Source organism: Apteryx rowi, unplaced genomic scaffold (genome assembly GCF_003343035.1).
Source record: "Apteryx rowi isolate R43461 unplaced genomic scaffold, aptRow1 scaffold_75, whole genome shotgun sequence".
Taxonomy (NCBI): domain Eukaryota; kingdom Metazoa; phylum Chordata; class Aves; order Apterygiformes; family Apterygidae; genus Apteryx; species Apteryx rowi.
Genome location: NW_020451038.1, coordinates 2,041,912 through 2,112,447, shown reverse-complemented (window position 1 = coordinate 2,112,447; position 70,536 = coordinate 2,041,912). Strand labels below are relative to the sequence as shown.

General features: G+C 46.2%; 1 protein-coding gene across 2 annotated transcripts; it reads left to right on the top strand.

The window, feature by feature from the left end:
- Nucleotides 1–26,274: 26,274 nt before the first annotated feature.
- Nucleotides 26,275–68,457, top strand: PLXNB1 (plexin B1). Of its 2 annotated transcripts, XM_026087972.1 has the most exons (36): nucleotides 26,275–27,418; nucleotides 32,098–32,280; nucleotides 32,717–32,845; nucleotides 35,323–35,423; nucleotides 36,165–36,297; nucleotides 36,989–37,145; nucleotides 40,126–40,234; nucleotides 40,326–40,434; nucleotides 41,044–41,907; nucleotides 42,324–42,449; nucleotides 43,552–43,674; nucleotides 44,718–44,811; nucleotides 45,035–45,201; nucleotides 46,237–46,388; nucleotides 48,261–48,366; nucleotides 49,993–50,129; nucleotides 50,832–51,008; nucleotides 51,208–51,376; nucleotides 52,747–52,989; nucleotides 55,367–55,543; nucleotides 55,888–56,036; nucleotides 56,399–56,499; nucleotides 57,282–57,499; nucleotides 57,657–57,835; nucleotides 58,587–58,653; nucleotides 59,255–59,401; nucleotides 59,899–60,076; nucleotides 62,564–62,667; nucleotides 63,384–63,468; nucleotides 64,202–64,368; nucleotides 65,431–65,591; nucleotides 65,835–65,982; nucleotides 66,691–66,755; nucleotides 66,845–66,920; nucleotides 67,238–67,312; nucleotides 67,921–68,457. In XM_026087972.1, the coding sequence occupies exons 1-36, from the start codon at nucleotides 26,285–26,287 to the stop codon at nucleotides 68,023–68,025; spliced, it is 6,615 nt and encodes a 2,204-aa protein (XP_025943757.1). In that variant the 5' UTR covers nucleotides 26,275–26,284; the 3' UTR covers nucleotides 68,026–68,457. The 2 variants fall into 2 exon arrangements, with proteins under 2 accessions (XP_025943757.1, XP_025943758.1); XM_026087973.1 differs by lacking the exon at nucleotides 41,044–41,907 and having other exon boundaries at nucleotides 26,281–27,418.
- Nucleotides 68,458–70,536: the final 2,079 nt, after the last annotated feature.

Genomic DNA, 70,536 nt, shown 5'->3' with positions numbered 1-70,536 from the left:
GAGGTGTGAGCAGCCTGTGACACCAGCTGTGTAGTGTGCATCGGAAGAGGATCACAGGATGGTAGCTCACAGATGGATCTAACCTGTATTTGCTATAGGAAAATATCCTAAACTCTGATCCGAAAGAATTAGGATTTGTGGAAATTAAATGTTCAGGCAAACACAAGCAAGTAATTACCTTCTTCACAGAACCTACATATGGGTTTCCTTTCTTCAGAGCATGAGAAATTTAATGCAAATTTCAGTTGGGAGCTGAAAAGCATATTGCTAGCAAAGGCAGTGCAGGCCTTTGGTATTTGCAAAGAAACGCAAACTGCAGAAAAGAGTATAGCTCAGCCTCTTTTGCTGGTGTGCTTCGCAGGCAGTCCCGTACCAGATAGGATTCAGTCCTCTACAAGTGACCTCTGTCACTGGAGCAGGAGCATAAAGAGCCTCAGTGAGCTTTGGCTGAACTGGGCCTTTGCCCGTCTGCTCCGGAGAGAGTAACCTCAGTGTTCCCCTTCCTCCCTCCCTCCCCCCAGTGTGTTTGTGAAAATACTAGCTTGATTTAGCTGCCAAAAAAAGACATTTGAAAAGTATACATTGCTCTCCTGTGTCCTAACTCCTATAAAATATGGGTTATGGTTGGTTCCTACGTATGGTGCTCAGTAATTTCACAGAAGAGAAAACGGCATCATCGCAACTATCTACACAACACTTAATACAGTGAGGTCTTAGTTTGTACTAGGGCTCCTGAGTGCTATTCTGAGCATTATTAACTGGATTATATTACATATAGATGCATATAGAGGTCAGATGGCTCAGAGCAGCGCTCAGGATGTTAACTGTTTGTATTAAGCTCTGCATTTACAGATCTTTGTGGCAGAGGAGGGCTCTGCTGAATGAGGTAGCGTTCCTTCAACAAAATAAAGTGCGTGTGTGTGTGTGTGCAGTTAGGGGGTGCTTTGCATCAGATTTGCACATGGGGTAACCTGCATTCCAGAACTTGCTAAATTGTGGTTGCTCAATATATTAATCTTGTCAATACAGTAGCTTGTGCAGCTGCAGGTGTTGTGAAAAGGCACTTGTTAATGTAGTTGTATAGAAGTGCATCAGAAACCTTGTAAGGTGCTTTGACTGTATCATAAGGGATAAAACCATACGTAGCATGTTATTTGACAAAGTATGTCGTAACGGCATTGAATGTGATTACTGGTAATTCTTGATAACCTGTGGAAGAGCATTGTTAAGACTTGGTTTTGTTTATGAGAGTGACTTTAGGGATATAGAAGGTTCTTTGCAGTTTTAGTTTCCTACAAAAGGATTTCTCTTCATGATTTACATTTTATTTGTGCTATTCCTGATTTTGTTTTAAAAAAAAAATCTGTAGGTAGGTTAGTAACCAAAATGAACTTGCTGGGTTTCAACACTGTTTGAACATGCATTGAGTGCTGGGTGCGAACTGTGCAACTCCTCATCCATCACCCAAGAAGTACAGGAAGAGGTAAGAAAAACCTGTGCAATTCCGTTGTGACCCTGACTGAATGTGAAGTACACTCTACCAGCGGACAGGTACGCTGAACTTGGAGTCCCAATGGCTGCTGGCAGAGGGAAAGGGTTGCAAGCAGTGTTGCACTGCTGTTGTGGACACGAGGTGCAGGGATAGGGAAGGATGCCGACTTGCTAGTGGGGATGGGAGAATAGTGCTGGAAGTAGCAGCAGGTGCTTGCAGGGAAGGCTGTCTGCCGTCTCTCCTTGGAGGCAGCAAGGCTTTACCTTCTGTGGGCTTGGGGTGAAACTCTTCTCCCAGCAGAAGTGCAATTTGCAGCTCCTTTCTCTGTACTAGGGGAGTGATGTGACCGTTCAGGCAGGGACACTGCCTATGATGCAGTGAACGCCTTTCTCTGTGGGAGACAGGAATGAGTGGATGGAAGTATCCCATTTGCTACATTGGGCCCATGTGCCACTGGTTAGATTGTGCTAAAGTTGATGGTGAGGGGCTGAATTCTTGTGTGGGTTGTTTTTTTCTTTTTCTTTTCTTTTTTCTTTTTGTGAATATCCCCTTTCTCAGCAAGGCAGCAGCCTTACCTTGCAAAGGCTTTGCTCTCCAAACTCAGGGCTGTGGAGGGCATGTGATGACCTTGGTGTTTCTGTCCCTTCTCGGTTGCTTTCTGCCTTGGATTCCGTTGACTCTGAAATTTGGATGCATTTCCCTCTGCTGCTTCATGGTTAAAAAATAAAGAACAAATTCTAAGATGGGGAAGTAGGTTGTATGGTGGAACCCATTAAAATAAACATGAAGGGGTGTTGATGTTGGAAGGGTTCTGGTGAGCTGTGATAACTGGGCTGGATATTGTGGTGAGGGGGAGAAGGGAGGCTAAGAAAGGATTGTAGTGGGAACCAGTATCTGAAATAAATATTGCACGAGCGGGGCATGAAGGGATAAGTAGTCTCCTTCAGATCAGATTCTGCTCCTGAGCCTTTCTCCAGGTTTCACGGCAATTTAGACAAATGGCCAACATCAGATTTTTTTAAGTGGTGTTTGTGCTGAACACTTGCAAGGGCGAGTTCCCGTCCAGCTGCTCAGCAGAAATCCTTGTACTTCGGTCTTGCTGGGAGCTGCTTTGAGCCTTTCTGTGGCAGGAGCTTTTGCAATTTGAGCCCCCATCCCCCCCCCCCACTCGAAAAGGATGGCTTCTGTGAAAGAAAGCAGCAGAGCCAAGCAGACATTATCCCCTTGCCGGAAGGAGGGATCCAAGCTCCCTGGGGAGGAGGGGACTGGGGGGAGCGAGTGATTCATTGCAGCTGGCTGTAGTTTGGCCTCCTTCTCTCTCTTTGCCCTGGGTGCCAGGGAGTGACAGCTTGTGGGCAGCAGGCCAAGCTGTGAAAAGAGGAGTGTGTGAGGCCTTCAGCTTTCTCATGCTTTATCAGGCTGCAAAGAATAGCTTGATATTCAGTCAGCGTTGGTGCAGGTCAGGAGAATGGAAATGGTGATTTAACTCCTGACATGCCGGGTGATTTTTGAGACGCTGACTTGACCACACGCTTTGCGAGGAGCAAGGGCCGGTTTCCTGAGGTTTTCGTACAGCAGCATGCGGAGCAAAAGCAGGAAAACACAKTTTGGTGCAATGATCAAGATACCTTTCTATTAGGTGGGCAATGTCTGGGACAGGCTGATGGGAGTGTGGAAGGACGGAAGGAGTGCCCCCCTCTCCCGGCTTGCCGTCCGCGCGCTGGTGGAGGATGCAAACACTGGAAGGTAGGGCAGCAGGAGCGGCAGGCGCCGTGGGAGAGCGTGAGCCCCCGCGGCTGGCGAGCGGCGGCTCTGCCCTTGGCAGCCCCCGCGGCACRGCGCAGCCGGCTCTGGTGCGGAACGGGCCGACCCCACGTGCAGCGGCCCTTGATGAGGGAGAAGTGGCAGCGTGGGGAGCGGGATGGGGCCGGTCCTGGAGCTGTGAGCCTTTGGCGGAGGGCCGGGCGGCGAGACGGCCCGGYGGTGGCCGGTCTCCGCCGAGGGCTGCCCGCCGGCGCAGAGAGAGTTAAGCGCTCGTCGGCTGCTGGGGGTGAGCCTACCTCAGGGGTGTTGAGCTCCATTCCCACGGCTTTTCCTTTCTGACTAGGGCTGGGGGAGGGATAATTCCTGGAACAAAGTGAAATGCCCTGAGGCCGGAAAGCAGCACCCCAGCCCCTCTGGCCTTGTGTGTTGGTCTGGGAGAGGTTTGAGCTCGCGGCGACCTGCACAGTGACTGCTGGCCAAGGCCRGGGTCTGTCGCCGCTCGGTCAGCTGCTCTCCGCTGGGTAAGATCACGGATTTATTTCCCCGCTTTAGGCAGACGGAGATGGCTTGCAGGCAGTCAAGTTCCTGCCTGGGGGACTGAAATAAATTATTTCTCAGCTGGAAGTATGTAAGGTAGAAATCAAGTCCCAGCACCTCTATGAGCAGATCATAGCCCAGGTTAATATATGGGTTTTCTGGCTGAGTGAGAGTAGTGTCCAAAGAAGGATCGTTCCCTAGAGGGACATGCAAGTTTCTCAAAGGCATAAAATAGCAGGGCCCTTCTTTCCTGATACTGACTCCACCTTCTCCTGTCACGCTATTTTGGGCTGCTGAGTTGAGCTGTTTGAGCCCGTGAGAAGCAGGGAAGAGGGGGAAGATCAGGTGAAAGTTTGAGGGGCCAGAGAGTTAATGTTCACTTGGAGTACAGCCTGCGACTCCCTCGGAGCCCACATCCATCGTGGCTCGGTCAACAGCACCAGGAGGGCTGCAAGAGCGAGAAGCTCTGCCATGTGAGCTGGCCTTGGGAGCTGGGCGCATCTCCCCTCTGCATGTGCTGTTAATCCTGACCAGTAACAAGCGGCAAGCAGAGGGAGAAGAAAGCACCGGTTCAGACCCCAGAAATATCCTCTGAAGTCCTCTCTGAGGACAAAGGTGTGCAGTCAATATTCTCTACAACTTCTGAATGCAAGGCAGTGACCGCTCTGAGTGGATGGGATTCAGTGGTGCGTAAAGGAAGGATGAATCATGGGCTCAGAGTGCAATTCCATGTTTTAATTCCAYGGGGCTGTGCTTGCAGTGTGCAGACCCTGTTATGCCAAGAAGTATGGCAAATATGTGGTTGGAGACTGGATTTTTGTTTGTTCACARAGTGAGTGGCCTTGCTGCCCCCAGCCCAGCTCCTTTGTGGGAAGGCTGAAGCACTGCGATGCTCACACTTGCTGTGCTGGCCCCTGTGACATGAGGATCTGGAGGGGAGAGGTCGTGGGAAGCGGCGGCATCTGCATGGGGCAAAGACTTTACTTGCAAAACTGAGGGAGTAGCATGGGTCAGCAGCTAGAAACGAACACAGGTGGTGAAACTGTCTTCACAAATGTTTTGCAAACACTAAAGTTTTCTTCCTAGYGGATGGATCTTGCTGGCTGTTAGATGGCAAAATCCTAACTGACGACTGGTAGGCAGCAGCCCATGTCCAGCTGTCCACACCCAAGCACTTAACGGTCACTACACTCTTCTTTCAAGTATCCTGCGGCTCCTTGCTCTGTCCYTTTGCCCATCCAGCAATGGGAACCGTGGCTGGTGCGGGAGCCTGCATCCCAGGCTGATTGGAGCCCTGGGTGCAGGAGCATGGAAGAGCAGCTCTGGCTCGCGGTGGCGGTAGCTCGTGACCAGGTGCAGCGAGCGCTGCACGCTGGGTGCCGGCTTTGCTGCGGTGCTCCTGAGGGGGCAGAGGGGTGTGTTCCCGCTGTGCCTGTTCTGGTTTGCTCCTGTCCAGCCTCTTCTCTTATTGCTCTTGCCTTGAGCTGTCTCGGGCCCGGAGGCGAAGGGCTGCAGAAGGCTCTGTAGACTTGCCCTTGAGAGACATGCAGTCCTTGGAGAGGGGCTGTTCAAGGGAAGCACTGCAGTGGGCTGAATTGAAGCTGTCTCGGGCTGCACGGCTCTGAGCTAATCTCCCAGAGGCAGAGACATTACTCACCAATCAGGAATGTGTCTGTATTTTTCCTAATGAGAACAAAACATTTTATCCCTGTTCATTAGCAGAGAGTTAGGGTGTACTGTTGCTATGCCAACAGACTCCTCTCCTCTGCAGACACACTGGGGGTGTCCTCCATGCCATGGTTAGAAGGGTGAACGGGAAGGCTCGATCTGGAAAGAAAAAGATCCCATTGTTTTCCCAGGGCTGCCTGGACTTTGTGCAGCTGGCCAGACCTTGCCTTCTCAAGGGGAAGGGAACCACAGCAGGAGTCAAGTGCAGCAGAGATTTAATTTATTGGAAAAATAGTCTTTGCATTTCATATTATGTTGTTTTTTCCAGCTTGAGGCACACTCTTCAATAAGAGAAATGAAGGTGTCTCAACGTTCCCAAGAGTCCAAATGGTAAGCAAAACGCRCCGGGAGGCAGCACTGGGACACCCATGGGCTGTGCAGCCCACTGGGCCCCTCAGTGTTCCTGATCATCTGACTTTGTGCAGACAGCGTAATGTTAGACAGCCTCTTGGTGCTACTACATAATGAACCCACCAGAAGAACTGTRCCATCTGTGATTAGTTGGACAGGGGGGTTCCCACATACACATGMTCCTTGGGAAAGAATGGGTGGCAATATGTGAGGATATGAAGTCATTCCCCTTATGCTGACTCCTGTAAAGGAGGGAGACCCATCCCTTCAGCGGGAGCGTTGAACTGTAGAGTTCTGCTGTAAGCAAATACATTTGTTCCAGTGGTTGTCTGTGCCTTTTCTCTTCTCYTCCATGTTTGTCTTGGTCTTCCTCCCCAGCGGCTGCCCCTCTTGAGGGACCAGCTGAGATCTATGGACTGCAGAGGTGCCCAAGCTGCCCCACTGTACACCTCTTGCCAGAGTCCTCTCCACCTCAGGTGCTACACTTYTCTCTGTTGCAATATAGCAAGGAACTTTTAAAATTTGAATTTGCTAGAGAAGGGAATGGTTTTAACCTACAGACAGTCGAGTATTATCAGAGCACCCAAGGCTAGCAAAGTATCAGAAATGAAAGAAAGGTACTCTCTGACCATGATATATTGCCAAAATGGGCCAGCAAGTGTGGCCAAATCTGCAGACAGCTTCCTTGAGTCGGGGGTGATGTTTGTATCTGGCTGCCAATAGGCGTGCAACGTGATGAGCTGCTTTGGGCTGCCAGAGCTTAGTGTTGACAGCTATAGACCCTTGAAGAAATGTCTGCCTGAAACTGAGTTCTCATTTCAGGCTGCTTCCCTGCTTCCTGTTAAACAGGATAGCTGCAACTCCTGTTTCAGTTAGCCTGGCAAAACACACTGTGAGTGAATGTGTGGAATTTGAATACTGGAATTTGAATATCAAATGTAGGGTGGTACAGCAGAAGTCTCAGACAGAATGAGCTGCTAGAGATCTGCAGATCTGCATGAACTTCTGGTTGGGGAGTGAAACCCTGGCACCTGGACACTGGGTGCTGATTTGGATGAGTCATCAAGTCTTGCACTAGAGAGATGAATATCATGTTAGAGCCCTGGGAGCTCAGGAGCCCTTCATCAGAAGGATGGAGGAAATCTGCTTGTTGGACATGTAGCTATAGCAGTAGGAGGGTGCAGCAGAAATAAAAGCAATGAAGAAAGCCAGGGAGAAACCCTACTCCAGGCTGCATGTATGCTGCCTGTTTGGTTTCAGTTTGGCAATAAAGCTGGATTAAAATCTTGGATATTAAAGAGCAGGCTTTGGGAAAAATCTATTTTGAACTGGAGCCTCCAAGAATAAATCCTGAGTACACATAACACATGTACAAAGGTTGGGGAGTCTGGTTTCCTCGGCTTTGCATTGGCTCTGGGTGGTTCAAGTAAAACCACTAAATCAAAGCTGTTTGAAACAGGGACTGAGTAAGTACTTGAGATTATTTGAATTCAGGCCAGTTTCTTTTGGACCATGCTTTCAGGGTACATAAAAATAAAGGACTGCGGAGAGGACAGAGGTCTGTGTACTGCCTGTATGCTGTATTTGAGAGATCCAGCTGATTCTGTCCAGATCCTATTGAAACAGTGCACCAGCAGAAGTGCACTAGAGGAAATGCTTTTTAGTACCTTTAAGTGCAAAAGATCATGGCTGAACAAACTAACTTCTGAAACGTGAGTTATGATTATTATCCAAGTCACTATCTACTTCGTTCTTGTGCAGCAGCAATTCACCTAGGAGAGTGTCTGTTACTTTTCCCTCTCCTTTGGTCTCTATGCTGTTTAAAGAGGACGGAAGAGGTTTTGTGTGCTTCTTACTTTCTGTGGAGCACCTCTTTTCTTTTAAATAAGAATAAATGTGTAACTGTTGTGCTGCTGTGAGCGTGAGTCGGGAATCCTTCAGGAGAAACCCCTCACCTTGCGGGGGACATTTTTCCAAATATAGTGATGGTGCATTTTAGCTATAGACCTTTCTCATTGTTTCCTCTGCCTGGCAAGCTGCTCTCTGTGTGGTGTGCTCTCTCAAAGTGGTCAGAATAGTGGGGGTTTTGGTATGTCTAGATCTGGGGYCACAGCTTCCTTCATCTGTGACGTGATGCCTCTGCATAACTACCTTAAACTGCTGCTTCAGTTCAAAATGTGATGTTCCAGTGAAAGACAAGTCCAAATTGCTGTCTGGTCTTGCATCTTGTTGTTTTGCAATCCTGTTTTCCAGATGTCTTCCACTGCCTGCTGAGTTTTTCTGTCAATGTGCAAACTCCATTTGTTTAATTATTTAACCTTATAACAGCTAAATGCTTGTTTTAGTAGCATCTGAGCTACTATTAGTGGACAAATAATACAGCTGTACTTATATCCACAATGGGATGAAGAATAAAATTCCAAATCTTTTACTACTATTTGCCTCTGAAATCACTGCAGGTGTAATACCAGTGACCAGGTGGATGCCTATGTGAAARTAAGCTCTTTTGTTATGTTCTAGATGCAGTCTTTGTGCAACTTCCAGGGTTGGCATAGCTTGATGTCACCAAAGATGTGGACAGCTCTGTTGAGCTGAGTTCTGGCAGCTCGCCTTTTAGGAAAAGCTAATGTCTTGTCCATCTGATGCAGTGGAAGAGATGGGAATAGCTGGGTTGAMCTGGACTAGAGGAACCTTAGGTCCTATGTGCTGTTCAGTCACCATGAGGACTGGTTCTGAGCAAAGGGGAACCCTCTTATGGGCTGTTTGTGGGATGAGGTGTTCCTTCTACCCCTTGATAGATGATGATTCAAAGCCTCAAATCATGACAAGCTTTTATTTATTTAAAAAAAAAAAAGAGAGAGAGAGAGAGAGAGAAAAAGCTAGTTGGCATTAAGTATTGTAACGCTAGGTAATATGTCTGCCCTCTTATGAATTCTGCTTTTGGTTTCAGTGGCCTCATTTCTTTATTTTGTTCTAGTTAATTTCTGCATCTTAAAAAATGCTTGTTCAACTCTTAATTTGGAAACTGGCAATGGATATTGAAAAGCCAGATGTTTCAGCCTGACAGAAAAGATTAGATTAGATAAGTGAGTTGGGCATGTGTAAATAGTGGGTTTAAGTCAAGTCCTACATCAGATAATCAAGAATGTAGGTAATAATTAGGAAGGAACGCTGCATTTGTGGGAGAAAAAATGACTTGGGGATTTGGGGGGAGTTGAGGAAAAACAATATGTCTAAATCCAATTATAATTCTTATATGACTCTCTGCAAAAGAACAATGTCTGGTAAAAGTAGGGATGTTGCTGTTTTATGTGATATCCGGAAATCAGTGAATACTGTGCCTAAACTTGATGGGGAAAAAAGTTGATAGATTCAATTGTTCACAAAGAGTGTGTATGACAGAATAAAGCTCTGGTGAGCAACCTTTCTAGTGAGGGACATATGTTCAGTTTAGCTTGCCCCGATGAAGGAAAAGAACATTATTTGTGTTTTCAAAGTATTAATGTGGAGAGAGTTTTTGAAAAATGCACCTTATTCTGGAGGAAGTATGTGTAGCTGGATGCTGTGGCTTGAAAGTRAATCTAAAAAGTTAGGGTGCATATTTTAAGAGAATTAGCCAACTGTAGCAATTCATTATAGCGGGTGGGGAATCTGGATTTGAAAATAATCAAACTAGCTTCTCCAACTCATTTAGAAGTTGAGTTTTTTTGCAGTTTGAGTAAAATTGTTGTATCTCAAGAAGGGTATCTTCAGTTACTCAAAATGGAACAGCAGCAACAATGATCAAAGGTGAGGAGTATCTTCCATACAAAGAGCAACTGAATAAACTAGGACTCTTCAGCCTGAGCAGAGAGAAGTAACAGATACCTTCAAAATCTTGAATGACATGGAAAGGTTAGAGGGGGAACAACTTTTCCATTACAAGTATGAATAGGTATTGAATGAAACCAGCATGTAGTAAGCTTAAAACCAAATAAAGACTTAGTCCTTGATGTGTGCAGTTAACCTGGTAAGCTTCTTGCCACAGGATGTTGTGAGTGCCAAACATCTGTGTGTGTTTGAGGACACAGGGCAGTTCTGTAGAAGAAGGAACTATTCAAGGTTGCTAAATGCGTAGAAACCACCTCTGTCTCAAGAAATCCCTATGCTGCACATTGTTGAAGTTTGGGAAAGTATGCAGGGAAGTGAAGTGCTACTATGTGCTTACTTCATTCTTATGATTTCAGGCTATTGCTGGAGCCAGAACAACTGCAATCTGTGGTTTGTCAGTACAGGGCGGGGGAAAAAAAGAAAAAAAGTCCTGAAAACTGAAAGTGGCACAGCTGTGGCTCAAGTTGCTTCTATGCTGCTTGTGATGTGCTGCATGTGCCTATTACTTGCCCAAAGCATTGCTTGTGGGCTATTGAAAGCTGTTGACTTGAGTTTGAAGAGAGGTGGACAGTATATTTCAGGAAACTGTGCAGCTAGGTAGGAAGGGCAGTGTGAAGACTATTATTCTGAGCACAGAAGCTGTGTTTCTCCCTTCTGCTGTGGCATATATTGTGCTTTTAAATATAGTTGTGCCTTTTAATATAGTCTAATATAGAGACTGTCTTACTGCTGATAGCCTAAAGCCTATCTACATTGATTGCCCCCTTTGAAAGGATGCCTCTTGCCTTGTAGTAGACTACAATTTAATTTGACCTAAAATAGGTGATACGCAGTTGTGTAAACAATACAATCCCTGTTCCAAAGAGTTTTCAATTTAAAAATGCCAAGGTCTACGTGAGGCCAGACTCTTCAGAAGTACTCAAAACAGTGGTCTTATTTTAGGTCCTGTCTAAACATTTAAAAATAACTAGAAAATAGGGCCCACTTTTGGATGCTTCACCCTTGAAAGTCGGGACTTGCACTTGGTTTTAGGTGCTTATCCAAATCTGCAGAGAATGTAGTACAGAATGGCAGCCCTAGCTGTTCCTTTGAACTCTTGTTTCTCTTTCAGGACCAGAACGATGCTGAGTTACCCCTTTCCATCTGTAGGGAGCGTGGCCTCTTGCTGTTGGATGTTGTTCCTCTTTCCCCATTTGTTGACTAGCTTTGCTGCTTTGGGGAATGGCTATGCAAAGCTGCCTGGTAGCAGCGGTAAGACTAGAGGTATATTCTTGGAGGTATGTTCCTATGACTGCAAACAGCTGAACTGACATATTTTGAGAAATTACAGCTCCTCTGTGAAGACACAAACAGACTTGTCTGCATCCCCTATTCCGCAGCGGACTGACTGAGAAGTCATGTGCTCAGATTATAGATAGGAAGGATAAAGACGCACTTTCTGAGAAGGGTGAACTGGGACTGAGACAAGAAGCCGGGTGGAATACAGACAGGATTAGGACAAGGGTTATGTTGGGGAACACTGGAAGTAGGTGGAATGGGCTTAAAGTTTGTAATAAAGCACAACATCTGCCATCACGGGTGCTTTGTCTAGTTCCCCTAAGCAATCCAAACCTAGTGACAACCTGTTACTTCTAGCCCAGGCYACTATAGCTTCAGTGACAGAGGTCTGCACTGAATCCAAAGACTTCGGTTCTGTGGCAAACTTACAGGATGTCACTGTTCATGGCAAACAGTGGAATTTGTTTTTTAGACTGTCCTAAAAATTGTAAAAATTAAATACCTGTTTATTAATCACATGTTGTTACATATGTATAGCAATGCTCTTTAAGTTATGTGTTCCTACATCAGTTTTTTCATAGCAATCTTGCCTCAGTTGTGGAATACAGGCCCATGCTAATACCAAATCAGGGATGTACACTGAAGGCACAGGATGCTTCCTTCATCTCCTGCAGAATAAGACTACTGTCAAGGCAGTCAAACGCTGCCAGAGGGGTGAATTCTGTCCCCCCTCTGTAGGGTTCCTGATGGATGCTAGGAAAGTTGCATAAACCAAACCCTTCACAGRTGATTGATTGCATGCTCCTCAGATCTATCTTGAGACCATGGCAAATGGACTACAGCTGTGAGTCCTCAGCACTATGCAAATGCTGTCTCAGTGGTATTGTGCTGTATAAAGTCTTGTATCATAAAACACTGAAAGAAGAGGTAATTGTCACCTTAAATTGAGCACTCTCCTCTCTGTGCCTCAACTATTCATTTATAAAATGGACATAAACCTAATTCTTCCTTCCCCACCAGAGGACACTGAATGACATTAATTGAGCAGTCAAGYCCTATCATGCTTAGGGCCATAAGAGAGCATGTGGCAGTTAATGCTTCTGTGCTCAGTGTGGCTTGACTGGTGTGTTGTGAGGAAGGCTTGAAGTTGTGCTGTGCAAGTGTAAAGCACARTATTGATTTGGGGCTAGTTCAGTGATGGGTATTTCTGTGCTGAAGGAGAGAGACTCCCTTGGAGGAATATGGTAAGATGATGCAGTTTTCAAGTCTATGATGATGCACATGTTCAAGAGTGCAACTTTATTCTAGATCTGTTTAATTCTTCAGTGTTTGACTTTGATTTTGTTCTTTAACATAATCTTGTTTGCATTTGTTTGCAAATATGTATTTGACTTTCTCAGTGCGTCCTTGGCTAAACTAAGTGACTACTCTAACTCTTGTTCCCTTCCTGTTGATTGTTACATTATCATCGTAACATGTTGCATCCATTTAGTCTGCTGTTTGGGGTGCAAGAAGCCATGTCTCTATACCAAAGCAGATGTTTCATCAGTGCTAAGTAGCAATGGGAAAATTCCTTCTGCAGTGGGTCCTGCTGAGGACTCAATTGCCACAGCGTTTAGAGAACAGCTTTCCTGTTGCACTCTCAGTTTTTCAGTTACTGCTTTCATCAGTAGTTATGTGTTCCAGCAACGACTCCCTCTCAATCTGTTCCTGTCAGCGGGTGCTGGACGTGTCTGCCATTTTCCAGGTAGTCCGACAAGATCATATGTAGTTTAAACACAGTCTTCAGCCTGTGCGATCTTTTCCATTGCTAGCTATGCTGTGATTTTGACTAGTGTTTCCCACTAAGCCCTGAGAAGGTTTAATTTAAAAKATTTTACATTGCTGGACTTGTGCCAGCCCCACTCTGAATGGCCTCTTAGGTCCRCATGAAGTAGCTGATTGCTGCTCAATTTGGTCATTTTATGTCCCTCTCAAGAGTGCTCTCTGAGCCACGTTTTTGTAGTTCTTGATTAGTTTCCGATGTCGTGGCAAAATTCAGTGTTTTCCTTTCCCGGAGGAAGACACAGTCCCTGCCATAGAGCTTAAAATGACAGAGGAAGGGCGTGTGGACCTGGGACAGTCTGTGAACTGTGGTGACCACAGGCTATGGTTTATCCATCCGATCTGAATGTGCGCACTTCTGCTTTGTTCCCTTTGCCAGCTTCCCTGCCCTAGCCGGCCGCTCCCTCCCATAAAAGAGCAGCCACTCGGAAGCAAAACAAACAAAAGGCCAGAGGCTGACAGAGCTGGCCGATGAGAGATGTTCAGAAGAAGGGGGGCATGTCCAGAGAAGAGCGACTCTGGTGCGGGGGGTGTGGACATCACTCATTTGCCCTAGTAGTGTTTGCAGGTTGCAGAGTTTGGCTTGCTGTTGCTCATCAGCAAAACTTGCTTGTGTTTTCTCAGGCCTAATCTCTGTGCGTCTAGATCTTGGTTCTTGTGTTTCTCAGTTACCTTCTTCTCATTTTTGAGTTTTTGGACCTAGGGACTTCCTGAGGTATTGGGAAAGACAAATCATAGCTTTTTTTGGAGGGGCATCAATGGTCTTTGCAAGGAGTTCAGGCCATGAAGGGAAGTACTAAGTAATAGAGCTTCTGGGGATTTTTGCTATAAGGCCACCTTGGGGGTGGGTCGGACGAACAGGCACTTGGGCTGTTCGTATTGACATGGATTGCTCTTTCTAATAGAAGTAAGTCAGTGGCTTGTTACTCAAGGTTGACTGTGGCTTTTATTGTAACCACTCTTAGTTCTTGTTTGTTGTGTGCAACTGAGCTGAGTTTTGTCGCTGACAGCTCTGACAGGCAGAGCTGTCCTGTCTGCACTGTGTGATGAACCTCACAGGGGGCAGCTATACGCCACCCTAAAGCTGTTTGGTCCCTCTTAGGTGTCTGTGGCAAAATAACTACTGGGGAAATAAAAGCTTAATGTGATCAACAAGTAGGGAGGGAGATTACAGTAGTTTGATAAAAACTCGTCATAGGAAACCAGGGGGAATAACTGGAAAAGAAGGACTTCTCGGCAGTCTGTATTTATTTTGGATTACCTTGAATGTAATAAATAGACTGTTAGAAYAAAACCATCTTGTACCCTTGTAACCTCCTTACTTTTCTGCCCCCTTATCCCTATACAGCTGGTATCTGGGGGCACATCAGCTACCCTAATTGGGAACTGTTCAGTGGTAGGATATGGAGCTGTCACTGTTTTGACTGAACAGACTGTTCTGTTGCTGGTCATCATCTTCCTGCTGTCCCTAGCAAACTGCCGTAGATCTGATTTTCCTGTCTTCTGGACACTTTTGCTCAGGGGTCACCATGACAAGGTAACACTTTCTCGAAATGCTGCCAGTCAGCCAGTTATACCGGCTGCAATTCCTGCTCGTAGCAGGTTGCATTCCCAGACTAGCATCGCGGTTTATGCAACAGACCTGTCGGTGCATCTCTGTGGCCCTAGGGTGAAGGTCTGGGCTTCCCCGAGAGGCAAAGGGAAGAGCCAGTCAGTCCCGTCCAGCCAGTGGCTGGCAGACTGCAGAGGTGGGAGGGGAGCAAGCCAAATGGGGAGCAGCCTCAGTCAAAAACCCTTTAAGATTCACTGCTGCCAGGAAGAGGTAACTGGTTCTGAACCGTGGGGCATTTAGGATAGCACTGAAAAAAGCCTTCTCAGCCCTGAACAGAACCAGGAGCTCAAATATTTTGCCAGCAAAAGTTAGGATCTCCCTGATTTGAATGCACAGACAGCACTAGAAGCTCCTGTTGCAAAACAACCTGCCAGTGCGAAAATGCATCTCTTGCAGTGAATTTTGTATTATATTAGAACTCCTTGTTCTGAATAAGGTGTGAATGGATGYGTCTCTGTTAACAAGGTGACTGGAGAACTCCAGCTCCAGATAATTTATTTTCCAAGTACAAATCTTCCAGTTCTCTAGTTTCTACTTTGCTGCTTGATTTTGATGTTGYCCCTTTTCACTCCAGATTGTGGAGTGAGAGAAGTATGTATTAAAAGCATTGCATGATGGCTCATGTACTGTARCAGTCCTCCCACCTCTGTCTGTATGAAGTTTGGTGCTATGGACTTTTTTCTTTCTATGATATATTGTTTAAAAATTAGTTTAGAAGCACTTCAGAATGTGTTAAAGCTTGTATGCCTTCATGACTATGTTTGAATCAGGTCTTTCATGCTGAATTTTTATACAGATTTACAGTGTGCATTCGGTTGATCTGTAGGTCTTTTAAAAGAATCCGAGGTAGTACTTTGGCATGGTGGCTGCAAGGAAAGCAGTATTTCTGTGCTACCTATTGTTGGAGATGGTTCCCTAGTGTTCCTGGATATATCTAACTTACTGGTTAGTGTATTGCCTTTGGGAGCAGGCACTGTCTCTGTCTCCTGGGGTTTTCTATCAGGACACTCTCTCCAGCGGAAGAACAGCCTATGGAAATGTACTGTCCTGCCTACATACCCCCTTTGCCCGAGTACCTCACCCAACCCCTGCACCTCCATTAAACAAAACATCAAGATAGCAGCAGTGCAGGGCTGCTATCTGAGAGAGAGATGAAGTGTGAAATAGCCTGTGATCTTCAGTATCGTCTTGAGCAGACAAATGCCCTGTGGAAATACCAAGTGGACAAAAATTCATTGTTCCTCTCRAAGGTCAGATGGGATGATCGTGTCTGGTGCTGGCTTTTCTGCCACCTTGTGCCTGCTGCTTTGACAGTMTCAAGTAGAAATGTTCATTATTAATGACTGTAAATCATGAATATTTTTCAAAGTGTGAATTAGAACAAACGCTTCCAAGCRTGGGCAATGTCTGGGATGCGGGAATCTGTAAGGCCCAAGGGAACGCTGCATTGCTGCCTCCMACCTGTGGCTCCTCGACTACATGTGTCTTGAGTGCTCCGGGAATGGCACCTGCACCACTCTAGGGCTGCGTTTGGGAGTGCTGGGTAGCYGGGCAGATCCTGGGCTGGGTGGGAAGGTCAGTGCTCGGGGCTGTTGAGGGTGCTCTGAAGCTGGTCCTGGCTCCCAAGTCTGCACCTAGCTTGTTCCTTTTTCTGCAATAGTGCTGTGGGAGCCTGGGAGCTCTCGTGCTTTCTACTCGTTAGGCACAACTTGGGGAGGTCCCCAGACTTTCTGAATGACATGGTGTGTTGCTATCTGTTCTTGGCCTTATGAAAGCTTTGGTATTGGCTTGCGGAGGTGGGAGAAAATGTCTGGCCACCCCAAACTGGATCWTTATCTAGCAGACCTGTGTAACCTAATTACAAACTATCAGGTTAAATATTCTGGTAACTGACTACTGTAAATCTTCCAGGCTTAGGTCCTAATTAATGGAAGGTTAATTGATCCCAGCTTCATTTCTGATAATGCTTTAAAATGAGCWGAGTAATACAAGATAGAATATACCCCAGCTTGATTTGAAGGCAAACCACAAGCAGATTGTGGTAGTGATGTGGAATTCTGTTGATTTTGCTGTCTCTTCTGGGTGGGAAGCGATAAGTGCTACGTGTGTGGTTGCATTACATTAAGTTTATTTGCATATTGCTGGCTGTATTCCTGGCTGTAGCCAGAACTGCTGACACTGTTACAGTGATGGGGAAGACTGTCAAACTGCTGTTAGGTTGCGTCGTTCTCCAGAGTGAGGGCAGAAAACTAAATATTACCTGAAGGAARTCTCCTAGGAGGAGAGTTCCTTCCTGTCCACCCAGGACATACTACTACTTTATAGAGCTGCTRTGGTACTAACCAAAATGAAGACTTTTAGGGCATCAAGGAAATGTTCTGTTCTTTACCAGGCCAGAACATTCTGCACTGTTCAGTATTTGCAGAGTGAGAGGATTTATTCAAGGCCGGTTCCAGTGTTTATAACAGTTMTGATTTGCATCTTGACAACTAGACAGTGGAGCTCGGGTTGTGGTSCTTGTGTGTCTACTTGTGGTCTATAACACCACTGGCATGAGCTCCTGTGGTAGGTGTTTCTCTTCTCCCTTCCTCTCTGCAACCTAGCAGAGCTAGGCCACCTATATTGGATGGGGATATCTGGAGCTTGAACCTGCCCCCCATGTGAAGTAGAGGAAGGAGAAAATCATCTCAACTATCTGCTCATGGTTTCTGCAGAGCTCTAGGGCTGGAATGGGTAGGGAGCCACTGCCGCTTGCCTGAGAAGCACAGAGGACATGCCAGGCAACTTCTGCTTCTGATCGGTGGATGCAGCTGGAGCTGGTGACTGGTTGGCTCAGCTGGGGGTGTTGCGAATCCCCTAGCAGGAGTGTGTTTTAAAGGTGTTTGAAGTTCCTTTCCTCTCTTGCTGGGTTGYGTCAAGGCCTGGCCATGTGCAAAAGGGCTTGGCTGGAGAGCGTGGCCTTTGCCTCTGGGATATGAGCGTGCTTCGGGGTCGCGGTGCTGTCCTCCGTGAAGTGTGTGCTGGTTGCAGGAGGCCTCTKCCCTCCTTTCAGGAGGGCACGGAGCCAAGCAAAAGAGGCTCCAGGACAGAAGCAACTATATTGAGAAGGTCGSGCACTGTCCTAGCTGCTTCTGGAGGAAGCAGTTGAGCATTTCTGCTCCACATTCACTGTCTTAGCTGTTGCGTGGTGATTTCTCCAAAGCAGGGCTCTGACTTTGCTGGCAGTGCTGTGGAGCCGAGGCGGAGAGCAGGAGGGATCCCGGCCGAGTCTGGCGAGAGGTGCCTCTAAGACAGGGAGGGCAGTGTGGTTGGGAAGGCGTGCCTTGTTTGAGGTGTAGGCCGGTAAAATATGAATCACGTCTGTTTGAAGTAGTGATGAAATCCCCGATGAAGGATTTCTCTAATACCTGGCCAAATAGTCTGGTGTGCTTTAACTTTCCTTTCTCTCCAGTCAGAACGTACGGTCCTGACCTACTTTTACCAATAGCAGTTCTGTTAACCACTGCCCCGTACTTAGCTGCGTGTACAGCAGACACATTTTATCTGTTTTGTTCAGTCAGCTTCTGAGTGAGAATTTCCATCAAATATTTAGCAAACAGGGAAGAGCTGTTCCTGGAAAAGAGGCTGTTCATGTTTTAAACCCAGTTGTACCACTTCTGTGCCCAGTGGCTTAGGCCTTTGCCTCAGTTTCCGAGCCTGCTGAAGGTGATGTTTGCTTGCTTCACCGGCGTGTTGTGCTTTAACGTTTGTGCTGTGCTGTCAGGATTCGGTTAGATGTTATCTGAATGTTAATATGATAGATAGCACCTTTAGAAATAGTCGATGAGGCTAGGTTGCTGGCTTTCTAAATATGAAATTAGGAAGGCCTAAAGTTRCTTTCCTAATATCTAAAAGTAAATAAAACTTATAAGTGTACCATAAAATGAGAAGTTTAATTATAAATGTCATCCCAGGGCAAAGTGCAAAGCTCTGTCTAGCTCGGTTTCTTTGACAATAGCCAGAAGGAGATGCTTAATGAGTAGTGTAAGAAACGGGGCATGTGTAGTGATATTCCCCCCCCCCCTTTGATACTCCCAGCTTATGACCATCAGCGGTTTAAGGAGTTGTATCTGGTCTCTACTACATCTATTCTCCATTAGTTTATATAATCTCTCTTTTAATCTGTTTGCTGTAGTATGTCATGGAGGATAGAAACAATGATCGCTACAATTTAATTATGCATTTTAGAYGTGATATGAAATATTTTACATTTAGTGAAAATGTCCTCGAACTGGCTTAGAAATGCTGTCTATAACTTTGTGGGTGCTCTCTYGTTTCTGCACTGTGAGAGATGGTGGCTAATTATTCCGTGTTTTTCATCTTGACGCTATGTGTCAKGTTACAGATCTGTTGCATTTTCCCTATCTCTCTCCCTCCCCGGTTGTTTCTTTGTCCRGCTGAAGGCCCGGCCTGTGCAGGGTCTCCTTATATGGAAGCTGTTCCATGCTTTTGATCATCTTTGTTGTCCCTTTTGTCATTCTGTATCCTTTTTCAGATGTGGGAGTCGGAACTGCCTGCAGCATTTGACAGCAGAATGGTGATTTGTTTTTCCTTTCCTAATTGCTCCTAAGGTTGTATTTGCCTTTTGCCCGATGCTAAATACTGAACTGAACTACAACGTTTCCAAACTCTTCCTGAGTGATAACTGATTTAGATCCGGTTGTGTYTGTGTAGTTAGAATATTTTGGRKTTTTTTTTWAATTTATTTATTAACATTTTAGTCATTGTGTAGTTGCTTAGGAGCCTGTGATCGAAGTTGCTTTGTGATCTGTTTTGAATTTGATTGTGYCAAATAATTTTATTCTTGGTAGACTTTGCCGCTTCTGGAAATCATCTTCAWAGATCATGTTATGAATATGTTGAGCAGCGCAGGTTGCAGAACAGATTCTTGGCAGATCTCACCCATTACCTTCCTCTGGGTAGGAAACTGCCTGTTCCTACCTTTGCTTTCCTGTCTTCTAACTACTTATTAAATCATGACAGGACTGTAACCCTAATTCCATGAAAGCTTAACTTTTTTTTTAAAGAGCCTTAGCTGACAGTTCTTTTTAAGTCAGTTTAGTTCTTATTAAACAGATTAAAAACTGGCTTTTGGATCTCAATTGGAAACGGGAAATCTGTTCTTGGAATTCCCTGCATACTACAAGGATTTCTCTCTGCTCCAATATTAGTCTTTGTCTTGATCAACAACTGGGTTCCTGAACTTTTGCAGACAAATCTGTTGTTAGGGTGGTGATAGATATATGTAAATTTGCGTGTAAAGTACAGATTTGTTCAGCAGGGTGAATGGGATGGGTAATTTTAAGTGAGCTCAGCTTTCCCAGAGGAATTCTAGTGTAGCTAAATTAAACTTATCTAGGATCTCTGGATGTTCTACGCACTAAGGGATAGAGAGCTGGATTCTTTTTTTAATTAGCTGCTTGGAAGAATATTTGTGAGTCACGGATGATAACCGACCACATACAAACTTGGCATGCAGTGGGGCAGCCAGGAGTGTGAGAGGCTCTTGGGTGTGTAACTGGAGGAATGGACGTAGAAGTGGGCAAGATAACATTTGCTCGGGGTGCWGCATTAGAGAGCCAAGGGATGGTACACGCAGGCCAGGTGCTTTAGAAAGAGGATGCTGACAAACTGGAACGGGCTCAAAGAAGAGTATAAGAAAAAATTCATTTCTTTTTCTGACCAAAGAAGCTCAGACCACCTTATGTATCCWCCAAGGGGGTTACACATGGATCCAGTCTGTGCCTCAGGAGGGCCCAAAGCTGGAAGGATGAGTAGGGTAAGGATTGTCTTGTGCCTGTCTGCTCTTATGCTTCTCCCTAGGCATCTATGTCTATTGCTGGAGACCAGGTTTCTGTGTAGGTGGACCTCTGTCTGCTTTGGGATAGCTGCTGTTATCCTCTTGCCCAAGGAGGATTAAGAAGAAGGATCAGTTTTCAAACTGTTCATGCAAAAAGTGACTAGAAGCATCTGTGACTCAGAAGATCCTACGACRAGCAAAGTTGGACAAAATGACAGACCATTTTCCTCAGGGTAAATAGCCACAGGGAACAGCTAGCTAAGGTAAGATGGTGGCTTTTCCAATCAATGAAGCTGGAGAAAAAATTCTGCTTTCATGAAATAGTTTAGTTCAGTCAGGAGCTCATGGGCTGGAAGAAGGAATTACTTAGTGATGTTCTTTGCTTTGGTCTATACAGAAAGTTGGGGCAGATCATAAACAACTCTTTAAACTTTAGATGCATAACATGGGCAGCAAGTTATCCTTTTGCTGTATTAAGATACTAGGAAATTAACAGCTGACTTGATTTCCCCATTTAAAACTATAGATACAATATGACACTTGATTTCACTTTTTGTTGTCAGTGCTTGAGAGGATGGTAAGGTGAAAAGAAGTCCCTCAATCTACAATTACAGAATATCTATAAAGAAAATTTCTTGTAACTGCAGGGAGCTTGTGGTTTTTTTATATTCCTTGTAAATATTTGTTTATCTTGTCTTAATTCATAAAAAGCTCACAGTTTAACATTGTATTAATCATTAACACTTCATTAGCCATTTGTACTGGAAGCTTAATAAACTGTTGTGTTCCTGGCTTGTTTTAGCATGTGCAAAATAAAAGATGTGAGATATTCTAGAGCTGTTCAGGGGAAATACCTGCAGGATATCTTGGACTTGGGATTCTCATTGGTGTCAATTTTATTTGGAAAAAAGGTTTGTGTTCATCTCTGCTGGTAGCTGTTCTGAACAGCGGAGCATGGAACAGGCCTAGTAGTGGTAAAAAATAAGTAAGTTGCTTTGGGGGTCTTAACCATAATGGGARTATGCTCTTCCATAGTAGAAAACAGCAAGTCTTGTTGATGAGCATTATGCTATTTAGAAGGGGAACRGTAATTCAGGGCTTTCGTGCAGAAAATGCAATAGTCATGTTCTTCCTAATGCTGGATGATTTGAATGTGCTGGAGCCTGAGGGTCATTGCGTGGCTGAAGGGATTATGCTTTTAATTTTAAACTTGTCCAGAGCTCTTGCTGAGGGCTGGCTCAGGGCTCTGTGCGTGATACGGTGGAAGCTGCAGGTGCAAACGCCAGGGACCCACTCTTTCCCAGGACAATTCTGCTGGGATTGGTAGCAAGTACGAAATGTAGCCTAGAAGCTCTAAYGTTATCTGCCCTCTCCATGTTTGTAGGCTGGGACATGGCATTAAAGAAATAATCTAGGAGGACTGAAATAATCTTTATGTGTTTGTATGCTATTAAAATGTGTCTGGGTGTGTTTTTGTTTTTTGTTTTTTGTTTTTTTAATAAATGAGTGAAGTCATTCGAGGAGGACACTTGAGGTCAGAGAGTTAAAAACAGTGCTACAGAAAACACTGTTTTGCTTCAATTTCCAAGTAACAAAATAGTGCCATTGCTTCTGCGTTATTGGTTGTTATTTAGTTGATRTGATATAAATATTCTGTGGCAGAACTGACTAATCCTCCAGCCCTTCTGTTGTGATCCAGATTAAATAAATGAAACTCAGAAGGATCATTTTCATGTTAATATTCTACAGTATGTTAGGCAATGTTCAGAATTGTCTGGAGCCTTTTCTGTTTAAAGGGAATTCATCAAAAAAAATTGAATATTTAAAAAGAATCTTTAAGCTCTGACAATTGCCTTCAGAATTAAAGGCTRCACACTTATAGTGCAATCTGTCTGTAACAGCTGTGTTATACCCTAGCAGTGAGCACAGGAAGCGGAATAGTTCGGTAAATCCATAAAGGGTGCAGTAGCATAGCTTGTCGTGAAACTATCAAATTTAAATGTAGGTTATCCTTCTTCATGTCCTCCCAGAGAGGTTATGATGGGCTTAACTGAAGAGTAAGAAAGAGGCACTGATGCCTGTGCTTGAGAAATAATTTGGGAAATTGAATCAAAAGATGGATTTTTTCCTCTCAATTTTCAGATAAAAGAGCATAATGCTTCTAAGTTAGTACTGCTGGTCACACAGACTTATGTTCATTTCTAATGTGTATGTTTGTTTATATAGCAGTAACTGCAAGTTCATCTGCTAATGGCTCTTCAGTGAAAAAAGAACAAAGAACCTATTCAATGTTTATTCATCACTCAAAGTGACTGGAACCAGCTTGCAGAACATGTACTGTACCARCTATTTTCAGCCTTCTCAGCTGCCCTCTGTTCTTCCAGAGTGTCTTTGTGACTAGATAGTTTAGAGTTATTCCTCATGAAGATCTTCTAGGTAAGAATCTACTAAGTTACTTTTAGGGGAATRTTTGTGAGAGAAAGAAGAGAAATAGCTTTAGGTCAGAGCTTTCACCAGAGCAGGATCTAGTTTTGGTTACAGTCTGCTGGAATGAAGGACTACTTGCTCTTCCATCTCTTTTCCAGTACAGATGCTCCAAAAGRTGAAATGCTTTCAGTAAAACATTAGGGTTAGGTTCAACTACAGATCAGAGGACTTGTAAGATCTGTGTTGCTAGACCAGTGTGATGCAGTGAGTCTTGAGTTCAACCAATGGTTGCGCGTATGAGTGTTAGTTCTGCCCCAGCACTTGTCTGGAATGGTATATGTTGAACAGAGCAGAGTCTTCCATCTTGTAGGCATGACCACTAGTCAGAAAGCCAGTATTTCAGAATTAATAAATTCCCAAGGCATGTGCCAGTTTTACTGTAAGTGCTGGCTAGGAAGGTTGCATTAGCTAGAAGGAAGATTAGAGGTTTTTGTAAGTGGTACAGTATAATGATGACTTGTGATCCTCAGCAGTTCCCAGATCAAAGACTGCCTTTCTCTGTGTCAGTTTGGCCCTGTCACAACATAGTCAAGCTCCTTCTGTTGGATGAGCGTCATCAGCCTGTTTTGTTTCCAGGCATTTTAAGCTTTGAAAGCGAGGAAGCTCCAGACAGAGCTGCACAACAAGCTGTCGTGGCATCTGCATGATGGCTGTGTAGAGGCACCAAGGCAGTTGTTTGGTTAAGGAGTTCCTTGAATACAGTATTCTCCAATAAATGCAGTGAGAATGCATGAAAGTCTATAGATGTACAGGTCTGTCTAGAAAACTGGTCTGTTGCATTTGGGGCAAGATATGCTCTACTTACTGGTGTAAACCGGAGGTGATTTGGTTAAGTTACAGAGCTCCATCCCGATAGTCTGTGTGCAGCTACTTGCTGGCTTTGTAAATATCTCTCATCACACTTCAGAGATAATGTCCCCTGTGTGATGAGGACCTCGGTCCAACCCTACCATGCACTCCCTCACCATCTTGGCAGTAGACGATCCAAGACCAGTTGAGAGCTGTTTGTGAATCTGGGTGAAGCAGAGTGCACTAGTAGCACTGAGAGCAGAAAACACTAAATGTCTATTATCAGTGCAAACAAAAGCCCTAGTGTGTGCATGTAACCTAAACACAGCTAGGGCTGGTATGATGTGAATCAGCGCCTGTATGCTCAGAGGGAAAGCTGCCAACGTAGTGCCGAAATTCCTGCATGCGGGTGTATCCTGACAGTGCTACCTACTTACCTACGATAAACGTGTGAAATGGAGCTTTTCCAGAGCTTCACAAAGCCTATATTTAATAACTGATTGTATTTATAATACCTTCCATCCGCTGGATTTCACAAGTAAACTAATCCTCTCAACTGCCCTTTTGGTAGGGCAAAGATGCCTATGTTTTACTGACAAAGGAGCTGGGAAGGAGGCTGTTGTGGCGCTTTTCTACAAGCAGTGATGCAAGAGATGGATCTAGAGTCTTGCGGTTATGTTTTCACGATTACTACTGTGTCTTCTGTACACTGTGTGCTGGGTGTTGTACAGAACAAGTGGAAGGCGCAGTTTGTGTGGTGAGGAGTTCATGATCTGAAGTCCTGCAGTGAAAGCCAGGGTAGTCTTCTCTTGAAATGCTGCAGACCTGTTTCCCATCTCTGTGCCCTTAAGCGCTTCTGAGCTAATAGCACTTTGAGCTCACTAAGAAGATCCAAGAGGGATGAGGCTGTAGGACGGAGCTGACAGTAACTTTAGCCACAAAATAAGCACCACCCCTGAGGAGCTGAGTTGTTGAAAGGAGCACAGTGGATTACAGGGCGGTTCTGGAGGACGCTGTGTGCCCAGCAGCTCTGTCGAGCCCCTGACCCAGCTTGGCGTCTGTGGAGCTGTGTGTAGCTTTGATACCGTGTCTGCTTTGTGATGGGGAGGGAGGGAAGGAACTTGATTCAGCAGTGCATCACACCCACTTCTCCATTCAGGTAAGGTCCTTCCAATACTAGGTTATGGGTACTTGCAGCTGATGCACTTTCTCTGYAGGGAATTAATAATCTAAATGTCACAGATACTTATTACCACATTTCCAGCTTGCTGTGTGACACTCCATGCTGTTCAGGACAGCTGTTCCCAGCTGTGCCATGGCTTGGGTGGTTACAGCTGTTTCTGAGAGGGGCTGGTCCAAGGCTTGTCCGGAGAGGAGCAGACCAGGTTTGGCACTTCTCCAGGTTTGTCTGACACCCACCCTGTCCGGCTCTGCCTGCACTTTGAGGCATGGGATGGGAAAGGAGCGGAGCATTGCCCTGCTGAGCAGACGTGTTTATATTGCCTTTTACAGTACAGAGAGAGGTGCTGGGGAGAGACGGGTGGCAGCAAGGATCCTTTTCCCCCTAGTGAGTGCAGTAATGAGTGGGCAGGAGCAGATGGTCTCCACCTTGCCCAGGCCCGCTGCCTCTGCCCAAAGAGGAGCTGGGGCTCACAGGGACTGGCTTGGAGGAGCATGCAGGTGATTGGGGGGGGGGGGTGCTGGCAGCCTGGTGGCTCCAGTGGAGCAACCTGGAAGCAACCCTGCCCAGCTCTCTGGAGGCCTCGTCCTGGCGTCAGGGCAGAGCAGTCCTGCTTCAGGTGGGCCTTGTTCGGTGGCAGCGACGGCATGGAAAGGTCTCATCTGAAACACTAGTGCCAGGGCCTTAGACCCAAAGGAGGACATTGATACCAAAAGTAGGACAAGAAAGAAGAAAGAACAGTGTTAATTAAGCATGATAATTTCTTGAAACATTAATTTCACTCTAGATAAAATGCAGACCCGAGGGACTATTTGTTTTCTCTAAGTGGGAGCCTGCCTACGATTTATTTAAACAATGGTCCTGGAGGGTGTGTTTGTCTTGGACAACAGTTTGGGTTTTTTTCCTGTGGTGTTACTCATTACCAATATATACAATGTACTGGGTGCTGTGGGATATGGTCCTGTCCTGAAGTACTTACAATATAGCATCATATGAAAGAGTTGTACAGGAGTCTGGTTAAATGTGGCTCACTTCTTCCAAAGGCACAAGAATAGCAATCAACTTGAGCTGCAGTGTTTGAAGCAACCCTTTGTCACAGTATAGATAGGACCTTCCTCCTTAAGTTGCATCCCTGGATTGATGTATCTGCTTTGGGACTGTTTCTTCAACAAATTTAGTACAGGTCTTAAACTTACAAGATGAAGAGCAGCTCTTACCAGTACGTCCCAGCAATCTCTGGGAGACACCCCCAAGAACATTACTTGTAGTATTCCAGCTCCTCCTGAAGATACTGTGCCTGTCATCTTGATGCCAAGGTGACTGAGCAAAGCCTCCGATACTCCTGTAGGCTTCTTTCTGTTGGTGTTTCTAAGAACATCCTGTGTTGGCTCTTTGAGTCTAGTTCTCTGCTTTCTATGTCCTCTTTGCCCATCTCTCATAAGAATGATATTGAAGGAGTTTGGTGTATGTTAATCTTCACTCCTGGTTTCAGAGGAGTTATAACAGCTTTTTCTCTCTTGCAGAGTGTTTACCATGCCTCTGGGAACATTTCTCCTTCCTGTTCTTTGTTTCTTGGGAGCAGCGATTCCAAGGGGACTGCAATATGTCACGTTTTCACGCAACACTACAAAATTCCTCCACTTGTCTATGGACTTGGAATCTGGGACCATTTATTTGGGGGCCACCAATTTTCTTTTTCAGTTGACATCTGACCTGCTGATGAAGAATGTGGTTCAGACTGGGCCAGTTCTGGACAGTAAAGATTGCCTCCCTCCAGTTTCAAAGCTGGAGTGTCCTCAAGCACACTACACTGACAATCACAACAAGCTGCTGCTGGTGAACGCGGCGCAGAAGGAGCTCATTGTGTGTGGCAGCGTGCACCAGGGGATCTGTGAGAAGAGGAGCCTCACGTCCATTGACCACGTTCTCTTCCGACCAGAGAGCCCTGGTGACACTCAGTATGTTGCTGCCAACGATCCCAATATCACCACCGTGGGACTTGTAGCCTCCTCAAAGGATGAGGTCCCTTTGCTGTTTGTGGGACGAGGGTACACTAGCCGAGGAGTTGGAGGAGGGATCCCTCCCATCACTACTCGAAATCTCAGGGCCCATGGAGGGGACGTTCAAGCGACCGACTCTCACTCCATCTTCTCCTATGAAGAAACAGCAAAACTGGCTGTGGGCCGGCTCTCTGAGTACAACCACCACTTCATTAAATCCTTTACTTACCGCTCGAGTGTCTATTTCCTGTTCTACCGTCGGGACCTCAAGTCTCAGTCACGGGAGTACAAGACTTACATCTCACGGATCTGCCTGGATGACTCTCATTATTACTCATATGTGGAGCTACCTCTGCTCTGCCAGAGCAAAGCCAACACGTACAGCCTCCTGCAGGCAGCCTATGTCACCCGGCCGGGAGAAGGCCTGGCCCGGGGGCAGTTTGGCACCGAGGGAGAAGTGCTGTTTGCAGCCTTCTCCGCCTGGCAGGCTTCTTCCGGCAAACTGAGTGAGGAGTCTGCGCTCTGTGTCTACGCAATGGAGGAGGTGGATCGCCTCACCAACTGGACTAGGGATGTTTGCTACATGAGAGATGGGAAGTCAGAAGAAGGGACAGAAGTGGCTTATATTGAATACGATGTCAGTTCCAACTGTGTCCAGCTGCCAGCGGTAAGTGGTTTTACACCTTTGCCAGGGTAAAGAGGAATTTGTAGCACGTTTTTGTGCTGCTTTGTGTTCCTGGAGTGAGCTCGTTTCCCACAGACGTATGATGAAATCTGCTGGGGTTGTAGAGCCTCTGGGCTCAGGCCATGTTTCTCAGCTATTGCAGCGAAGCGATGCAAGAACCAATGCTTCTCGTTTAAGTACAATCTGTCTCGTTGCTCCTGCAGCTCTCCATCCTGCCTGGGCAGACTCACTGGCAGAGGGTGATGCACTGCTTGTGGCCGTGGGGAAGGGCATCTGGTGTGACCTGACCCTAGGGTCTGTCTTGTGGAAATACCAGGCAAGAGCGTTGAAGCTGCCATTTAAGTTGTTCTTAATCAATATCTTCACGTGTTGGTGTGTGCTGTAGGGGAGCAGAGGCAGGTACCTGTGTGCTGCGGAGGGGAATTCAAGTTGTGTGTGAATTAAAGGTGTGCCTGGTCCCTGTCACGTACAGGTGAGTCGCGCCTCACAGTGGCTTCCTGTAAGGACACCCAGAACTGAAAGCAGAGCATAAGCAAAAGCAAGTGCGTCAACAAAATCCCATTCCCCCAGACTGTATTTGTGCCCAAAGACAACTTGCTCCTGACCTGGCTCCTCTTTGTCTCCAGAGCTATAAGCAGTGATAATCCTCTTTATAGGCATAACTTTAATTTCTATGGCAAAGGCATGATGGGATGTTGCAAGATAAAAAGGTGAACTGAAGCGACTGCAAATCCTGAATCCTTGCGGCTTGTTAGCTGTGTTGGCTGGTGCTGTGGTATCAGAGACGGCGACACTAACATAGAGCAGCAGTGTTGTCCAAGGCGGTACTGGAGGCGGTGTCCCAGCAGGAGGCTGTGTCGCTGTGAGTGGCTTGTTTTCACCTAAGGTCTTGCTAGCCCTTAGCAGAGCAGCACATCATCATGTGCCTGCTTTTTACAGAACAGGCTGTCCAGATAACTTGCCCTTCCTAGCCTTGTGCCACAAATAGTGAAGTGGTACCACAGAGCTTAGGAAACCTCTGGAACTGGATGCGTGGTCCAAAAACAGTTTTAAAAYTGCAGTTTTTTCTTTCAGTGGCTAGAGCTGATTGTAGGCTACTTGTGGGACAACCCAAGGGTAAAGGAGCAGACTTAGAGCAGGAAGAATGTAAGGTCAGGAGGAGTATATAAGATTTGGGAAGCAAGAGGCCTCGCAAGTTTGTGTCCTGCCTTCACTGTGGTTCCTAGTCACGTCCCACGTGTCCTCTGTGGGACAGCATGGAAGGAATTGTCACAGGTGACTTTAGGACAGCTTTGGGGGAGTTAAATGTTGGACCAATGTGAACAGCTTAGAAGATCCTTCATTCAAAATGGAGAGTCCCACTGTGATTTGATCCGGTGGGGAAATGGGTGCAGTGGGTGGGAGAAAAAAGCAGGTCTTTGCTATGCAAGTCCTGGCGCACTATTCCAGGGTCCCAGCTGCGCGGTTTGGCACTAAGTGGGCCGATTAAACTGTGGCACCTTATTAACAACTGTGTCCAATGATATGTAAATGTCCTAGCAAACTTTATCCTTGGCCATTCAGTACATGGTAGCGGTTGTCGCTAAGATTGTCTCTAACAACACGTAAGGGCCCGTGCCAGCTCCGGCCTGCTCCTTTCAGCGCTGAGTGGAAGCGGCTGTCAATGAACATTTTATGCAGGAGCAGTTTTAACTCGCAGGTTCAATGGTGGCAGCTTGTGCTTGATGTAAGAATAATGCTGATGAATTTCACGTTTTTCTGCTTCCAAACCAGCCTGTGCACAAGGTATGCCCTTTTCCCCAGTTAGCACTCCCTTCTATTTTTAGCACACCAGGAGGGACTGGCATTGGCTTTTACACTTCAACACAGTTCCAGCTAGGAAAAAATACTGGTTTTTATGTGAATTTCAGGACAGGTTCATTTGTTCTAGAGTGCTGGAAGTCTGAAAGCATACAGAATTTTCCGTTGGTCTCGGGTTGCAGGGCACTGTGTAGATGCTGTTAGTGTCTTGATAATTAAAAGTCTGAAGCAGGGTTTTTGCAAGGCTTGGGAAGGCTGTTTCTCTTCTCAGGATATAGTTTTCCAAATATCTGGCTTGCACTTTTGCACCAAGCTCCCAGTCCTCTTGTTGTATAGATATAGATTTATCTCCGAGTCCTGTCCCTGTCGTTGCATCTGTGGACTGTAGGAAGAGCACATCAGAACTCCCACCAGGAGCTGCAGCCTCCAAGCCTGCTGCATTGCAGGAGGACACAGGATGATCCCTGAAGCGTATTCTCCACCTCATTGCCAAGATGTTGGTCACTGAAAACAATTCAGACACTTTATATGTGGATTTATGTAAACACTTTATACAATGATTGTGGGCTTAATCCTGTGGAACAGAACAAGTTTCACCCTTGACTGTGGTGAACTGCCCTGCGTACAGTCCCTGCGAGGCCGTGGGCAGGCCGTACTGCTGCTGGGAAAGCTTTCACCGGTCATGTTGTCATTTGGTAGCTAGATGTTAGGTGTGAAGTGGCTTGGCCTTGGCATCACACACAGGCAACAACAGTTCTGAGCACATCTGGGATACAAGTATTCCTGCCTTGTATCCATTTTTTCAGCAAACTTTGAAAAATTGGCCTYGGTAGTGAGGTCATTAGGCTCCAGTGTTTGTCTGCGTTGATACGAAGGTTGCAAAAGAGGGTCACAATCCCATTCAAAGTAAASGCTTGGGGTTTTTGAATATAGAAATTCATCAGTGACCCACTTGCYGTTAAAATTTATAGGAACTGGACAACTGGAGAAATAGAAATCTTTAACTGACCAAGCCCAGAGGAGGTTGGAAGAAGCATAAGAATGAAGCGATAGAGCTGATGAGAAAAATTATCAAATCTGTCTTTCAGAACGAGTGCTAGGTTAGAGGAGGGTAGAAACTCTGACCATTGCTAAAAGTGTAACGTGCTCTGAGGCTTTAATTTAGAGCCTTACACCTAGTACACAGTAAATTAGCTGAATTAGTATTTGAAAGGAAAACAAAACACGAGAAAGAAGGTAGTAATAGTCTAGCATGGTTTCTTCAATGGAAATATCGTGTCACCCCCTCCTTACCTGTTACAATAGCAGTAAATTTGAGAAGAAGAGAGAGGTGCGCAGGTTAAATATATTTTTGCCATGGAATTTTCATAGACTTTGTCAAAAGCTCCTGGTAATTAGTTTCTCCAGCAGGCCGTCATGCGAGAAACCAGAGAAATGGGAGGAGAGCGGCGAAAAGGCTCAGGTTTTGCACTGGGGTGGCGGGGGGGGGAGCAGGCGGATGCCTCAAGAATTCCACGCTGTGGGTGTTATCGCTGACCGCCGACGGGGGAGGACGGCCTGCCTGGTACTAAACGGTACCATGCGGTTCAGCACCGGCAGATGGGAAGTCAGGGACGTCGGATGGAAAGAACGCATCGCCCTGCTCGGGGAGTCTCCATTGAATCACCTCGCCTGAGGGCGAAGGGGGAACTGCAGCCCATGTGAACTGCTCAGTTAGTGCCCTGCTCCCTGCACAGCTTCATAAAAGCAATCAGTAAAGGACTGGAGAGGAGCGTGGAAATGCTACCCATAAGGAATTCCGTGATGAAAATCACTAGTTTGTACAAACAACACTGTCTGAAGACAAGCCATTAATTGATTAAAATGTCGTTTGTAATTGTTGAATGAACAATGCTGCATTCAGTCTCCAAAAGCGTACTGTAAAATTAGATTGGATACAGAACAAAGTGTCAAGAAAGACTATAAAGCAATGGAGAAACTATCCTAGACAAGATTGGGTTTGTTATTTAGGGGGAAAAAATAGGAGCATAATGAAATATCTTCTCTCCACGCATGCAAATAGTAAATCCGTTGGCAGCTTTTATTCCGTTTCCTTTAGAATTCAATAAGTGAATGTTTGGTGGGATTGGAAGGTATCTAACCGGAACAGAAAGATAAGTGTTTTCACACAGTGCTTTGTACACAGTGGAATTAATTTTCAGATATCTAACAAAGCTCTGAAGAATTGGAGTGATGTGCAGAAAAGACTCTTGTTTTGACTWCTTCTGGCCTCACTCTAGACCTATGCACTCTGATTTTTTGTAAGCTGTGCTCCACTCTGTGCTTGTATATGTCCTGATGCTTTGGGTTTCTGCTTCAGAACTCACATTTGTAGGTAATATGATAGCACAACGTAAACATGGGTAATTGTTGGAGGTGATGTTTGTGACTGGGTAGTTGGTTCCATTTTGTACTGGAAACAGGAATTCTTGTCTCCTTTTTTTGTTGTTGTTGGCTTTTTTTTTTTTTTGGTTGGTTGGTTATTGTGAAAAACAGAATGAATTTTCCCTAAGCCCATCACTTGGGAGATTGATAGTTTAATAGAGTTCAGATGCATTTCATTACTGATGTGTCTGTTATGCTGAAAGGACTTGGCTGAAATGTCTGCAGGGTCCGTTAAGGCTACAAACAGCCAACATAACTAATTATTAAAAGCTGGTTTTCTGTTCTCAGTCAAAAACCCCAGAGGTGTTCAAAGCTGAATTCRCTGTTCAGGCACCTCTGAGGAGTTTGGCTGGAAATGGTGATAAAGGTTGAAGATGCTAGTATTACYTGTACCTTCTTTTGTTGAACTGGTCTCCCTGTTTTTCCCCTCAACAAAGGACACCCTGTATGCCTACCCSTGTGGCTCTGACCACACTCCCAGCCCTATGGCCAGCCGGATACCCTTGGAAGCAGCTCCACTCCTGGAGAAGACAGAAGCCCGTCTGACAGCTGTGGCAGTGAATGTGGAAGATGGCCACACTATTGCTTTTCTGGGAGACAGCAGAGGGAGGCTGCACAAGGTACGAGCTGGATGCGACAAGAAACAGAGGGTAAAACTAATCAGCGATGCTCAGGTGAAGGGAAAAAAGGCAAGTTCTCTTGCCCCTCAATCTTTTAAGCAATCAGGTTCCCACTAAAGATCATTGCTATCAGATGGCCTCTTCTCACACTGTCTGTATTGTCCATTGAGAATGTGAATGCTCAAAGCCGTTGTCATGCTGCCCTTGGTTACATCTGCACTGAGCCAGTGTCAGGACTGCTGTGTCCTACATGGCTTCTGCAGGTATTGCTGGGCACCTGCTTGACGCTGCTGAAGTTGTTGCATTGGGATTTTGATGGGAGGTGGAAACCCTTCCTTGCACACAGCAGCGGTTCCAGGTTGCTCCTGATGTAGGACAGTACCTCCTGCTCCTACTCTGCTCTGCTTACATACCAGCGTGACTCTGTCTCTTGCAGGCGTACTTAGGAGCGATGGGAGATACCAGTATATACGCTTCTTTAGCTATCCAGTTAAATAGCATGGTGAGTGGAGACCTGCTATTCGACCAGTTGCAGAAGCACCTCTTTGTCATGACCCAGTCAATGGTAAGAGCAATAAAATCCCTTCTACAGCAAAGTGAAAGCATTTGTGGCCCAGATGACCTGCTGAAGGGGTTGGAAGAGGCAGAGAAACAGTGCCCATAGCTAGACTTGTGCTGGGTGGCACCTACACAAGGTGGCACCTGGTGGCACCAGTCTGGCATACTGGTAGGGGACTGGCCTTCTGCAAAAGCTGTATGAAGTGTGGGGGAAGTCTTGTTACCCTAAACCATGGTCTATTTGCACATGCCAGTCTGTGTTGTATCAGCAGTGGTGGAGGAGTATGAACTGCAGGTTACAAAAGGCTGCTCCATTGGGGTGGAGAGAAGGTAGCCTAAATCCCTGAGTTCCTCCATGTYGAGCAAGGACTGTTCAGGTGACAGTGTATCTTCACCTGAGCAGAGGAATATGAGTCGCCTAGGTTCACAAGTAATATGCCTTATCCTGGGTTTGCAGCAAAAAGGGAGGTTTTGTGTAATTAAAACTGTGGCACATCTCCTGTCCTTAATCAGTTAAGATTAAGCTGTTCTTCTGTAGACACATAACCTATGGAAAGCAGATATGTGTGGGAAGTACCTTCAGTTAGCAGAGGTGTGCTCTCRCCAGGTAGATGATAAGAGTCTTGAAGATGAAATCAAAATATATAAGGAACCATGTTAGGCAACTTCCCATCGTCTTCTCCTGCCTTCTGTAGTTCTCCCTCTGTCTGGTGGCAGCAGGAAGAGAAGAGGCATGGGGAYTGGTGAAACTTTTGGGATACTGATATCTGCAGAGTGGAAAATCCAGCTAGAGATACCTTATTTAAGAGGATTTATTTAACACTCAARTCATCTTCTTGAGCTAGAAAGAAAAAGATTCTCCTTGCAAAGGAAAAGCAGGCCCTGAGTTGCTCCATGTCTGAAGGAAAGAGCAAACTACAGATGAGAGCGTACCAGAAAAGGACTGCTTCCTTTCATCCCCCTGTGTGCATTTTGCAGGATTCAGAAATTCTGTAACATTTCAAAGGAGGAGTTAAAATCTGTGAGTGGAAGAAGATTAGGGAAATCTGAAATATATCCTTAAGAGTAATTGTTCTGTCAATAAAGAATGCAAATAACAAGATGTATTTAGCAAAAGTATTGGGTTAGGGATTAGAAGCTGATGATTTAAAGTAACTGGCAATATAATAGCTGATTAAAGAGGGAGCAAGAGGCTGAAATCAGCAAGGTGGGGGGGTCAATAAAGCAAAGCAGAAGTGTTCTGCAAGTCAAACTTACCCCTGGACAGCAGGAGGTTATTTTTCCACATTGATCAAAGCCCGTTGGTCTAATTTCAGTCAAATGATAGTCCTGCCAGATAGAGTTGGGCAACAGAGAAGATGCATTCAGAGGCCTCAGCCAGAGCTACCATGTCCAGCTTCAGTCACCTGCATGTCAAGAGAAATGATCTGCCATGACAGAGTCCAGACGAGCTAAAGAGTGAACAGTGGAGGCCTGAAAAGCAGGGAAGACTGAAAGAACTAGTATCCCTAAGTCTAAGGGAGAAGGGAGGAAAAAGGTGGAGGCAAGTGTTAACTGAGAAAAGGAAGGAAGTAACCCTTTCTCCATCATGCTAGTGAGTAAGATACGGAGTCATGGGTTCAGATTGCAAGTAGGGAGATTTAGGTGAGGAAATAAGGAARAATTCCAAATGATGAGGATAGTGACACATGAATTGCCTGGGTAGCTCATGGCTTTTCGATTCTTRGAAAATTTCTGGAATAGATATGCTAATATAAATAACATATCTAGCAAATTTTTGCCTTGGGGAATGAAATGGATTAAATGGTGAGATCCTTTCCAGATTTATTTTTTGTGATACTTCAAACCCTTGAAGTAAAGGGTTAATATCCTGTAGCAGTGTATGAAGAAGAAATGGAGAAGTGTGATACATGGATTTCTTTCATGAGCTTTTTGCTAGATCTGAAACCAATTCTGGAGTTCATTTTTAAATGGATGTTAAAATTCTAGTTGTTTCAAGGAAGAATGCTTTAAAACAATAAATGGTTTGGCGAACCCACGTCATAGTGAGAAATTTAAGAAGCTCAACCTTGTAACCTTGTTTGCCCAAGAGAGGGTTGAGAAGTGTGGTATGTATGCAACCAGAAAGACAGAAACTGCTATTCTTTAATCCTTTTTGTTAAAGTGTAGTTTTTATCACTAAATAAGGTCTCCTTTTCACAAAAAAAGTCAAGGATAATCTATGTTATAGCAATGCCTTTGTTTTAGGTTTGCCTCAGTGCCTCTGTAGAAACTRATGTTTAAGTGCTTTTCATCAACATGTGAAACAGCCATTCAGATGGGCTCTGGAAACTTGTTCCTTTTTTCTTTAGTTTTAAGCAGTATTGGGAATTAACACAAAGTTGTAGTGAGCATCAGGATAATAGAACTTGTTAGCTGGGCAGAAGTCATAGAACTGGAACCTGCTTTTTGTGTGCTGTTCTCACTAATTTCTTTTTCTGACAGGTGGTAAAGGTTCCCATATTGGAGTGTTCCCTGTATTCAGACTGTGAATCCTGTCTGATGCTGAAAGATCCTTACTGTGGCTGGTGTGTTCTTCAGGGACGGTAAGATAGATCCCTGGTTACTTGCAAGGTTTTTGAAGGGATGATGCTTAGGGAATGTGTCTACTTACTCTCTTCCATTTCTGTATCTGTGTGTCTATGTCTATGCGTCTGGATTTAGTCTGTTTTTAACTTCTTTATGTGATATGCTTGGCCTACAGATTCACTCTGACTTACCATTCTTCTATCTGCCTCCCTAAAGCATCGCCACCACCAGCCACAGTTGCACTTCTCTTTCCAGCACACAGAGTATCTTTCTGTTGCCTTTTGGGTCTTTGGTCACCACTCACCATGCTCCCCCGCAGTGGATTTCTGCCTGTTTTCAGTCTGGCTGCAGCGTGAGAACTGCTTCATTTCAAATACAGAGAAACTATCCTGGGTCTTCTGCTGATGTCACTTTCTTATTTAGCACTCTTCGCTTCTTACTCGCTGACATTGCTTAATAAGACATGGTTTATTCCAGTGTGTCTATCTGCTCGCTGGCTCTGTCTCCCAGTGCAGTGCCATGGCAACTAATTTATGGCCCTTGAGGCCCAGCGAGTGCCTATTCATCTGTATGTACTGGCAACAGTTCATCCCCTTGTGGATGGTGGTGGGAGGCTGGGACTTCTGTGGCTTGTGCAGTGGGCTCCCTGACCCTCCAGCAAGGTTTCTGAAAGCCAGCGTCAGCTTGGAAGCCAAAGAACGTGTGTCCTGTTTAGGCTGCGCAGACCTCCCATAGGGCTTCTTGCTGTTTCTCTGCAGGTGCAGCCGTCGCTCTGAGTGCTTGCGATCCAGGTTGAGTGAGCAGTGGCTCTGGAGCTTTAACTCTACACAGCAGTGCCTGTCCATCCAGTCACTAACTCCAGCCAATATCAGCAGAGAGGAAAAGAGAAATGTGAGCAGTGATGATCCTCTATGACAATGCTCAAGCATGTAGAAGGTCCCCTGCAAGCTCTGAGGGGTCGCAGGTCCTCCTGTTGCTTTCAGTGGTGTATTGAATCACTAAGCCTTCAAGCACATTTTGTCTGCCTCTTATAAGGAGCTTACATGATTTAGCGCTCTCAGGAGATAATTTCGTTGTTGTTCATCTAAAGCTGTAAGTCCTTGTCTGCTAATAGGAAGTTATCGAGTATTTTGCACTATTTGGCTGCTTGGATGGGATCTCTCCTTGTCTTGATTTGTATAAAGTGCCCTTCTCTGGGGGTTCAGAGTATTTCTGACACTCGTTGGAAAGATCTGAAAGAAGCTACCTAAAGTTACAGCTTCAGTGTGGTATCGGAGAGCTGGTAGAAAAGCTAACAAGATGCTGCAGTGTTTTGAAGTTTGTCAGGAGGTGGTGAGAACCTGCCTTCATTTGGAGACTTGAGCAAAGGGGGAGATYTTGCTGAGGAATGAGCAAGTTTGGTTTGGGAATGGCAAGGCATGATGAATGGAGCAGCCAGGCCTAGGAGGCATAATAGAAAAATGTATAGGTGTATGGGTGACTTCTTCCTGGGGTTCTTACTATGAAAAAATAAACCAAAAATTATATGAAATAAGAATATGTTAGGGGGCAAATAATTTATTGGACRTTATTGAATTGGTAGATATTCCTGGCTATCTCGGATTTACCATCTCTGCGTGAGGAAGAATTTTACTCATGCTACTTTGAAGATTATGAAAGCCCAGCAGTTCTGACAGAGTCGGGAATCATGTGCCCCTCACCAGATCCCAGCCAAGCGCCAACTTTGCCAACCGGAGCAGGTCAGTGAAATGCTTTAAATGGAGTGTGATAGCTCTGATAACATTGTCGGGAGAAAGTACATTTCAGATCCATCAGATTGCCAGGGTTAACAGGCATGAATGTACATGGTCTGTCAGCAGGTGTTCATTTCATTCTGTCATAATGTGTTTGCTTTCTACTTGTGTCACACACATCCTGTGCTATTCTGGGCTGCTGCCAGATTCCAGTGCCAAATTCTGGTAGCTGGAAAGGAGGTTCTGCTTGAAGGGTTATATGCAAATCTGAATATGATCTGAAATGCAGTTTAGAGTGGTGGCTGGTTTGGCAGCCTTGTCAAAAATCTGGATACAGGACTCACTCGCGCTCTCCCACGTGCGTGCTCTCTTTTTTTTTTTTTAATAAAAAATGGGGTCGTGTTTAAAACCAAACAAAACACAAATGTTTTCAAAACCCACATATTAGTGAGACAAGGAAGTACTTGTAAGGAAAGGCTAGMAGAGATCCACAGTCCTAGAAGAGATTAGAAATGAATCTGCAATGCAGCATAACCTCAGAAAATGCCCTGTCAGCCTTCTGTTAGTGTGACAAGTAACTGGCTGGGCATCCCTAATTGGCTACTCTGTCTAAACACACCTGGAAAGTTCTCACTCAGTTTATTGTCTTTGCATTGGATTTTGCAGTACTTAACCTGTCGATATGARTACTGATGAGCTGATCTCTTCAGAGAACTTGTTCATCTGAAATAAAAGGAAGGTACAGATTCGGAAGCATTCCACAAGATTCATCCAAATGGCTAAACAGATTTTTCYGTGMCACTGTGCAGCTGGCTAATAGGTCTGAAAGGTCCTCCATGGACATAACATGACAGCTGAAGTTAGCTAGCTCAGTCATTCAGTCTCAAACTTCTTGATTTTTCAATGATACTTGCCCGTTGTCTTTTCGCACTGCCCTAGTCTGGAAAGAACCAACCAAGCCTCCATTTGGGGTGGACAGGCACAGAGAGAGGAAAAACGCTTTATGCACTGCCATTGTAGCAGAGTGGATGGGATTGACTTCAACCATTTGGTTGTGCAAAAGTGAGCCTGATTTTGAGCACAGCTGTGAAAGTCAGGGTAGATAAAGCCACAGGCTAGTTCCCACTACTTCAGGTATCAGATACTTTTATTGGTRCCTTTGTAAGCCAGCCTTGCTCTTACTCTGAGTCTTCATAGATGCTTTACTTATGCTGTTTTCATGTTGCTACTCTGAGGCTTAGCAAGCTGCTTCTGCTTTCTGCCTAAACTTATCCATGGATGATCTGTGTCCATTTGATCTCATCTGTGTTATTGTTTTGCTTCAACAGCTCTTCTGCCATCCAAGGACTTATGGCCAGGCATTCTTAGCATGGAGCTTTGCTATTCTAACTCTGCCAACTTTCTTCATGTTCTTTTGTTATGTAGGTTTCCTCGTTCCTTCACTGTATTTGCAGCCCTTCTTGGCACTGCATCAGTGCTCTACTAAGATGAATTGAAGCTGGTAACCAGAATCATACATTGTTTTCTAAATGAGGTCTCATCAGGGCCTCAGACAAAGGCAYTGGAACTTTCCCATTCTTATTTGAAATACCTTTCYCCGATCATTGAAATATCTGGTTGTTTTTTTTGTTTTGGGGTCTCCCCCCCAGTTTTGCTTTAAGGCTCGTTTTTACTGGGTCATCTGTCACTTCAAGCTGATGAGCTCCAAGTCAGTAGCATAAACCCTTGCTCTTAGTTTGCAAGCCCTCACCATGTCTTCTGCGCTGTTGAATAGCATTACTGGCAGTCATGGGAAAGAGTGGCCTTCTTGGGGAAAGGAATATTTATAAATGTGGTGTCATAGCCCTGAAATCCTGAGAGGTACTGGCCTCTCCACCACTGCTAAATACCATCACCTCTAAAACAGTAATGAAAGTTGGCAATACTGTAGTGTCTTTTGCCTCCAGCCACAGATGATGCCCTCCCTTTCTCCTAGTCRTGGTTTTTCATACACACCTTATCAGCTGTTTTACTAGCATACTGCTTCACTTGCCATTCTACCAGGAACCCGGCTGAGGCTTGACTGATTCTCCACCAGACAAGATAGCTGTTTTGTTGTGGTCCAAACATTTGCAAATGAATGGATCTTACCTCCAAGAGAAGGCCTGAACTCTGAGAGGAAAGATGGGCAAGCTTCTTTTGTAGCAAACTGTCTTGGAGAAATGGCAGTTCCTGGAACCCAGCAGAGCATGTAATATGTTCTCATTATTTAGAGAACTAACATCTGACTCTCGAGTCAGGGGGGCACTTGTCTGGATCAAGATTAATTGGGGGTTTTTTGTTTGTTTGTTTTTATTATTATCATATGCAAAACATCTCCTTCAGGCTTATGCTATCAGCTCTATCTTTAAGTTCTGACTATCTCAGCAGTTATCCAGCCTATCAGAAAATAATGGTAGTCTTCCCCCAAAGTGGAAGAGGCTATCCTGAGGATGGAGCTAACATGAGACCTCARTTTGAAGCAGATAAAAGCCTTCAGTCATTGAAGTTGAGATTACAAAGTTTTGTAAGCTCCTTCACTTATTCACTTAGTCTGGACGTATAACAAGGCTCTCAAGGTGATGGCAGCATGTGAAGTGCATGTCAGTTCTAAGGGTTTGGTTTTAATTTGGCTGACAAGGGAAAGCAATCAGCTTTGCGCCTGGAATGTTACTTCTTCCTGTAATACAGAGATGACAGTGAAATTACAGCAAATAAAGATGGGGAGATCTTCAGAGCCATCTTCCCTCCTGCAAGCTGGCAAGAGTCATCATAAACTATTCCAGACAGACTTGTCCAACCTGTTTTTAGTGTCCATAGGATAATCCAGGAATGAAGATGCTACAAGCATGCAAGGGAATCTATGTCCATGTTTGATAGTGTCTTCCCTAAAGCATGCTGTCTCTCCTAACATTATTACAGACTTATAGTGGCTCCATTTCTAAGAAATTTTTATTTTTGCTTTCAGATCATGTCACCATAAAGCTTGTAGTGCGTTTCCATGACATCTTCATTGCCTCTGTGGACTTCTCTTTCTATGACTGTGCTGCTGTTGCCCTGCTATGGAAATCAGCACCGTGAGCACCTGGGTTTTTTTCTCTAGTTATGGGGAGGGTGACTGTCCCCTCCTGGGTCATCTTAGTGGCTGCTTTTCTATCACTGTTCCAGGTGCCAGAAGTGTGTGAGCAGTCCTTGGGGATGTAACTGGTGCATTCAGCAGCACCTCTGCACCCACAAAGCAGCCTGTGAGGAAGGAACCATTATCTACAACGAAAGGGTGCGTCTCCTAGTCAGTCCTATGAGCTAACAGCCTCCTTGTGTCCCAGYGAGTCAGATCTCTTCTCAGGTAAAGCAGCAGCTCTCAGTTGTCCCATGCACAGAGCTGAGCTGTTGGAGCAGATCTTCCCCTTGATGTGACACGAGGCTCCATGTGCCCACGCTGTTACAAGGCCTTGCTAGGTTTCAGGGGAGGTGCCATCAGATGAAGCAGGTCACTCTTCTCCCTGGGTCATCCAGCCTGGGCTCTCAAGGTGAGGGACAAGAGCAAGCCTGCAGGGAGCTGTGAGTGGGGAGGCAGAGCAGCTGCATTTGTGGCAGCCACAGGTCACTTTGCCATGTTGTGAGGGGTGAAGGCAGGCAGACCTCCCTCTGAGTGGAGGTGAGTGCAGGCCTCTCTGTGGGAAGAGGGAAYGTTGCTGAATCTTTTGCGCTGTGAGCACTGCCTGGTCCTGTCGCAAGACAGGTGCTGTGAGATGTAGTCCTCCTCACAGAAATCCAGTGGGTGAAGCAGCCTCTCATAAATGTTGCTACGGGAAGGAATAATCTGTTTTGGGTTTTATTCTGTTTTGTTTTTCTCTTCTCACTGCACCATGTTGTTTTTTTCTAGGCCCAGCTTCCAACCTCACGTCTGTTTCCTTCTTCAGCAGCTCCCCCCAGCAAGTCCTCTACCATAGCCCCAACGGCAGCCACAAAACCTGTCACTCCCCCTGTGCGTGTGGTGCTGAGCACTGTGCCCCCCACAGAGCCTGTCCCCATCACACCCTCCGCGGTCTCAAGTACAACGACTGAGCCCAGAGGGACCCTCAGCTACACGTACTTGACTCTCTCGTCTGAAGCTGCCTCTCTCCAAGCCTCCACAGAATCTCCCCTGCCACCGCCAGCGGACAAACCTGCTGTCACAGCACCAGACACAACTTCCCCTGCTACATCTGTCCTCACCAGCCCATCGAAGCCTGTGGATCACRCAGCCCTGCCCACCTCCGAGACCAGAGCCACTGCCCGGGAGCCATGGCCCACCAACCCACCCACCACCGTGGTGGGTAGTCCTCTGCACACATCTGTGGCAGCAGTAACACCTTCTCCTCRCACCACCAGTTTCACGTGGCCTCCCAGTTCTGTTCCTACCACAGAGGCACTGACATCTGCCATCCCATCTCCCCAAACCCACAGCCATAAGCCAGGGGTCCCTGTTGCCTCTGATGACTCTCCTGGAGAGCTGGAAACTAAACTACCTGCTTCAGACCTCCCACCGTCAGCTCCCCCAGACTGGCTGCTGGGGGAAGGCACAGAGCTCCAGGATACAGAGGACTGGATGGATTTGCTGCAGGCTGAGAACGACACATCTCCCTTCTCTGCTTCTACCCTTCTGTCGGGCGATGGTGATTCTTCAGAAAGGGATGCCCCTGACTTTCCCAGGATCCTCCATCCTGACCTTGACTATCAGTATGATGCCCCTGGGTTTTGGGAGGAGGTAAGTTGCTGGGCTTTGGAGTCCACAATCTAAGGTTGTAACACTTTAAAATTTCAGTACGGATTGCTGATCTAATACGTTTCAGCAGACAGGAGAGGTTGTGCTCTTCTAGAGGAGAGAAGCTGACAGCTATAATGTGCAGGGTGAGAAGTGGCACCCTGAGAAAGAAAAATGTGTGGGAAGAGGTTCCAAGGTTTTGTAGAAATGCTGCTGGCCTGGAGGCAACAGCTGCTGTGATGTCTAGCATGTTCACAGCTTTCTGCTGTTCACCACTTTGGGCTCCTGCTTTGCTTTCTGTAACCCTGTGGTAAAGAAGCACAGCTTCCTGTTCCTGTTTCTCTGTTGGCCTGGTGGGTTCTGATTCCCTCTCAGAGCCATGGAAGTCCCTTTCTCTAAAGGTGTGTGCTTGTTTTCAGAATGAAGAGCTTAGCTGGGGTCCTGATGCATGTCCCTGTGTGCAAGGAATCCAGGGATCTTCACTGTTTCCAGTCAATGTGGCGAGGAAGATAACTCTGCTGGGAAAGAACTTCCACCTCTATCAGGTAGTCAGCTGCTACCTCCCATTAGCCTTGAGAAACTGTCATAGAACAGAGCAGTCTTTGGGCAACCTGTCCACTGGGCTGCTAAAAATACTTGTAAGAAGTGATTGGGCTCTGCCTAGGTTTTTTCTGCTGGAGAAATAGCAGATCTATAGATAAGGAATTACATAGTTTGACTTATTGGTGGGTAGGAGGGCACTCAGGGAGGACAGTACAGGTGTGGACCAACCTGTCAGAAATGATCTGCATGTGTTAGCATTAAATTGCACCTATGCYGCACTGCAGGTGATAGTTTTTGGAGTAACTTCCTGCTGAATCTCTGCTGATTGTTTATGTCTTCATAAACTGAAGATAAGTCATCTGTTCCTTTTCCTTTCTGGCCTCCTAATGTTGATGTGGCTATTCCTGTCATACCTGAAATGTCTGGAATGGGGAAAACCAGCCCTTGAAAGCTACATTCCTTGGGTGCGCCTCTGATAAAAATTCTGCTTACTTCTCAAGACAGAAAACTGATTTAGTAACTTCTTGGAAATGACCACCTTGGATCATGCAGCCCACAGACTAATTATTACTTTATATGTTAAACCTGATATATTACATTGCACAGAGGAGCAGAGCTGGTTACAGATGCATATCTATCTTTTTTACAGGAATTGTCTAAGCAATTCAGTAAAAAGTTTATAGGAGAGAAGAAAAATACCCTTAGTGTTTTTGAGGTGCACTGGCCTAATCTGCACACTCTACTCTTCATTTCCAAGCTAGTCTCTCGCAGAGCTGTACAGGCATAACCTCATAGTCCCACTGGTTTTTCTTTAATTCCTTCTCCTTTGCCAAGTTCTCCCCACATTGTCATTCATGTACTCCCGTCTAGGTGTTTTGTTTTATGTTGGTTTGATTCCTTTCATACATGGAGGCAGTGAGAGCATAGAGAGCCTTTCAATATAGCATAGAAATGGCATAATGAAGGGAATGAGAGGAGCACGCTGCCTGCGCAGTAAGAAGCATGGTACAAGGTACTGAACTGGAGAGGCAGGAGCCCACTCTCGTGTACCAGGAAGCTCCATGTGATTGAGAAATGGTGCAGTATGTGTCTTCCTATCTACAGGACCAGCAATGGGACTATGAGTGTGTTCTGAACTTGGAGGGGAGGACAGTGGTGATGGATGCTTATGTGGAGGGGGAAGAAACAAACCAGTCCCTCTGTTATATCACATGCCAGCTGCACCAGGTGAGTGCTTGGGATGCGTGATGCCATTTCAGAGTTTGCACTGATCTGTTTTTGCTTGGCTTGTTTATCTGACAGGCTGGGAAGCGAACTCTTTGGGGGTGCAGAGCATGTTTGTTAAAATATTTTATACCATATTTAGCACTATGGGGCCCTCATCTGTGATGCTGCTGCCTGGTGGCAATGGTGTCTTCAGCCTGCAGAAAGATTGTGCTGTCTGAGCCACAAGATCTGCTGCTGCATTTACCACAGCATAGAACAATGCTGTTTCTGAATCAGTGCTCGATGCTACCTGCCAGGACAGTGCTGTTTCTGCTTTAGCCTGAGTCACTGCTGTTCATGGTTTTCTGGACTGTGATTTCCTCTGCAATGGTGGTTCTTCTGCAAAAAGAAAAAAGATATTGATACAGATTTTGGGGTTGGTGGTGGAAGCTAGCCTATGGATTATAAGAATATCGGGCACAATAAAATAGCAATGTGTTTTTCAGGATGTGTGGATTTTACCTGAGGTAAGATTTACAAACAGAGGTGATGTTTTTAGTTTGCAAACTAATACAGTTGAGGGAGAGGAACAACATAAGCTTTTGTGGACACAAGCCCTGCAGACCAATTATAATCCAACATCTTGGTCTCAACTGAAATGAATTGTGCTGAAATGCTATCTTGACTAATTCTCTGAGCAGGTGACTTGTAGGTAGAAAGTTAGATATTTAGGAATACAGTTATGAGGTTAGACAAGTAACTGCATGAGTATGTGAGTGTTCTCAATGCTCACCTGGTGAACCAATGTCTGCTGCTCTTTCTAGTGCAGGTATTCTGGCTGTGTGAACTAGTGAGGKCAGGCTTATGCTGCTATTGCCTCAGTTAATGCTGCCTTGACTAGTTTTGCTGCCAGAAGTGGTCTGGCTAATCGTTTGCAGGGAGCTCCATGTAGGCTATATGTCCCAGTGCACCGTGCAGGATAGACAGACCCTGATTTTGTTTGTTCAGCTGGCTCATTTGTGCCTCCATTAAGCCCTTGACCTTGATGGTCTCTGTCTCTGCAGTACAGTTACACAGCACCTCAACTCGAATTCAACGCTGTGGTGTTTGTGCAGAGGCGACGGCACCTTCGAGTGGACAGTGCTGCAGATCTTCACGGTASGAGTGCAACACCTCCCCAGCAAGAAGACAGCAAATGGGATGGAGGGAAGTTGAGAAATCCTCAACTGAGACTTTTTGCATCTGTAGTAGTCCTATCACAGGGAAATGGGGGAAGCTGTACAGCCTTGTTCCCCTGAGTTGTTGCGGGGAGGATGGGAGAGGGTGTCTGTGTTGCTCTAGGGGATGTTTGCAGATGCCTCTGGACGTTTCTCCTTTGCAGTGACTTTCTACAACTGCTCTGTGGGGCACACTGATTGTAGCCGCTGCCAAACAGCTGACTCAAAGTACAACTGTGTGTGGTGTGGAGGCGAACACCCCAGCTGTATTTTCAGGGACTCCTGCAAGGAAGAGATAGAGGACCTGTGTCCAGCACCTCTCATTCACTCTGTGAGTAACTTGCTCGTTAGTGTACTGCACCTGGGACAAGGAGGGCTCCATCCTCCAGCTGAGAACAGAAGTCTGGCCTCAGATTGCAAACAGTGCAGCTCAACAATACATTAGCCACCTGAAGAGCATGTTAATCCTATTCTACTGTGGTTCCTCAGTGTTGGGGGAGGACACGACTTTTGTGCTGGGCTTTCAAGGGACTGATAGAGATCAATGGGGAAAGATGCGTTTGTACCTCATGCAAGCTGAAACTGGCATGCTGGAAGGAGCAGAATCATCCAGCAGCTGGGAAAGGGTCCACAGATGATATCCTCCAACAGTTCCTGAGGCAGATTGGCCCAGCTGAGCCTGAGGCAAAGGAGGACAAAACCTAATGGCAATGGCTCAGCAGGGATGGGAAGGGCATGACAGGTTACTGGAATTAATGATTTTTGTCTGTTTATTTTGAATGTTTCTTGCTAACTGCCACATGACAAATGTCTGTAGCTGTGTGTCCCTTTTGCTGTCAGCTTGTCCTCCCTCCAGTGGCACACAACATCCATGTGCTGCATCTTGTCTTAGCTTATCTTGGATGCTGTTCAGGGCCAGAGCTTTGAGGTTTGTGCAGCATGCAATTCATTGTTGTACTGATGCTGAGGAGGAGGATGGTGCTTGCTGCTTCAATACTAGTAACGTGTATTAGCTTTGCATTCCCACTCCTTCAGCAGAAATGCCCTTTGGAGCGGTCAGCCTGTTGATGAGAAGTCAAAGCAGGGCAGCCCTTGCTTAGAAACCTATAGTCTCTAGGGGGACTGCTTGCAACAGTGAGGTATGGGAAAGAAGGCTCCGATTGTGGTGTTCTCATTTATGGCCTTTTTTGTAGTGATGGTGCAAACTGATGCTAGTCCCAGCCAGTAAAAGGAATCCATTGCARTGCCCAGACAAAGCAGAGTCGGTAATGGGACAGTTCTGAAGGACCCTGTGCTGCAGATCAGTTGCCAGACTGCAGGGATGTGAGATACTGTGACATTTACACATGCGCGGATGTCTTTACAGGTGTACCCCCTGTCTGGACCAGTGGAAGGTGGCACTAGAATCACCATCACTGGCTCAAACCTCGGGCAGAAACATCAAGACATTGCAGAAACTGTCACTGTTGCAGGAATTCCCTGTGCCGTAGATGCTCAAGAGTATGAGATCTCTAGCAGGTAGAGTATCTGTGAACCTCCTCCCAGAGGCAGACGCTGGCTTTTCCCTTGGCTGCTGATACTAGGCTGAAATGTCATTGCCTTTGCTGTAGCACGTATTGAGCCTTGCCTGTTCCCCAGAGAGTGCCGCTGAATAAGGTCACTGTCTGATTAGTTAGGCAGTGACCTTGGAGATAAGACTGTGTGAAAGGAAATGACCCAACAGTGCTGCTGTATGCTGAACACGCTGCCGGTGCAGGGCCTGCAAGCCAGCTGAGTCGGGAGTCACAGGCTAAGTGCCATGCGGTTTCATGGACGTATGTCCCTGTTACAGGATGACTTAAAGAAAGCAAAGATGTGACTTGTGTAAGTGGCATTGCTAGGAGAATATCCTGACCTTGTTAACACAGGGTGAGGATGGGAATGTGCGGCTGGAGGTACTGCAGTTTCTTGCTTCTGTTTGAGTGGACGTGCCCTCAGACTGTCAGTCTTCACTAGCTGACCAGACTAGCTGACCGGTCTCCCAGGAACACATCCAGTGAAAGGACCCTCCTAGCCAGTGACTGACAAGGGAGTCTTGCTGGGCCCTATGCAACTCTTCAGTGGCTGGCAGGTCACACAGTGCTTGTAGAAGTAGGGGCTAGGAGGAGGAGAAGGGGAAGAAGCTGTCCTGCAGGATGCAGCTAATGTCAGTGATAAAGGGCAGTGGGTATCTAGTGTGTCTGGTCAGGAAAGGACTTGTATAGCAAGGAACTGTAATCAGGTGTTGAGAGGTATGACTGGGGCAGCTGGGAAGCAAGGAGAAAGGAACATGTGTAGAGTTGGTCTGTGGTTGGGCAGGTAGATGGGAGGCTTGGACAAGGGAGGGAGAGGAGCCAAGCAGCCAGCAGGAGATGTGGAGAGAAGAGCAAAGCAATTGTGAGTAACCTCTCATCAGAGCTATCATAAACCCATTTTTCCATTCCATGTTAGCAGTAGTTGTAGCGCCCTTCCCTCTGGGAGCCAGGTAAGATCCTGTTGGGAAGTGGCCTGTGAGCAGTGTTGTCCTGTCTGTGCTCCTTGTTTGTCCGATTCCATCTGCTTTCTGTTTTCATCCTAGAATTAGAACATAATATTTCTGGGGTAGCACTGTCTTTGTTCTGTATTGGCACGTCACCAGGGTCCTGGACTGGGACTGGCTCCCTGCACTGCCCAGGTCAAAATTCCTGAGCCTTTTTGGTTGAAGGATATAGCTGTGAACCTGAAATGCGCTCCTGAGCAAGGCCAAACAAAATTAATATTCTACCACATAGGAAGGCTGAGGAAATCCTTCTGGCAGAGTAAAGGTTTTCTGTTAGCTGAATCAGTGCTGTAACATGGGATTCCCTGTTCTGAATACAGCCTGACTTGTCACCCTGTCAGTGTCTTCCATACCAAATTATGGCTGGAAAAAGGGCTGGAAAGAATGGGTAGTGCAGGTCAGGGGAGTGGGCTGGTCCCATAGGCCACTGGCTGAAGACTAGTGCCATCTAGATGTAGAGGCTCAAGAGTTTTCTTCTGCATCAGACAGCGCTAATCTGTGGATTGACCTCTGATAGCCTGAGGCCTCTCCAGATGTGATGATGGCACCCTTCTTGGCCTCTTCATGCATCTGTGTTAAAGGGCTTCATCCTGTCTGTCTGAGAAATAATTTTGGATAGGATGGGCCTGTTGTGGAATTGCCCCCTGCTTTTTTCAGTTGCACCTAAATCAGCTGTTAAAGCTCCTTCCCAATGTTCAGTCATATATTTTGAGTGTGTGGTAGGTCTTGCAAGAGGGGAACTAGGGGTGCTAGATGTATTTTAGAGCCTAGTACAGTGGATTCAGCTCATCTTCTCTTCCATGGTGTGACACTCTTCTCGAATTGCCCTGCAGTATCGTGTGTGTCACTGGCGGGAGCTGGACAGAGCGATTTGGGCATGTTGTGGTGGAAGTGCCTGGAGGAGGACGTGGAGTTTCTGGGCATATTTTCACCTATCAGGTAATGCTATTGCTTCTTAAATACCTCTCCATGTTCTTCCAGTGCTTCTGCTGCAGAACCATTTATTGCATGAAGTTATGGGGCTCTGCCAGATACTTGTAGCTGGGACTTGTATTCAATTTTGGTGTTTGGGGTTATATTTTCCATTCCTAAGACCGTAAGAACAGCTGTACTGGGTCATACCAAAGCCTAGTAGCCTAGTGTTTTGTTTGACAGTGGTAACTATTAAATGCTTAAGGAAAGAAGCTAACTATAGAGAGTACGACTTCATGGTAATCTGCAGCTTGGACTTTCTGAATTGGAGATTTTTTTGGTAGCTTAGCATTTTGATAGGACTTATGACTTTTTTTACGTTAATTTTTAAATTGCTGCTTGAACATGCTTTTTACTTCTGACCTTCAGCAGTTAATGGCAGTAAGCCCAGAGTGCACTGTATGGAAAAATGCTTCCTATTATTTTGAAAGTCCTGTCTGATAGTTTCTCGATATTTCATAGTTCTGGGTTTAAGATAATATTTAAGTAATTATATTTAAGAAAGAATTACTCAATTTTTATCCTTGCTGTGCCATTTAAAATTTTATGTACCAAATTGTGTGTTCCCTTCCCCCCGGGAAGGGGAAAAAGGGGCCTGAAAAGTCTCTAACCTATTTCATCTTTGGTTGTATAGAACCATGTTTGTTTCTCTTCTCTGTTTTGGTTCTGTTATCCCCATTCTGAGGCAAGGTGATCAGAACTGCATGCTATAGTCAAGATGTGAGTGCAACATAGATTTGTACTGTGGCATGAAAATAACTTTTTTTTTTTTTCCCTAAACTTCTTTCCCAGTAAGTCCTAGTACTTGTGGGGTTTGGGTTTTGTTTTTTTTTTTCCTTCTCTTTACTATGTGAAGCACAGATCTTAGCTGTTGTAGGCACCAAAGTACTGCTGAATGGGCAGTATCCAGTTCAAAACTCTGAGCTGTGTGCATGTATAGTTGGGTCACTTTTTTGTTGTGGTCTTCCTGCTGCTTCTCACTTCACATATCTTTCTTTTCATTCATCAACAATGCATTACCTGTGCCACACTGTTGACTGATCCCTCTAAATTTTTCTGCAGTTCCTCAAYAGGATTAAGGTTTTGTTATTCTGAATAATTTATCAAATTTCATTTCCCCTTTCCAGGTCACCTACAAGTATGTTTAACAGCACAGATCTTGGCACAAATTCTTAGGGCTCCCTGCTGGTAACCTCCTCCTTTATTGGACAAACAGACAATTTATTTGCTATCTGTCTTTCCTAACTTGAGTTATTAATCCAGTTAGTCGTCTGAACAATGCCTTTGAACTGCTAATCACAGGCTTTGTGTGAGAGGCTCACAGCTCTGCAGTTTGCAGCATCCATCTGCCTTTTACCTTATGTGGAAAGACTGTGGTCCTGACTCACGTTTCATAGTGTTGTTGATCCCTCTTCTGTTGTCTCTGCTCCATAATAACATAGCTGCTGGAGTCTAGCTGAGACCTGCATGTGACCGGGAACTATAGCTTCTATTTTCAGAGCACTGGAGGTCACTGGGCATGTTCTGCTGTCTTCTTTCCTTGCCTTGTTTTGTGAGGTCCTTGTCACTCACCTCTTAATTCTTTTCTTATAGAACCCGGAGCTGAAATCCATTGTTCCAACTCAGGGCCCTAAAGCGGGAGGAACCTGCCTTACTCTTCTGGGCTCAAAGCTGCTGACTGGGCATCCCAGCGAGATCAGTGTCCTACTTGGAGACCTCCCTTGCCACATGTAAGATGAGGGCCTGCAACCAAAGGTAGCCTGCCACACTAGCTGAGCACCGCCCATCCCTCAGTCCTTCCCAGAAAATAGCAGGGCATGGTGCTGCCTGGCTCAGCCCTTTCTGCAGGCTGTGGGAGCTGTGCTGTCCTCTCATGTTGCCAGAGAYCCTCCCCTCGAGGGTTGTGGCAGCAACTTCAACTCTCTTGCTTTCCTGCCTGCTTTCCCTTGCACAGGGACAGCGTTACATGGTCTCTGTTCTTCATGCCTCTTGACAGGACTCTTTACCCCATCCTGACAGCTCTGCTTTTGCTGATGGGAACCCATCCACAGTTGGCTCCTGCAGACTAACACTAAGGGCTGCTTGTTCTCTGGTCTGCTGGAACAAGTATGCCTGACAGCACTGCTGGTGCTGGTGAGAAGGTGCACCACGCCTTGGTAGCACGCCTCTGGTCTCTTTAGTCTGGACAGTGGTTGTATCTGCTTTTTGTCCATGTGCTGCTCACTGACAACTGTCCAGTAATTGTTGCTTGCTTATAGAGGATTTTGAGATTAAAAAGGGAAGTAGATAAGCTACAAGACCTTTCAGCATCAAATTTAGGAAAATACCAGAGGAGGCCCACAGACTGTCAGCAAAGAGCATGGGGTAGCACTAGAGACCTTGTCTCTGCAGTGGCTGTATTAATCCTTTGTTCTCTCCTCTGTCTCTCCAAGCCTTTCTGAAATGAGAGAGGATCAGCTGGCATGCCAGACGAGTCCCAGCAATGCGTCTGCAGAACTCCCAGTCACTATCAAATATGGGGACCAGGAGCGGAGACTGGAAGGATCCCTCTTCAGATATACCCTGGATCCCAACATCACTTTTGCAGAGCCACCTAAAAGCTTCCTCAGGTACAAAGACCGAATACTTACACTGTCCTCAGGGCTGTGGCAGGCAGGTACCTACAGCACCAGTGGCTTCTGTCCGTTGTGTTGCACTCTGGAATAAAGCCAGGGTTGCGGCAATGGGCATAAATGGAAGGGTGGGAGCAGAGGGGAGAGAGACCTATTGGCTAATGGATGGATGAGACTAGCTGCTTTTCTCTTCCAGTGGAGGGAGAGTGCTCAGAGTTCATGGATACAACCTGGATGTTGTACAGAAACCAAAGATCCGAGTTACAGTTTCTCCATCTGAACGCCGGCGCCGGGGACTGGGACGATGGCGCAGAATTATCCCAGACACTGAGTGCCCTGAGGGTGCTCTGTGCAGCATCCAGCAGGTAGTGTGGCAGATAACTCCGTGGAGCTGAGGATGCATAAGATTTGGTGTGCTGCACTGGAGAGATGGACTTTCCATCTCTAGGGCCTCTGGACCCCCTGCAGTTACCAGCTTGGTTCATGCTGACTAACAGTCCTGGGCAAATGGAAGTGTTCTCTCCCAGGTTTAAAGGTTAAGCGTTTTCACAAACATTTGCCTGAGTTAGGTCTGCCTGTGGCTAGAGCTGTGCAGGACTTGTGGTGGGAGACAGAAACAGCAGAGCAGCAGTGTGGAGATGAAGAAATCTACAGCAGATCCATACAGCCTATCTTGTTCAGCATCTCCAAGCTCCAGACTCTTCTTTTTGCATAGTTCAGGCCTGTCTCTGTAGCCCCTGGGCTATTTTTCGCTCTGAGATGTTAAAGCAGGCAGAGTTCAGTGAAATGACCAATTCCACCAATATTTTTCTGATCTGCTGCTGTCTGTGTCCTGAGATGGGTCACTGCAGAGAGGTAATGATCTGGTCGTCAGGACTGCAGAGAATGCAGCAGAATTTGCAGAGCAAAAGGATATTTGACAGCTGAAATACAACGGTGATTTGTATTCTTAGTGCAAGCAATGGAGGGCTTCCTGTACATAAACTCTGAGGCCTTGTCCTTTTTCTGTCTCTTGTGTCACAGTGTGCAGTGAGGTAATTATCTGACATTTCATCTGGCATTCCCAGAGACATGATGAGGACAATGTTCTTCATATTCTTATGCGTATATGAAGGCTTCTCCTAAGCGTGGAGGATTTTTTTTTTTTCCCCATATGAAGTCCATTCTAGGTTTCTGTCTTACAGATGTGGGGCTGGATATGCCCCTGATGTACTTATACACTAGTAAAAGCTGTTTTTTCCCATGTTCTTAGGAAGGCACTTGTGATGAATTCCTGTGGCGGAGGAAAAAAATAAAAAACGGACACTCACTCTTTTATCACATGTATAAAATGTCCCCAGCCCACCAAGTGTATGCTTCTTTCACAGAAGCATCCAGGTTATGAAATTGGCCTTGAATTGGGCATTTAAGATGCCTAGTCCTGCTCTGCCTGAGCAGGCAGTTCCAAAGCTGATGCCTCTCCAGGATTTGCTGCTGGGGAAACGTGGGAGCTGCTTCCCACTGTTGAGACCTGGGTACTCGCAGCAAAACCTATGGCTATGAAGACTTTCTTTGGAGGATCATGGAGAATTCCTCAGATCTTGAGTTTTCCCTCTACAATTAATGGAGCTGCTCTTGTATTGCTCTAGATGAGATGAATGTAAGCTGGCCCCAGAGAGCTCAGGGTTGGGGAATACTCAGGGCTGCAGCAGCACTGGGCTTTCAATACTGACACTCTTTTTCCTTTGGCCTTTAGTTTGAAGAACCGTGTCTCATTAACTCCTCCTACCTTATCCTGTGCAAAACTCCAGCCATTAACCTGCTATTGCGGAGTGTTCATATCAAACTGGAATTTATTCTGGATAATCTGAGCTTTGATTTCAACTCGCTCCATCCCATGCCCTTCTCTTATGAAGTCAACCCCATCCTAAAACCCTTGAATTCTGAAGACCCTGCCAAGCCATATCGTCACAAGCCCGGAAGCGTCATCTCTGTGGAGGTAACACAAACTAGTTGGAAATAACATACTTTGTACAAAGTTGTTGCTAACCTAAGACTGTTTTTAATAGGTTTCATCCTGCATCCAAGCTTTTAAAGTATTTGACAGGCCTACAACCTGTCACAACAGTAAGCAGCAAGGAAGACTTGTTACTGGGTGGAGGTAGGAAAATCATTCCGTAACAACGATACAAAAAGGTAGACGTTGTTAGTGCTTTTTTCTGTATAGGCATAGAAAAAGGCTCTGAGGTATTTCTTTTGTATGGAAAAGTACTTTCTGATTCACTAGAAATGGAGGAGGATAATGGCTGCACCTGGAAATGCACACTTCCTCCACTGATTCTTTTTTTGCATATGAATGAAAACTACCAGGATATACCAGTTTAGAAATGTCTAGACTTCTGCTGTTGGTATTGAATGCATTTTGGAGAAGTAGGGGAATTTGAGAAGACTGGAAGAGAACCAACATGACACCAGCTCTCAAAGAGCAAGGCGGTTGAGCTCTCTACTTGTCAGGTTACCCTGATAGGACTCTCAGCAAAAGTATGAAAATGCTGCTGCAGGATTCAATTTGAAAGCATTAAAGCCTAACAATGTAATTAGTGCCAATCAGTGTGGTTTTATTAAAAAAAAAAAAAAATTAACAAAAAATGAAATCATATTTGCTTGGCTGATAAGAACGACATAAACATGTTAGACTTTTGATAGGCACTTGTGGTCTAACCTGAGCACTTAACTTTCTTGGCATGAGACTACCTTTAAAAAAAAAAAAGGGGGGGGGGAGAAATGAAATGAGTGAAGCGCTGAGCTCAGCTGTGCTGTAGCTGGAGAGCCTCCATTAGATAGGCTTCTTCCAGCTGTACTTATGTAGCATGGTATGGGTCCTAAAGCTATTATCTTTAATCAAGAAAATATCTTGATTACAACTTGCAGATGATAAACATGATGCTGGTGGCAGTTCTGTTGCACAGAGTAAGCATCTCTAGGGATTGTACAGAATGGTTGGTCCCATCTCATCATGCAGTCCAGGTCAAGCAGCATATGTTTTGATGCRAAGTTTTACATACAGGAGCCAGTAAAGCAGCACAATGTGAAAATGAGAAGGGGATCAAAGTGACCTAGCAGCTGAGCACACAGTCCCAGTACTGTGACAGAGTTAATGCAATCCTTGTGCAGCCAGAGGAGCAGTGAGTATGAAGAGGGAGGCTGTTTCTTCTTTTCTTCTAGATTCACGAAACTGTCAGTAAAGCATTGCGTCCTGTTTGAATGTCAATGTGTTTAAAGTGAATGCTAGGAAAAGGAGTGAATCTGGCAAATATTTGTAACTGGTTATGATGGTGGCAGGGGTAGGAAGTGACTTTGGCATCTGTAAGAATTTCTCCAGCCTATTTTATTTATTAGTGACTAATTCCTTTAAACTAAATCGGTTGTCCTCCTTGGGAAGACAGTGCCATGTTGAAAAGCTCCTTAATCTCCTAGAGGAAAGCTTTAACAAGCAAGCAGAAGCTGGATACATTTGAACTAGAAGTGAGGTGCAGCACATGGGGCTTCAGGGAGGCAAAAAGTGACCAGTGGGACTGAGAGGGGGGAGCAGAGAGAATAGACGTGATGTTGACTTGAGGCATGAAAAAGGAAATTTTTCACAGGTTAACAAACCTCTGGAACAAGACCCTCTCCTGAAGTTTTCAGATGCAGGGGGATGGTGGATCTTTGGAATGTGGATCTTTGGATGATGGTTTATCTAAACACAAATCATTGGCTCAGAGCATAGGCAGCAGTGTAACTTGTGATGTGAAGGAGATTGAACTGGATGGTCTAATAGTCCCTTCTGATTCAAGGCTGTATGTCTCCTCCTGGTAGAGGAGGCAGTGCTTCAGGCGGAGGGTTGGCCTGTGCCGCAGAGGACGGCTCCTGCTGATGTGGCCGTATGAAGAAGATTGAGAGTGGGTTAAGGCAGCTGGAGTCTGGGAGAAATGAGGGTCAGGTGGAAGTGTAGGTAAGAAACAGGAATGTTGCAGGGATGCTGTAACCTGAATGATACAAAAAGGATCCGTGCACAAGTGCAGCTGGTTGGTTCGTTGAGGAGGTTTCAGGACTGTCTGAGAAGTTTAAAGGAATAAATGAAGGTAGTTATGAGCATCCAGAGTGCTCATAATTCCCGGAGCTGTTCTGAAAAGTGACTTCTGCATGGTAGATGTCACTGTGTGTGGCTTAGAAAATAAACTCATATAGCCAATTCAGATGTAAGCCCAGTCAGGCAAGAAAAAAGGCAGCTTTCATCCTATGCTGTTGATCTCCATCTTCTCTGGAGCCATGGACAATGCAGAGCTTTTTTTTTTTTTTTCCAGATCTGATATGTTTTTCCACCTCTGTTCCAGGGGGAAAATCTAGATCTGGCCATTTCCAAGGATGAAGTTATGGCCATGATTGGGGAAGGAATCTGCGTGGTGAAGACACTGACAAGGAATCATCTGTACTGCGAGCCTCCCTCTGAGCAGCCAGCTCCACGGCACCGCACAAAGCGAGAGGGCACAGATTTGCTCCCAGAATTCACGGTAGGGACTTGGCAATAGTGCTAGAAATCATGGTGTCAGTGGAAGCACAAGCTAAGAGGTAATCATGGAGACAGGGAGTAGGATGGGAAGTGGAGGAAAGGCAGAAGCACTGCTGGGGGAGAGGAGATACCAGGAGTGGCAAGGAGTAGCTGTTGTTCCCAATTCTACCCTTAAAAGTGCTAAGCATTGCATGAAGCAGCTGGTACTGCTGGATCCAGGAGCTATGCTGTGGGATATAGCTTTGTTAGAGCTCAATGCCAGCTGTGCTCATTCTGGAAAAGCCCAGTGGTTTTGTTATTCATCTGGTGCGCTGAGCTAATATCTTGGCACATCCTTTCTTGCAGGTACAGATGGGGAACTTGAACTTCCTCCTGGGCAGAGTGCAGTATGACACAGAAAGCCAACTCACCTTCCCACTGGAGGCACAGATTGGTTTGGGTGTTGGTGCATCCTTTGTGGCACTGATTGTTCTGGTCATTGTCTTCATCTACAGGTGAGAGGCTGTGATTTTGTATGAGATCCTTAAATTGCTGTACAACATTATTCAGTGGATGTGGACAAGCACATACATCTTGGACCTAAACAGGGTCCCAGTTTTCTTTATTTTGTGCCAAATTCTGAGAAACAAAAGCATGGTGCACCTGCTGGTTGCAGCCTGCCTTGTGGTTCACTCAGAGCATGAACCTCATGGATGCTCCAAGAGGCACATATGATTTACARAACACATTTTTGTATCCTGTAAAGATAGAAACCACCCCAACAGCATTGCTCTGGAGTCTTTGGCAGCAACATAGCAGCTGGCAAGGACAATCTCTGGGCTAGGACCACTGGAAACTATTCTGCTTCTTGTTACAGGAGAAAGAGCAAACAGGCTCTGAGGGATTACAAGAAAGTTCAAATCCAGCTGGAAAATCTAGAAACAAGTGTTCGGGACAGATGCAAGAAGGAATTCACAGGTCAGTCACGTTGTTCCTGGGTTCTTGCAGCTACAGGGAAGTTTGAGAAACCGCTTTCAGCCCTACTTCTCTTCCCCTTCCTGCCTCCTTGTTTAGGTAGCTCAGAGCAGGCAATAACTCTATCCCATGCCAGCACACTGAAACACACAACTAAGTTCTGCTGCTCCATATGCCAATGAGAATACCAGTGTAGTTCAGAGTACAGTCTGATCTATTCAGCCCCCTTATTCTCCAGTTCATCCTCCAGAGATGAAAAGCCAAAGGTCATAGCGCATTTGAAGAGACCTTAAAGACACCTAGTCCAGCCTCTGTGTAGGGCAGGTCGAATTACACCTTGACCTGGGCCCACAGGCCTTGTACTTCAGCTGCTTACAGCAGTGAGCACTTGTGTGGGGATCTGGGGCTCTAAAACTGTGCAAGTGACTCAGATTGTGATCTCCAGYTAGTATGGGAAGCAGTGAGGAGCAGGAGCTCTGTATTACTCTGCGCTGTAGATAATGGCCGGAAGTGCTGATCCCTGCTGAACAGTGGCCTCCTTATTGTAAAACTGGAAGTCAGCCCCCAACTGTAAATGAGAATAATGGCCAAATTCACCTTCTTGTTCCTCCCCAGTTTTCCCAGTGCCTAGTCTAGTTTTAAATGAAACTCCAATATGCATCTTCATTGCGGGAAACATCCATTCTCAGTCCCACCCCACTGGCCCTAGTTCCACTAACCTCATGCTCTGTACCGCCAGTTATTCAGTCATGTGGTCAGCATCATGGGCATTTCCTTTCCCTCAGACCTGATGACTGAAATGATGGACCTCACAAGTGACCTTGTGGGCACAGGAATCCCCTTCTTGGACTACAAGTCCTATGCAGAGCGCATTTTCTTCCCGGGCCACCGTGAATCACCACTGCAAAGAGACCTGGACATCCCTGAGTGCCGACGGCAAACTGTGGAGCAAGGCTTGGTCCAGCTCTCCAATCTGCTCAACAGCAAGCTCTTCCTCACCAAGGTAAGGTCCCTCTCTGAGGGACCACAGGAAGCAGGGTTTGTTCATTAAAGTTCACCCTGAATAGCTCCCTGCAGCACCGCTTCCTTCATGAGCCAGTAGCTGTACTGTCCCATTTTCAGTGGATTCCCACACTGACTTATCTCTTTCTCCCCACCAGTTCATCCACACTCTGGAAATCCAGCGTACTTTCTCTCCAAGAGACCGGGCCTATGTAGCATCACTGCTCACTGTATCACTCCATGGAAAGCTGGAGTACTTCACTGATATCCTCAAAACGCTCCTGAATGACCTTGTTGAGCAGTATGTGGCCAAAAACCCCAAGCTGATGCTGCGAAGGTGAGTCAGCCAACCATGGTCCCACTGCTTGCTACATAAGGGGATGGAGCCTTTCTGCCTGGCTAGCAAACTCTGAAACTCCTGCGGGCAGGGTAACATTGTTGTGTGGGCTGCAGTTGAAGGTCTGGTGTGTGTCCAGATAATGTACATTAAACAGGAGAAAGTAGAAACAATGATACATGTCACCCCAGCCAACAGTTGGCAGAGGGAAGAGAGCAGGAAGGGGTTGAGAAGAGTAGGAAGATGGAGTTGCCCATCACAAATTCCCGTTCTTGTGAAGTTGCTGTGCATTAGCTCTCTCCTTGTGTTCAGATACTGAGGCTCTACCAAGTCTGCTAGTCTTATTTTACTATATAGAGGCCCCTGGGCTTGCAGTGCTTCAGTACTTGGCAAATATACTGAAATAGCTCCTGTGTTAAGATCCCCATTAGCTTCCTGTCCAACACATCCTTCTGGTCTGAACAGGTTCCACTGGTTTGAGACCTCCTAGAGGCTTTCCTCTGTCCCCTGCTTGCTCGACTGTTTCACTTCTGTAATTTGGTGCCTCCTTCAGGCTAAAACATGTCTCAGATAAGGAGCAAGATCAAGAGCATTAGCATTATTGGTTCATAAAGGCCATTCTTCTTGATCCTGTATCATTCCTCAGTGTATTCCTTTCTCAAGGGGAATGATCTTTATCCCCTGTTCCCTCCCTGCTGTGCACTTCCCTTTGGCACTGTTGCCCTGTGACCAACCTCATGCTCTGTTTCAGGACAGAAACAGTGGTGGAGAAGTTGTTAACCAACTGGATGTCCATCTGCCTATACGCATTCGTGAGGGTGAGCCCTTTGTGTCCTTGTGGGGTTAAGGGGCCAGAAAAGGGGAGACAGCACAGCCCTGCTTTGTACCTCACTCTTAATTGAAATAGTGCCAGGGTCGCCCTGTGTTTCAGGGTGTGGAAATGAGAGAGCTGGGCTGCTTGCTGGGGAGAGAGAGGGGCTTAAATCAGAGAGCATTAATGCCACTCAGTGCTTCCAGTACATCCAGTCAGACTGTGGAGGACTCAGCGTAGCTCCATTATCTTCACAGCTTGAGACATGCTGGTGGTGGGCTGGTCTGTGCATAGGGAAGACGGACTCTGATCTGAGTCCCCTTCTGGAGAGGGGATGGCTAGAGTCTCTCAAATTAGTCTTGTGGAGACTGAGAGATCCCTTGGTCTTGTGGGTCCAGCCTGATAGTTGGCCCATGCAGTTTCCCTGTATATGGAGCAGGAGCTATCGGTGGGGACTCTGTCTTTGCCTGCAGAGGTGCAGCTGCTGCATTGCCTGGTGTCCTGCTCAGCTTGTGCTTGGAGGTGTTCTGTGCTTCCAAGCTGTTGGGCTTTGCTGCGGGGAGGAAGCTGAACTTCTCTCAGGTGAAACTCCTTCCTTTCTGTGCCAGGACTCTGTTGGGGAGCCCCTTTACATGCTGTTTCGAGGAATCAAGCACCAGGTGGACAAGGGGCCCGTTGACTGGGTGACAGGGAAAGCCAAATATACCCTGAATGACAACCGCCTTCTGAGAGAGGACCTGGAATACCGGACTCTGGTAAGCACCAAATCTTTGTTCCCTCTGGGCTCTCTGGTGGGACAGGGCTGAATGTTTCTCTTCCTATTGTTGAGGTAGAAGTGCAGTATCCTGCCACTGCCTCCTGGGAGCCAGACTTATCCCAGGGCACAAGCAGCACAGTTCTGCAGATGAACAAGAGCTCTGCTAAATCAGGCACTTCTGCCCTGGGCTGATAGAAGCTATCACCACAGTAGTCTGGTGCATGTGCCATGCTCTGTGTCTGGAATATAAGGAGACAAAATTGCTGATGGCACATGGAAGCCCCTCCCCACCCCAGTTAAATTGTCTTCCAGCTCTTGAGACAAGACTGAGGACATAAGTGTGCTACATCTGTGGTGTTCTCTTCTCCGAGACTCTTCCAATAAAAAGACTAGCTGTTCGCTTGCCTTAATGCCGAAAGGCTCATCAAAAGTGTAAATGTGTCAGATGTAACCTTATCATGGAGAGTGGCTGTGACCTTTTCTTTTCTTCCCCAGACCTTAAATGCTTTGACGCAAGCAGGAGTTGCTGCAGGAGGGGCAGAGGACTCCCAAGGGGTTTCCGCGAAAGTGCTAGACTGTGACACCATAACACAGGTGAAGGAGAAAATCCTAGATCAGATCTATAAGGGGACGCCATACTGTCACCGACCAGACCCAGACACCCTGGACCTCGGTGAGCAGAACTCCTTGGTGCCAAAACTCAGTGAGGAAGTGGAAGAGTGGAGTCATTTACTGTCTGTGCACAGCACCCTGGCATGCATGACGTTAGTCATTCTCTGCTGAGTGTGCAGAGTCCCAACGATCTTGTGCTCTGGCTGAACCCAACAGGGCATGATGCTGGAGAGAGATTAACAGCAAGAGGTAGGGGTGGGACAGAAGTAGTTGGAGTCCAGCCTCTCCGGTTTCATGATGTTTGTTCTTTGCTGGGCCTGGCCCGTGGCAGTGGGTTGTATAAGCGTATGCAGAAAAATAAGCATGGAGAATGCATGAGAGGGGGGAGGATGATTGGAGTGCAGTGCTGAGGCCATGGTCCTGGACTGGCTGCTGCTGCTGCCAGTGAAGTCAATGGCAGCATCCCAGTAACGTCTGTCAGGGAGAATCCTGCCCACAGGTCAATGAAAGTTAGGACTTGCATTAAGGCTGGAAAAACACTGTTCTGCCTCTTCTTCTTTCTTGTTTGTCTGTTTCTGAACAGTGGTGGCATTTACAGATGAGCACAAGCTGGGGAAATAGCTGATAATAAGTAATATGGGCACATACTCATGGTCTGAATCATGTGCTTGAAGGACCACAATCTGACAAAGCATATGAACTTGGCCAGTGCTGGATGAGACACCTGGGAGGCCGGAAAGCAGGCTGTCCCTACGCTGCAACCGCAAAGACCCAGCATTGCTACAGGCATTTCCTCACTTATGCTGCCAGTGAAATAGCACAGCTAAAGATTAACAAGGATCAGAGGGTGTGAAACAAGGGAACTGGCAGGTCACAGCAAGAGGGTGATCTCCCTGATGCTGTGCTGAGGCAAGACCATTGCTAGACCCAGATTTTGGTGTTTGCTTTTCCGGGAGAATGGGGCAAGTGCAAAGAATTTTGAACTGTCCTGGGGTTGGAAAACAAACCTTCTAGGGTTTAAAAGCTTAGCATGTTTAGCTTGTTGAAAAGAAGGTTGAGATGTGACCTGATGCCTTTATAAATGGAAAAAAATATCTGACAGTAAAGGCTTTCTGGTCTTAAGATCTGAAAGTGTACAGATTTTTTTGCTAATCCTCATTCTTCAAGGTGGTAGATAGACCAAACTGGCAAATGATGACTTTCTATTTAGGACAGTCAAACCTGAAGTGGTCTGTGAAGAGTTCCAGATGGAAATTTTGTTATTGAATAACTGGTTAAAAAATCTCAATGCCAGTAACTACAAAGAATTTATATGTGCCAGAACATTGGCTTTTAGAGTGGTATGATGATGATGTGTTCTTTGTTCCTTTTTTTGTAGGTTCTTAAGGTTCAGATTGCTTTTCTGACCAGTGCTGAATTGATGCTCTCATTGAGCTGTCTATTATAACCCCATATTCTCATTCCTGATGAATTAAAGATGCTTGAAAACCCTTTGTTATGTATATAATTAATTTTTTTCTGGTTTTGTCTCCCATATGCATTGTTTCATGATTTCCTCTGTTTAATAGTAATCTGCCACTTTATCAACTATTCAGTCAGTATTGTGGGGTCCTTCTGCACTTATTCCTAGCAGTGGCTAAATTCATACCATGGGCAAACTGTTCTTGTTCTCCCCTCTGATCCAGATGATTTGTGAATGTTGACCAGCAGAGGCTCCTGTGGGGTTCTTCTGATGGCCTCCCTTTACTGATAAATCTGACTACTTATTCCTGCTTTTAATTGATTGTCAATGCAGTGACGTTTCCCTCTTATCCCACTGCAGCCTGCCGCGCTTCCTCTCAGAAACGTGCTGGCCAGCGGTGCTTGCATCCCAGATTTTGTTTCATTCCTGAACATCTTTCTTGCACTTTGTCTTCCACTCCCTAGGGGAAGAAGTGATTGCCCTTTCTGTATTACCTCTGAGGCAGAGCAGGGCAGGAAGAGATGACTACAACCAACAGGGAGGCCAGCGGCATGCAGGTCTTCCTGGATGGATGTAGAGTGTTCAGCTTTTCTGCTTGGAAGGGGGGTCAAAAACATAATATGCTCTTGTCAAACTCCGTAGCTGTGGAGCTAGGTTTGATTTTTCTTTTCAAACTCTTCAGCACTGTGACAGCACTTAATCTGGAACTGCAGACAGGGAGAGGAAAAAACAAACAGGTATGCACCTGCTGGGCCTCTTTCCCCAGTGGTCATGACACAGAAAGCTCAGGAAGGGTGTTGGTGTCCTTTTGTGCCCTCAGTTTCTTAGGTTTTTGGGACAAGAACAAGCTGCTGTGAAGTTCCAGGTGCTCTGGGAGAAACTTGCCAACCTCTTACACTACTGTTGAGAGAAAAATATAGATAATGGGTAAAATGCCTTTTCCTAGAACRTATCTATTTGAGCGTGGTGTTAGTCTTCTCTGGCTTAAGGTTCCACTGGTCAAGACTGAAGCACAGTAGACTTTAGAGATGCCTCAGCTTTCATAGTAAACAGTTTGTCTTTTTACTTTCTGTGTTTTGATTGTAGAGTGGAGATCAGGGCTGGCAGGTCATCTGATACTGTCTGATGAGGACGTGACATCCGTCGTCCAAGGAACTTGGAAACGCCTGAACACGCTTCAGCATTACAAGGTCAGAACTTGGAGTCTTCCCCTGCCTTGTCTCCACTCTCACCCTCTGTACACTGTTTGCTCTGTTTGTGGCTCTGGCTCCTGTCGGATTGCTGTCAAAGGGCTGGAGCCTTTTTGCAGCAGCATATTTAGTTTATGTCTGTGCTGAGGCCTGTGCTTTAACTTCTCAACCAGTATAGCCCCCTCCACATACTGTGCCTGAGAGCTGGGCAGGTCTAGAGCTTGTGAGGAGGCATGTGGCTTCATGCCTGGTGGTTGTTGCAGKGAAGGCAAGGCTGCTGGGTCTATTAATGTTCCAGTCCAAAGCAGTTAGGAGGTGGTGGTGCACACGTGATGTAGCTTCTAGCATTGGGAAGTAGTTTTTAACTACCTTGCACCAGTATGTCATACCTTGTTGTGGTATGTTCTGGATGTGAACGACCTCAATCCCTGACAGTGGTTAATATTATCATCTTCTCTGTTCTGTATGCCTCAGGCTTTTTTAATCTGTACAGAGACAATTCTCCCAGCATCAGGAATACCAGTGATGGTGCCCCAAAGTCCCTGTTTCTATCGCTACTTCTAATGATCGGAAATTATAAGAATTTAATAATTCTAATTCACAGAGTGTGAATCACAGAGTGTGTTCAGAATCTGTTGTACTCTACAAGCACTTACATGTTGTACTGGTGAGAAACATGCTTTGTGTTTTGAATGATGATTTTTGCTTGTGAGCAGGTGCCTGATGGAGCAACTGTAGCACTGGTCCCACGCCTGACCAAGCATATCCATAGGGAAAATCAGGATTACATCCCAGGAGAAAGTAAGTCTGATGTCACATTCTCAGAAAATGATTTCATTGCACCTGCCAGTTAGTGGGGCAAAACTCTTGCCATAACCCTAGCTTGATGCTGATATAGAAGATTGCTGTGCGATTCGAACCCTTATAGTTCAATTATATATAAATATAGTTCAATTGCCAGGCAATTGAAACTCTTGGTGGGTGAGATGAGAGAAAATCAAAAGATTGTAAAAGCAGAGGAAAGCGAGGTTGGCATGAAAATGCAAGATCAGTGGAATTTTCTAGCCCTGACTCTATGGCTGATACCTCATTGCCCRTCACAACACATGGATCCCTGGATTTTTCTGTGATGCAAGGCACAATAGCCTCAGGTTGCAGCTTAAGAGGTTCAAACTGGACATAAGAAAATCTTCAGCAAAAGGGTGGTGCTGTCTTGGAACAGGCCACCAGAAGTGGAGGGATTTCCCTCTGGAACAGGCCACCAGAAGTGGAGGGATCTCCATCTGGGGAAGCTCCCAAGACCTTGAAGGTTTTAGATGGACAAAGGGATAGCAACCTGATCTAGTGCTAGTGATAGCTATATTCTGTGCAGGAGGCTGGATAGAGGTCTCCAGAGGTTTCTTCCCACTGGTGTTTCTGCCATGCTGTGAAATCTTGCTTTCTTCTGGGGGAGAAGGTGAAGGGGGAGGTTACTTGGCTAAGCTCCACTGTGAGAAATCTGACGCTCATCTGCAAAATAATTGTTTTGTTTCAGAAACACCAATGCTGGAGGATGCGGATGAAGGTGGAATAAAACTTTGGCACCTGGTAAAACCAACAGAAGAGCCAGAGCTCCCCAAGCACCGCCGTGGGAGCTTACGAGATAGGGAACGAGCCAAGGCAATCCCGGAGATCTATCTAACACGTCTGCTCTCTATGAAGGTGAGAAGCACAGCTTCTGCTGCAYTGGAGACTTGCCCTCCCTCGTTAGCCCCCTGCCAGGTTACAGGGATGTATATGGAGAAGAAGAGTCCCTGTGCCTGGGTTGATGCACTTGCTGCTTGGTTCTCCTCAGATCCCAGCACGACAGTACCTAACTCTTGCTCCTACTAATGGAGTAGGCTTTGCAGGGCCTTTAGGAGAGTGAGAAATGGTTTTATCCCTGTGTCCATCCCCTGTTTGTCTTTGTGGGTCCCACTGTAAAAGGCAGGTGCCCTGTGGTCAGCAGCAGAGTCTCCCTGGCAGCAGTGTCCGCTGGGCTGCCATGTCTGCCCATCTTCCATCTTGCCTGGGACCAGGAGGGTGAGACTGACCTGTCACCTGCTGCAGCAAGATGATACTAATAGTACACACCTGCAGTGTACAGATTCAGCTGCAGTCATAAATCAGGCATAATGCCCTCTTGCATCCCCCTTTTTGTTTTATTTCAGCGTAATGGTTAAAAAAAATTTTGACCCCAAAACTTGTCCTTCARTGCTCTGTCCTTGAGAAAGAGTCTGCTTCAGCATCCAGGTTCCTCAGCAGTGTCCTGCTTGCAGTAGCACAGCTCCTTGAGGAACAGCCCAGTGGCTGTGTCAGGCAGTGCTTGTGTTCTGCCCTCAGTTATTGAACATTCTCCTGGTGCTGAGCAAAACTCTTCTTGTTCCTGTGTGTGGATGAACACAGGTGTTGGTGGTCAGCAGTTTCCCCCTCTGCTAGTCAGTCTTTCAGTGCCTTTCCTTCATGTTGCAGGCACTCTCCTCTGTAGCAAGCCCTGTTAACTGCTCTCAGTACATCTGGCTCCTCTCCGTGTGTCCCCTGAACAYGCGCTTCTCCCTGGACTCTGTTCCAGAAAGCTCTGGGGCCGCGTTTCTCCTTCACTGCTCCCTGTAGTGGATGTGAGGCAACTTTGGACTAGTGAGTGGAGGTTGCTGAGCAGAATGGGGTAACCTCTCACCTGCCTGAGGCCTGGACTCTCTGCTTTCCTCAGCCTATGCTAACTCTCCCCTGCTTGGTTCTCCACAGGGGACCCTGCAGAAGTTTGTGGATGACTTGTTCCAGGTGATCCTCAGTACCAACCGCCCTGTCCCTCTGGCTGTCAAATACTTCTTTGACCTGCTGGATGAGCAGGCAATACACTATGGGATCGCAGACCCTGAAACGATCCATATCTGGAAGACAAACAGGTATGGTGTTCCTATGGGCCCTGGAGGAGGCACTGCTAGTCTGTTTAGACTACGCAGTTGCGAGGTTACAGCCACCTTTGTCAGCATTGAGGAGGAGCAGAATGGGAGGTGCAAGGCAGCAGAGCACAATATGAAAAGCTGGTTTTGTTGAGAGGGCAAAGGTGGGAGATGAAAAACAGTAGCATGTGCAGCACCATAGCCTTCCTTTTTGCTGATATCTTGTCATGTTTGTCTTCTCCACAGCCTGCCCCTGCGGTTCTGGATCAACATCATTAAGAACCCCCAGTTTGTCTTTGATGTGCAGACATCAGATAATGTAGATGCTGTGCTCCTGGTTATTGCACAGACCTTCATGGACTCCTGTACAATTGCTGACCATAAGTTGGGGCGGGTAAGTACAGAGGTAAAAGAGAGCATGGTTAGCACAGTCTGAGCAGTGCTGCCCTAGGAAGGCAGTGATGTCACCTTGATTTCAGTGGGACAGTAGGCTGAGGTCCCTTCCCTGCTCCCATGTGCCCCTTGAGCACTGGAGAGTGATTCATGAGGACTCCTGTGAAAAGAGGAGGAAGGAGCTGGTTTTGTTTAGCCTGCTGAAGAAGTTGAGAGGTGTTTTAATTGCAGCCTGTATCTACTTGAGGGACAGAGCCAAACTCTTGCTGGTTGTGGTAGACTTAATAAGTCACAGATTGCATCTAGAGAAGTTTGGGTTGGCTATCAGAAAAAACTTTCTACCCCCACTTTCTCTCTGGTGAGGGTGGAGCAGCCCTGCACAGGTCACCAGAGATAGGGACGGTCTCTGCTATCACTGAAAGGTTTCAGGACTCAGCTAGACAAAGCCACAGAAAACATGATCTCACTCTGACAGCCCAACTTCAAGTGGGAGGTCAGACTAGAGATCCCAGAGGTTCCTTCACATACATGTCTTGTGATTCCTCAGACCGTGTTACTAGAAGGGAGCCTAGCAGTTGAAGTGCCCTTCTGTGCATAGGACAAAAATTCCCTGCCCCCAATGAATGATGCAGAATAGTGGGCTAAGGTTAGCCCACAGCATGGTGGAAGATTTTCTTTTTTGTAACCAATTCTGTTTTGGATGTTCGAGGACTCTCCAATCAATAAGCTGCTCTATGCCCGCGACATTCCTCGCTACAAGCAGATGGTGGAAAGGTGAGCAGTGAATGCGTGCGGAGTCATGGCTTGAGTAATGAGGAGACTAGGAGAAACAGTACAGTAATTGACTGTTTACTACTGTGTAGGTATTATGCGGACATTCGTCAAACCATCTCTGCCAGTGACCAGGAGATGAACTCTGCCCTGGCTGAGCTGTCACGGGTGGGTAAAGCTATTTTTTTCAGAAATCACCCTGGCCTCTTACCTGTATGTGTATTAGAAAGTTAGCAGTGCAAAGATCAGATATTCTAGCTGAGTCTGCCCAGCTAGTGCTGAAGAGAAAAGTGTCAAGGCTTCAGGGCAAGGAGTACGTGTGACTTTTCCTTCGCTAGGAACCACTAGTGAGTTCCCTTTCCTGTTGCTTTGCGCTGGGTTTAGTGATTCTGGCACGTTCCCTCATGAGTTGTGAGGACACAGAATTTGGAAGAACAGTTGTTAGCTATCTGAAGATTTTTGGCTAACTGACTCTCTTTATTCAGAATTACTCAGGTGACCTCAATTCCCTGGTGGCTCTACATGAATTGTACAAATACATCAATAAGTACTATGACCAGGTGAGTGTGTCTCCAGTAGGTACGAACATGCTCTTTTCTCTCCTATCATGTGTTGGTGAACCGATAAGTTTATATTGGGAAGCTTATTTTGCTTCCCATCCAATTAAAAAAATAATAATAATCATAATAATTAGAAGCAGCAGGACTATTAAAATGCTGTGTATTGTTTTATTGGCATATCATAAGTTTGTTTTATTCTTATCAAAGAGGGAGAGGAAATCACAAAAAAGGACTTAGCTGTAACCTGGATGCAGTTGGGATTTCATATGTATTTCCCTTTTTTTGAATCTGGTATCCAAATATTCTACTTAAAAATGAAATGCAATTAGTTAGAAGATTCATTTATTAAATATAAAATCTTCAAATAAGTTTAGCATTTCTTTTCCACTATTGAGTTTTTTATTAGAACTAATCTGGAATACTTATTTTATGGTTAAATTGTACATTTGAGTTGAATTACTGCATGCCCACCCTAGTCTTGAGCACACTGGATCCCAGCTTGGGGCGCTCTACGCCGCTCCTCTGCGTGCTGTAGATGTGCCTGGAGTCGAGTTGTTTGAGTGTTATGTGCTGGAGAAAGGCTGCCAGCGAGCTCTGTCTCATTGCAGATCATTACTGCCTTGGAAGAAGACCCAACGGCACAGAAGATGCAGCTCGGATATAGACTGCAACAGATTGCAGCAGCTGTGGAGAATAAAGTCACAGATTTGTGACACACACAGACAGACTGATGCTCTCACCTGGCTGAACAGGGACAGTGCTCGTCCTAGCTATACACAGGGTGTCCTGCTGCCATTGGAACCAGACTCTCCAAGGAACTGGCGGGTGACATGAACAGGGATGGCCAAGGCAGTACAAAGTACAAGCGTCCTTGCATCTCAGAGAATATTTTTTTACAGTTTTCTCTTTTTAAAAACAGAACAAAAAAACTTCGGATTTCCTCTGACCCAGAATGTCAGGGGGACCAGACAGCTCCTTCCTACAGATGTTATGTGAATGTGCCAAGTTTCCAAGCCACGTTGTTGAAGAGCCAGGTGACAATGCCAAGCACCATGTCTGTGGAGGCCTTGGCCTCGCGTGGAAACCCTTGCCAGTGCTGGAGACTCCCCTGCTGCAGCTGCTCGTTTTAGCACTGCAGCTGTGACCAGCTGTGGCACCCCTGGCAGGCAGGCCAGCATGGAGCCAGTAGCTCTGCTGGCTCCACAAGGCCTCTCTCTGGACCAGGAGGGACACAGGAAACTTCTCCCAGGCTGACGGCTGTGCTAACCTCTCTGTACATCTGTACAGACCTCCAGCTGTATGGACTAGTGAGCACTACTACAGTATGCTACCTGAGAAACGTCCTTGCGGCAATGTTCCCACTGGTTCTGGATACTGGATGTAGAAAGGAGAGGGACTGATAGCAAAGGTCTCTTGCTCCCAGATGTTCTGGTCTCTGACAGCTTGTGTGCAAAGCCTGCTTGGATGTAACACGTTCACCAGCATACATGCTTGCCCAGAGACCTACTATAAATGGACACCGCACACTCACCCTCTTGCTCAGGACAACTTTAGCATGTGAGGAGTAGGCTGCCTGGCCCACCTCAGTCTCTGCTGACCCAGCTCTGGTTCTGTCTCCCTGATTCCCTGTGGTCAGAAGTTGCCCTGCTCTTTGGAAAGCACAACAAATGCCTTGTGCCACTTCCCCTTCCTTTGGTGTCTAGCTGTTCTGCTGCTCTAAACTGGACTTGTAAATACCCTCAGAAAGATAATGTATTTAAATGCTAAAGGAGAATGTTTAACTTTGTGGCTTTGAGACAAAGCTTTTCTTGGAGAAGCATCTCTGTGCACTTCTACTGACAAACGTCTGTCAGCACTGGAGCAAAGTTTTCTCCACTGCTTTGTCTGCAGGGATAACTCTCAGATGTCTCCACTGTCATAACAGCAGCTCGCTTTCCCCACAGCTTGGTTCAAGGCTTGGCTGTGTGTCCTTCTCTTAGGATTGCCTTACACCTTTTTCCACAGGTTCACTTCCCAAACTCTCCTGCTGTGGCACACAGAAGGGTTGTTTGGTGAGCTGTGACCTCAAGGAAGCCATGAAGCACAACTGCGTTGCTCCTGAAGAGCATCAGGTGTCCTGCAAATGGGAATGATTCGAATGAGGAAGGAGAGGCTGGAGCCGGCATACGCACAGTTAGTTGCCAGGCTGTCGCTGGACAGCTCTTCTCTRTTCCCTCCTGGAGAGCACTCGGGCACTTGGGGTGGTTCCTCTGCCCTTTTGGGAGTGACTTCCTATTTTAAAGGATGCCCTACTCTCATCTCCCTGCTGAGTCCGGGCTGATGTGTTGCTTGCCTGGGACAGATTGCGCACAGGGGCAAGTAGGCAGGTCTGACTTTCCATCGCTTCCCTTAGCTGGCGACTGTACAGGCCAGGAGGGACCACAGCTAAAACAGGGCAGGATCAGGTCCCTGCCTCTGTCTTTGAACTACATAGAGCAGCACTCCCAGACCTATCAGATCAGCCCTGTGGTTTTGTGCGAGTGTTGTGCCGTTGTGAAATTGTTCTCTGAGCAACACAACGATGAGCTAGTGTTGGCCTCTGTTCCTACAGACCCCCATGCCACAGAACCAGCTCTCTCCTATAAGCCTCGCTCAGCAATATTCCCAGGTGTTCCTGCATGCCCTGTGCATCCAGAGTTCGACCGCTGTCCCCAGGCCGCCTACCACTTGAGTCCTGCTGCATGGAGCAGCTGAACATGTGTGCAGAGCCATGTGCGAGCTGGCTGGCCTCTGCCACACAGAAAGGGGAGGCCGTTTCCTTAGGAAACCAAAGAATGTAATTCCTTGGTTTGAGGTAGTGTAGGTAAATGAAGGAATGAAGAAGGGGTCGGTGGCAGCATAGTGTTGTCCCACCTCTGTGTCGACAGGCAGGCTGCCAGCTCAGCAGCAAGGCTTTGTTTGTGATCTCTCCAACTGGCTGAGTATCTGCCAGGAGCCATCAGTATCTGCTGGGTTTATGGCTCTGCAGAATGTTTGTCTTCCCCCTTTTTGCAAAATTTTCTGCGCTCTCCTAGCGTRGTGTTGCATGGGGCTTAATTCTGGATCCGCCTCACATCAGCAAAGGGAGGAAGACTCGGGGGCATTCCTAGAATCACAGTAACAAGAATCGAGGTGTCTCTCCTGCTCCCCTTTGGCAGCTCACCGAGTCCTGCAGGGTGTCCTTTGGCRTTGCCTGCTCTGGTCAG